Raw genomic sequence first — 72089 nt, forward strand, 5'->3', positions numbered from 1 at the left:
AGTAAGCACATATGGATTTATATTTTACTAAAAATCATCCCTAGACAACTATAACTACCACAAATATCTAATATGCAAATCATAGAGCATGACTTCATAAATATTAAGTCTTAAGTAAGTACATATGGATTTACAATTTACTAAATAAGTTAACAAATGAAAATCATCCCTGGACCACTATAACTACCATGAATATCTAATATGCAAATCATAGAGCATGGGTTCGCAGATATTAAGTCTTAAATGAACACATATGTGGATTTACAAAATCTTAAGTAATAACACATAATCTTAACCCTAACCTCAACAACCAACATTCGAAAAAAAAATTCATAATTGTCTTTGCCTTTTACACAAAATAATCACAAACAATACGCAAAAATAAGTACAACTTATTGCCACACACCTTTCGAATAAGCGACCCCGATTAGATTCCACCAAAAAGACGAAAGCCATAAACTTACGTCACTACCACGACGACGCCACTACAAACAACAACAAAAATCACTCCTTTCCACCCCCAATGGGTACAGACGTCGAACTGTTCAAGCTTTTGTCCAATGAGAAAACCCACACCGTTGGGATGAAGAAGAAGAAGATGGGTGTTTAGAAAAATAAGATTTTTAGAAAACCCACACGTTTGGACGAAGAAGAAGAAGAGGGATTGTTAGAAAAAATAGGGTTTGAAGACGAAGAACAGCGATTGAAGGCGAAGATCAGTGCGGTTGTAGAAGACAAACAAGATGCTCTTCAGTTCAACAGTTTGCACTCGCACTTTCTACTTTTTCTCCTCCAATTTGCATTTGCACCTTTTGCTTTTTCTCTGCATGATTTCTTCCAAAGAGAACCAACGTGAAAATTGAAGAAAATTGAAAAAATTTGAAAAACAAATACCACCACGTCATGTTGTGAGATAAGTTGTCAAAAAATAAATGTTACTATATCATTTTCCTTTAGAAAATAATCAGGAGAGAAAAAAACATATCTAATTCATAAATATAATTTTAAATTATTACTTTAATATTCTTTAAAGGGTTTTGGTAAATGTTCTTATCAAATTTTGACGAGGAGTCTATGAGGTGGGTATAAGGTTTTCAATAACTAAATTATTGTCTTTTAGTGAGAGAGCTTCAAGTTTCAAAGAGAAAATGAGGAGATCCACTTGCAAAAGACTCTCTAATGCATACGTAAGTAAGAGAGCAAAAATTTGTAATGTACTACAAGTCTTATGGTAATGTTTAACTCATGGATAAGAATGATGTACTCTTTTTCTTTAGCTAAGTTTTTGTCTTTACTAAGGGTTTTTTTCAACAAAGTTATAATGAATCACATTTTACATATAAAATCTTTTTCAAATGATTGTTTTGTTACTCTTAACCATTTTATTGTCTTATATGATACTTTATCCAAAATCTTTAAAATTATTGTATGAATATCAAGTCTAAGATAACTTAAATTGAGCAGTGTAAAACATTGGACAATAATATATAAAATGATTTGGTTTGAGATTGTTTAGAAATAAACAATAAACAAACATTGGCTAGACATGACAGACAAAATAGACGACAAGAACGGGGCTCATAGATTCATTGAAAAATACAACAAATGTTTGTGATTAAACAAAGGAGTTACATATAATTATTGCTCCTTGGCTCTTCCCTACGTGAGGAATGGATATACTTGGATTGTTCCTACTAAAAAAGGTCAAGTAAAATTTTTAATAGCAGCGATAAGTTATTTTACTAAATGGATAAAGGCATAAGCTTTAGCAACTAAAACTGCACAACAAAAGTTCTTTTGCATAAATGAAATCTCTAAACATCAATTCACTTTATCTATCACATCAATGAAATCTCTCTCTAACTTTCATAAAACTTATGTTCAAATCCATTCACTTTACCCTCTAAATTCACTAAAAAACACACAAATTCATCCATTCAAATTCATACATATCATCTTCACACTCTCCCTCAAACGAACACACCCTTATATTAGTTTGCCACTCACTCATAACACACTTAAGTCACCCACATGGTCATTCATTTAGATCATTCTGGAACATTCTTTCCAACCCACACATGCACTTATTAAATGTTGTGATTGACATAACAGAAAGGTATGGTCCATTGGCTTCAAAAGGCTATAGAATATACCGAACAAAGATGATTTGAGGGAGGATCTTTTGGAAAGCAAGAGGAAAACGAGGAAGTCAGAAGATGTCTTTTGTTCGAGGGATACTCGATCAGAAGGAAACATAGGAGATCAAGAGAAATTGAAGAAAAAGTGGATCGGAACAAGAAGCAAGGGCACCAGAAGGGAAGGAACAATCGAAACACTACAATGGAGGTTTCTATTTCTTCATCATATACTCACTATTCTATTAATATGTTTCTTTATTCGAATCTATAATTGCAATGAAACATGATCATCATAGATTTTTCAAGTCCATTCTTACCGGCATAGTGAAAATTAAGCCAAACAGAAACATAAGCAATGTTGCGGAATCATGTAGAGAAACACAGATTTTATTTTTCAAAGGAGGAACCATCAGAAACGTAAATTTGGACCATTCATTGTTCTTCATGTACCTTTTTATTCTTTGCATACTAATTACTTTTGATAGGCCATTTGCTTCGCGCACCCCTAGTTTTCATGCATAGTTAGAGGCAGATGCAACTATTATTTTAGTATTTCCACTCCAGCATCAGTTAGAGGCAGATGCAACATGCACCTCTGTTTTTTATATTAACACATCCATTTCATGTTTGTTTGAGCTTTATATTTTTCCTCATAGATTAATACCTCTCTTTTATATCAAAATTATATTTTCTTTAATATTAAAAATTATTAAATATCATATTAAGTCTCAGACTTATTTGATAATTATAATTTTCATTTTACATTTAAATAAATTTAATTATCATGTTAAATCTTAGTTGATAATTAAATATTTAACTCGTAAATAAATTTTTTTTATCATGTTAAGTCTTGGACTTACTTGATAATAAAATCTAAGCTTTCATAAGAAATTTGATTTTAAATAAAACTAATTATCATGTTAAGTTTGAGACTTACTTAAATATTAAATATTTTTATAATTAAAATTAATCATCATATCTAATCTTACACATGTTTGATGATAATTTTTCATCATGTTGAGTCTAGGATTCACATGATAAATATATAAAAAAATATACTAAAATTTAAAATTTAAAATTTAAAAATATTAATCAAATCAAAGTTTTCTTTAATAATTTGTTTTTCTAAAAAAACTACGTAACCCTGATTTTTTATTTTAAATGAGAATACGTAGTAGCCAGGTCAAACACTTTATTGGACCCAAATGAAATTTAAAAAATCTTTTCTTTATTAATATTTGCATGTTTTATTTGGTTTTTTGGGAAAAACAAATATTTGAAAATTTTATTAGCTTTGTACACTTAATTAAAGGGAAACCGTCTTAGGACAAACGTGTGAGGTGTTAATACCTTCCCCACATGTAACCGACTCCTAGACCTGATTCGGTTTTGCAAACCATTTATTTTTAGCTTTCCATTGTTTCCTAAAACTATGGTGGCAACTCCTTCTAAAATTTATATTTCTAAAAATTAATGATTTTTGGTCGCCATCCCATCGCTATTTTTTTTGGTTGCGACAATACTCGTAGAGCATGTACCCAAGGGAGACAACGTTAGGGCAAATGCTCTCTCCAAACTAGCTAGCACGAGGAAGAAAGGAAATATAGATCCCTACTCCTGCAAACACTGACGACACCCTAACCGGAAACACCTACATGAACTTAAATAGTAATGGCGGAACCTGAATAACACCGTACATATGATACTTAAAGACCGGTAGCATGCCAGACCCATTGGACAAAGGATGGCTACAAAAAGAAACATGATACATACTAATAGGAGAAGAGCTATAAAAGCGAGGACATGGTCGCGATTACTGAAGTCGTGGTTGAACTGTACCCCTATCTTTGAGAAAGGTGCTCGAAGGGATATAGTGGTGCCAAAGAGGGTAACTGCAGTAGAATGTGTCTGCCACGGCCAAGATGAAGTTGTCGAGGAGTTCTTTTACATGTACATGTGTCACTTTTCACAATTGCACATTTGGTTGTCGTTTGACGAGTTCACCATGGGAGTGATGCGTTTGTTGAATGTTGCTCCCACTCAACTGCACGCAAACAGCTTGGCATACTTGTAGGTGTTTCGGTTGTTGTGTATGGCTTTGTACTTGCAACCTACTCCGCGGGCGTTCCTCTACTTTTTTTATACGAGGCCAAGAAGTCCGACCACATTGTTGTCGCTTATAAGCCGGCCTGGAATTAACAGACTGGATGCTTTTACTCAGTCTTTCAAACACTTCAAAGATGGGTTCTTTAAAGTGGTGGTAAAGCAAGTTGGACGCTCACATTTTTATACCAATGATGGGAGTACTAAATTTCCCTTTTGTTGGACCGACAACCCTTGGAGATATAAGAGGATGGCGAGGGAGGAGTTGTCTGTGGCTGACCGGGAGGTGGTGGATGCGGTGATGCTTTTTAGCGATAAGATGCCCACTAAGGGCTTAGTTAGGGTTTATAATTCGGTTCATCCGATTATTGATATTCAAGGTATCTTTTTGTATATTTGAGTATTATATTATGTTTGAGTGGTCTGATGGATGTGTGTTGTTGTTTACAGGTCATATGGCGCAGATGGGAAAGAAGAACTTGACTCTGTTCCAAACACTACGAAAGGAGAAAGCAGCTAGAGCTAGGGTTACTGGGAACACTGAGCTTCCTAACTTGCAAGAGTCGCTGGTGGATGTTCACGTACATGGTGGGACAAAAAGAAAGGTCGAGCTGCCAGCTAGGCCTGGTAGGGGCAAAGATGTGAAGAAGGTCTGGGCTGCTCTGTTAGGGGTGGGGTCGTCTAATGGCACAAAAGGGCCTGAAGTTGGGCTGATTGAGCTGCTAGAGACGGTTGTGCGACGAGATATTAAAATTAATATGCCGAAGACGCTAATTAATTCAATCGGTAACATGGATCCTGACCATCTGGTGAGGACTATGGTGGAATTTGGTAGTAAGGCGCTACTATTGGGTCGCGAGGTTGGGTCCTTGTACCAGGGGGGTTGAAGGAAGGGAATCAGGAAAAGCTGGAAGAGTTGCAAGAGAAGGTTGACAAACATGCCGAGGAGAAGGAGGCCTGGAAGAAGGAAAGGGAAGAATGGCTAGAAGAGAGGAAAAAGCTGGCAACGTGGAGAGTGCGCTGCTTGGACTCGGAGGAGAAATTGAAGGGTATTGTTGATTTGGAGGCGGATTATGACGAGATGAAGGAGAAACATGACGGTCTGGAGGTGAAGCTTGATGATTTGAAGAGTTATGTTATCCAGGAACATATAAATGGAGTTTAGAAGGGGTTGCGGCAAGCGGCTTTCTTTTACAAGGATGTGGATGCTGGGGATGTTAGATTTGATGTAAATAAAGATGTGGTTGACGGTGTGCTCGTGGATGAGGTAGAATCCAATCCTGGGGAGGATGCAGGGAAGGTGGCAGAGGTTAAGAAGGTAGATGCAAATCCTAATGATGCAGTGGAAGCGAAAGATGCCAAATAGGGGGTGGCTTAGGATTGGTGTTTGAATGCTGTCAATTTGATTTCGATTCTAAGTTTGTATTAATCCGTACACTATCTACTTTATTGTTAATGTGATGGTTATTCTTGGTATGTTTGTTGTTGCGCGATGTCGATATGATGTGTTATAATAGTGTGTGGAATGATGTTTTCGTGAATGAGTTGTGATGTAGACCGTATTTGGTTATAGTCCGTGTTAATTTGAGAAAGGTGTTCGACCCAGGCCGTTTACTTATAGTAAGGGTGGGGGACTAAAAGTGAATTAAACATTAAGTGAGAGGTGTTCGATTCAGGCCGCTTACTTGTGGTAAGGGTGGGGAACTAAAAGCGAATTAAACATTAAGTTAGGGGTGTTCGACCCAGGCCGCTTACTTGTGGTAAGTGTGGGGAACTAAAAGCGAATCAAACATTAAGTTAGGGGTGTTCGACCCAGGTCGCTTACTTGTGGTAAGGGTGGGGAACTAAAGGCGAATTAAACATTAAGTTAAGGGTGTTCGACCCAGGTCGCTTACTTGTGGTAAGGGTGGGGAACTAAAAGCGAATTAAACATTAAGTTAGAGGTGTTCGACCCAGGCCGCTTACTTATGGTAAGGGTGGGGAACTAAAAGCGAATTAAACATTAAGTTAAGGGTGTTCGACGCAGGCCGCTTACTTGTAGTAAGGATGGGGAACTAAAGGCGAATTAAACATTAAGTTAGGGGTGTTCGACCCTGGCCGCTTATATGTGGTAAGGGTGGGGAACTAAAGGAGAATTAGACATTAAGTTAGGGGTGTTCGACCCAGGCCGCTTACTTGTGGTAAGTGTGGGGAACTAAAAGCGAATTAAACATTAAGTTAGAGGTGTTCGACCCAGGCCGCTTACTTATGGTAAGGGTGGGAAACTAAAAGCGAATTAAACATTAAGTTAAGGGTGTTCGACGCAGGCCGCTTACTTGTAGTAAGGATGGGGAACTAAAGGCGAATTAAACATTAAGTTAGGGGTGTTCGACCCTGGCCGCTTATATGTGGTAAGGGTGGGGAACTAAAGGAGAATTAGACATTAAGTTAGGGGTGTTCGACCCAGGCCCCTTACTTGTGGTAAGGGTGGGGAACTAAAAGCGAATTAAACATTAAGTTAGGGGAGTAGACATGAGGTTAAGAACCCTTTGTTTTATTCATGAAATTTGGGGTGCCTCATTAAAACTCCCTGACCAAAACCCTCCTTAGGGAAAAAAGACCAGGTGAGGAAAAAGAGTACACCCAGGGTTACAAGTATTCGGTACAATACATGTCTTTAACTGAAATAAAACTTGAGATGGGACACATTCCATGTATTGGGTATCTTTTCTCCAAATAATTGTTCAAGCTTATACGCTCCTCTTCCAGCATCTTCATGTATTCGTTACGGGCCGTCCCAATTGGCAGAGAACTTGCCATCCTTCTTTCTTGCACTCTTGGCCATTCTCCAAACTAAGTCTCCCTTCGCGAACGATCTTGGGCATAGGTTCACATTATATTTTCTGGCCGCTCTTTGTTTGGCAGCTAAGTTACGTATCTAGGCTTTTCCTCTTAACTCGAGTAGGAGGTCGAGGTGGGTGCTCATGTTTTAATGATTTTGGACTGGGTCGTATAGTTCTCGGCGTATAGATGGTTCGCATATTTCAACTGGTATCATGGCATCTGCGCTGTATACTAGGCTGAACGAAGATTCATTTGTTGCTGATTGAGGGCTACACCTGTAGGCCCATAGCACTTCCACTAATTCTTTTGGCCATCGGCCCTTGGCGTTGTCCAACCATTTACGCAGTTCTACTAGTATAACCTTGTTTGCTGCCTCGGCCTGTCCATTGGTCTGTGGATGTTCAACAGAGCTGGTTACATGTTTGATGCCTAGGCCGGTATAGAATTTAGCGAATTCTTTGTCTATAAACTGTCGGTCATTGTCGGTGATGATTGTATGTGGGACGTCATATCGGCATATAATATCCTTCCAGACGAAATGTTGGACTTGTTGGGCTGTAATGGTGGCTAATGGTTTGGCTTCTATCCACTTGGTGAAGTAGTCGACGGCTACTATCAAAAATTTTACTTGGCCTTTTCCCGAGGAAAAAGGGTCGAGAATGTCCATTCCCCACTTTGCGAAGGGCCATAGGGATAGTATAGAATGGAGCTGTTCTTGTTTTTGATGAATGAGGTTGTCATGTTTCTGGCAGGGTATGGATCTTTTGACAAAAGCGTGGCAATTGGCCTCCATGGTTGGCCAGAAGTAACCGGCGCGAAGGATTCTTGTAGGCATGGTGCGTGCGCCGAAATGATAGCCGCATATGCCTTCATGTAATTCTTTAATGATGTACTGAGCTTGTTCTGTAGTGACGCATTTGAGAAGTGGTTGACCGTATCCTCGTTTGTACAGGTCATCGCCTATCATCGTGTACCTGGCGACTTTAGTTAGCCAACTCTTGTTAGCGTCAGGTGGGGGATTACCGGTTTGGAGGTATTGGATGTAGGGAGTTGTCCAATTGTTGGCTTGGTGTTGGGTTAGGGTATGACAAGTGTTTGTTATGGAATGGGCGGATAGCGTTTGTTGTAAGAGTGATCAGTGGCGACTTTTTAGCTTAGTGCTAGCTAGTTTGGACAATATGTCGGCTCTGACGTTTTCAGATCTGGGGATGTGTTGGATGTAGACTTGTTCAAAAGCGGATTAGATGACTTTCCGGACCAGGTGATAGTATTGTAAGAGGGTAGGGTCTTTGATCTGGAATTCATCATTTAGATGGCCCACTGTAAGTTTGGAATCGGTTTTGCATGTGAGCGATTTGACACCGACTTCGCGGGCGAGGGATAGGCCGACGAGGATGGCTTCGTATTCGGCTTGGTTGTTGGATGTCGGCACCTGTCCCTTTTGGGTTTGAAGAACCATCTACGTAAAATGTCCACTGATCCTCTTTAGGGGTTCGCTGGAGATCATTGACAAAGTCTAGGAGGCATTGAGCTTTGATGGGACCATGGGGTTTGTAATGGATGTTAAACTTGGATAATTCGACGGCCCAAGACGACATGCGACCCACAAGGTCCGGTTTCTAAAGTATCTTCTGGATGGGGTAGTCAGTTTTGACGATGATGTTGTGGTTTTGAAAGTAGGGGCGTAGGCGTCGCGCTGCGTGTACTAGGGATATGGCTAATTTCTCCATTATCTGGTATCTGGTTTCAGGATCCTGCAAAGCTCGGCTGATGAAGTATACAGGGTGTTGAGTGCCATTGACCTCCTGAACCAGCGCAACGCTTACGGTGTGATCGGTAGCGGTGATGTAAACGAGTAGGGGCTGATGAGTGTCCGGCTTATGGAGGATGGGTGGTGAAGTGAGGGTGTTTTTTAGTTTTTGAAAAATTTGTTCACATTCATCGTTCCACGAGAACTTGGTTGATTTCTTTAGTACTTGAATAATGGGTTGGGTTTGTTCGGCCAATTTGGGGAGGAAGCGAGAGATGGCGGTTAGTCAGCCAATGAGGCGTTGCACTTCTTTGACACTACTAGGGCTTCGCATTTCGATGATGGCATTACATTTCTCGGGGTTAGCCTCTATGCCGCGTTGTGTAAGCATGAAACCGAGGAATTTACCATGATTGACGCCAAATATGCACTTTTCGGGGTTGAGGCAGAGGTTATATTGTCGTAATGCGGAGAAGACAATGGATAAGTCTTGAGCGTGCTATTGATGACTCGGAGATTTGACGACCATATCGTTGACGTATATCTCGACACATTTACCCATTATGTGGCTGAAGACCTTATCCATCAGCCGTTGATACGTTGCTCCTACATTTTTTAGGCCAAATGGCATGACATTGTAGAAGTAGTTGGCATCGTCTCTAATGAAGGCGGTTTTGTTCATGTCGGATATGGCCATGGGAATCTGGTTGTAACCAGAGTATGCATCAAGAAAACTGAGAACTTTGTTACCGGCTGCACCGTCAACTAGCCGGTCAATGTTGGGTAAGGGGTAGGCGTCCTTAGGACAGGCTTTATTGAGATTCGTGTAATCGACGCACATGCGCCACCTTTCGTTAGCTTTCTTGACCAAAACCACATTGGAAAGCTAGGTGGTTTAGTGGGCCTCTTCGATGACTCCTGCATTAAGTAACTTGTCGGCTTCAGCCTTGGCCACTAATCGGCGTTCTTCACCAAGTTTACGGTTTTTCTGGGAGATATATCTGACCTCTTTATAAATGAAGAGTTTGTGAGATGCGACTTGAGGGTTAACGCCGAGTAAGTCGGCGGCTGACCAGGCAAAGAGGTCTGTGTTGCTAATGAGGGTGGGTGTAAGGATGGCGCGCTGTTCGGGTTGTAAGCCAGTGCCAAGTTTGATGGCGTGTTTGTTAGGGAGTTCCAATGGTGTGGTGTCTTCGACTGGCTCGAAGCGGGCATCCCGGCCTACTCTGGGGTCCAGATCATCTCTAGATAAGGCTATGTCAGAGCCGGGTGGTCGTTCAATATGGTTGGTTTGAAGGATGGGAAGTTGTGGGCGTAGGCTGACCATGTAGCATTCGCGTGCGAGCCGCTGGTCGTTGTGGATGGTAAGGATGTCGCTGGATGGGGATGGAAATTTCATGGCCAGATGAGGTGTGAATACGACTGCGCCAAGAGTGTTGAAGGATGCTAGGCGAGGGATGCTAGGCCGAGGAGGACATTATAGGATGTGGACGCGTCAACGACGAGGAAACAAATAGGGATTGTCTTGGTTTGAGGGCCATTGCGAAAAACGGTATGGAGGTCGATGTAGCCACGGGTGGAGACCTTTTCCCCTGAGAATCCATATATGGGTTCATCGTATGGAACCATGGCGGTGGTGGGGAGCTGAAGTTTCTGATACGTTGCCTAGTGGAGGATGTCGACAGAACTGCCTTGGTCAATGAGGACTTTCTTAACGGCATAGTTTTCCAACTCAACCGTGATGAACATGGGGTCATCTTGTTGGTGATCTAGGCCATGGAAGTTATCGTCAGTGAAGGTTATGGGGAGCATGCGGCGTGTGTGGTGGGAGTGAGTGATATGGTTGATGGATTGTATATGGCGGAGGTGTCTCTTTCTGGCAGATGAAGTGGATCCGCCACTAGCGAAGCCACCAGAGATGGTGTTGATAGTGCCGCGCAGTGGGGGGTCGGTCGGGGTGATATCAGTGCGAGCGGGTTGGGGGTTGCGGTTAGTGGGTTTGCTTGGACGTTTGTCGTGGCGAGAATCGCGGGGAGGGCGTCGGTGGTCAGAACGAGGAGGGTGATCGGATCGGGGAGGGTGGTTGTCTCTACGGATGAAGCGGCGGAAGTGGCCAGCACGAACCAACTCTTCAATCTTGTTTTGGAGTGCTTTGCATTCCTCGGTGGTGTGACCGTGGTTTCGGTGATAGCGGCAATATTTAGTCATGTCCGTGTTGGGAGGAGTGGTCATCTTGCGTGGTGGTGCGATGAGGTCGGCCTGTTGATAATGTTAATTTTTACCATTATCCAAGCTATATTTCATTAGCAAAATCATCTCTTCCAAAGCTTTTGACCTACTTAATCCTCAATTTTACCTTACTTTTGTAAATAAATACATTGTGGGTTACATTGATCTAAATATACCACTAATCCCCATTTTTTGTGTCCTTTTTGTAGATTGAAAGCATTGCTCCAAAAGTCCAGACAAATGAGTGACCCGGAATAGCAAGGAGAAGAGCAAAAATATCAACAAGAAGCGCCCGGCGACACAGAGACAGCGCCAGGCGCAACAGGCCGCCATCGCCTAGCGGCACTTGGTCACCGCTGGGCGGTAGCGGGAAGATTTGCCACTACTTTTTTGGGTAGCGCCTGGCGGTGAGACCCTTCCGCCAGGCGCCAGTGTTCGCTGATGTGGCAAGTTGGCTCTTTTTCTTCTCTTTTCGCGAGGGGAAAGGGATCTTTGGCATTTTGGAGGCACGAAGAACACATTTGGAGAGCTTGGAGGAGTGCTAGGGCTCGTGGGAACAACTCCATCTTCCTCTTTGTATCTCTTTCTCTTCCTTTTCTTCCATTTTTAAGCTTGAGCTCTCCATGGCAATGGAGAGCTAAACCCATTTTTGTTGGGGTTAGATGTAGCCACGAAACTCTTGTGTAAATGCAAATGTTTTGATTATATATATGACTCTTTCATTAATTGCTAGTCTTCTTATTTCTTCACTTAAAGCTTGCGTTGATTTAGCCATCTATTGCATGATTTTTGGTTCATTGGGTGTGGAAATATCTTTTGAAACCTAGATTTGGAATAAGAAAACTCAATGGAGCTTGTACCTAGGAATGGGGCTTGACCCATTGGTTGTCTTAAACCTTTGTGCATAAAGCAAATTTCCTTATTAAGAGTTCAAGGAATTGACTTTTAATAAGGAAATTTAGGCTCAATCGATTAAAGAATTAGGGTTTGAGTAATATTGTGGGTTGGCATTAGCATATTAATGAAGAGGATGTTAAATTGTAGTTGCATGAGAGCATAGTTGGTGAATTCTAACCCCGGCAATATCAAGTCGTATCATTTCTAATCTTTTTCATTCACTAAGTGCCTTTAACTTCCAAAGTTCAATTTTAATTATTTATGCAAAGTTTAATTTCATACATTGAAAGTCAAAATATGGATTTATTCATTAGTTTAAATTAGTCACTAATTACGCAATTAATTAGTATACACGAGTCTCTTGGGAAACGATATCCCGATCTTACAGGTTACTACTTGCGCGACTTGGTACACTTGCCAAAGTCTTAACAAGTTTTTGGCGTCGTTGCCGAGGACCCGTGTCTAATACTAGACTTTTGTGTGATTTTTGACTTATTTAGACTAAATTCTTTTGTTCATATTTACTGTTTTTGTTTACTTATATACGCACATTAATTTTGGGCTAACTTGTAGTTCGAGGTTGCTTTTGTTGTTGCTTTATAGTTTATGCAGGGTAGGGTCCGTACAAGGAGGACTGCATCTTCAGAATCACTCCTTGCCGATACTGAAATAGAGAAAACCGCCCGCAAAAACAATAGTGCCACAAGGAGAAGGCGGGCTCAAGCACAACAAGTCGCCCATCACTCTTCTGCTTAAGACACTTTTTTGTCTACTTCTCAGAATCTCAATTCTTTTCCTGAAGAAGAAATGGCCGAAAACCCTAATGGTGATGGTAGAGGTCGTGCAAGACGCACTCTGGAAGATTATGCTGCGTTCACAGGGACCATTAATTTCAACAGTATTACTCGACCAACGGTGAATGCTACTAATATGGAGATGAAGCCAGCTCTAATCCACTTGGTGCAAAGTAATCAGTTTAATGGATTGGCTCATGAGAATCCATATACGCATTTGGCCACCTTCTTAGAGATATGCAATACAGTGAAAATCCATCAAGTGCCTGATGAAGCCATTCGACTGAGTCTATTCCCTTTCTCTCTGGCAGGAAATGCCAAAGTCTGGCTAAATTCCTTCCCTGAAAACAGTCTCACTAGCTTGGAGGATGTGGTTGCCAAATTCTTGAGCAAGTATTTCCCTCAATCCAAGATCAACAAAGGCAAACAAGAAATCTCTACTTTCCAGCAAGACGTGGATGAGTCCTTGGGGCAAGCATGGGACAGGTTCAAGGGACTGCTCAGAAAGACTCCCATTCATGGGTTTGATGAACCTACACAGCTCACTCTTTTCTTGGCAGGGCTTAAATTCCAGTCAAAGCTTATGTTGGATGCCTCGGCCGGTGGGAGTATCAAGTGGAAGACGCTAGAGGAAGCGTATGAGTTAATAGAGAACATGGCAGCTAATGATAATGAAGCTTATACTGAAAGAGCCCATTCTCAAAAGAAGGGTATTCTAGAGCTTCAATCTCAAGATGCTCTATTGGCTCAAAACAAGATTATGACTCAGAAGTTGGAGACCCTGATGAAGAAATTGTCACAACTTCCTCAAGAGGTTCAAAATGCCTCTATAGCTCAACTCCAACAAGTGCAAAGTTGTGAGTTATGTGGAGGAAACCATACCAATGGGCAATGTGCTATGCCAAGCACGTCTCAAGAGGAAGTTAGTTATATGGGCAATTAAGGCCGAGCAGGGAACTATAATCAAGGATGGAAACCTCACCAAAACATGGGCCAAGCAGGACCTTCCAATAGGCCCCTACATCAACAAACTTACCAACATCCCTCTCTAACTGACAGAACCTCAAAGCTTGAGGACATGATGCAACAGTTCTTGCAAATGTCAATTCAAAATCAAAAGAACACTGATGCATCAATAAAATACTTGGAGGTGTAAGTAGGGCAATTAGCCAAGCAATTGGCTGATCAACGAGGAAGTTCTTTTTCTTCCAACATCGAAGCCAACCCCAAAGAGCAATGTAAGGCCATCTTCACTAGAAGCGGAAAGGAGGTTGGACTAGGTTGTAAAGAAAAGGTGGAGGCTAGAGAAAAGAGAAGGAGGGAAGAAAAGATTCAAGAGGAAGAAGTTGATGAAGAGAGTGTTGTGGAAGAAGAAAAGAATAAAAGTGAAGAGAAGGATAAAGAGAAAAGACAAAAAGAGAAAGTTGTTGTGAAACCCCTTCCCTATCCTCAAAATCCTTCAAGAAAAGAGAAAGAGAGACAATTAGCTCGGTTCAAAGACATATTCAAACAACTTGAGATCAAGATCCAGTTTTCTGAAGCACTGCAACAAATACCCTCTTATTCAAAGTTCATGAAGGAGTTCCTTAGCAAAAAGAAGAAATACATAAAAGAGGAAACCATTGAAGTGCAAGGGAATTGTAGTGCCATTATTCAGAAAAATCTTTCTCCAAAATTCAAGGATCCGGGTAGCTTCACCATCCCCTGCACCATTGGAAATCAAGATATGGGGAAAGCTCTTGTTGACTTAGGGGCTAGCATTAATTTGATGCCCCTATCTATGCTTAGAAAGATTGGTGGTCTCAAAGCCAAGCCAACAAGAATGACCTTGCAACTAGCAGATAGCTCCATCAAATACCCTTATGGCGTGGTGGAAGATGTGGTGGTGCAGATAGATAAGATCAAGTTCCCGGTTGATTTTGTGGTGATGGAAATGGAGAAAGATGAAGGGGTACCACTCATTCTTGGGAGGCCATTCATGAAGACAGCCAAGGTTGTCATCAATGTGGATGAGGGAACGCTGAAATTGAAGGACCAAGATGAGGAAGTGAATTTCAACGTTTTTGAAGCTGTACAAGAATCAACTGATGAAGAAACTAGTCTTAAGGCCATCAATGAAATCTTATCTGTGACTAGTAGACCGTGGCAAGCTTCTAAGTTTCTTGGAAAGTGCTCAAATTGTTTCTCCGCAAAAGTGAATGAAGAGAGGGAAGAAAAAGATGATGTTCTAGTTCACCACCACTCTTTGACGTGGACTAATGGACTTAGACCTGACCAACCAATTGTGATGAGAAAGGAACATTTTAAGATTTCTCCTAGAAGATTAAAATCAAAATGGGCAAGGCTATGGGTTATTAGAGACATCAAAGTTGATGGAAGAATTGAAATTGAAGCTCCTTATTCTAGAAGGACTAAATTGGTGACTAGTGATCAATTGAAGTTGTATAGGTGTGAGGTTAGGAAGGAGCACACCAAAAGCACCAACCAAGCTTAAGCGCTTTATCCGTTAGGCTCGTGACGTTAAACAAGCGCTTCCTGGGAGGCAACCCAGTGCTCTAAACTCATTTTAGCTTTTAATTTTCGTTTTTAATATAGTTTTGTGTTTTTATGCATGTGTGAAATGTGTTAGCATAGATTGTTGTGTTTGATTTGATGTTTGAACTTTGTGCTAATTTTGTTGCATGCATTTGTGAATTTGTGGAAGCATAGCCTAGAATGTTGTTAAGCATGTTTAGTTTTAGGATGGTGTTAGCATGTGCTAGTTGTAGCATTTTGAATTGAGTTTAGCCTTTGTGCATCATAGAATGTGGTAGTGTAAAATTGGTTGTTTGTGAGAATAGTAGTAGCATAGCTTGTGTAGTAAATTCATATCTTAAGTTAAGTTGTGCATGTGTTTTATGAATTGAATGTTTTGCTTGAGTGTGAATGCTTGGTTTGAAGTTGAAAAACTTGAAAAAGTATGTGTGCAAGAGTGAAAGGTTGGTGGGAGCACAATAGAGTCAAAGCCAACCCAACCATAACCCAAAAATACAAAAAAATCCAACCCTGCAGCTTAACCGCCTGGCGGGAGGGAGTGAACCGCTATGCGCTATCTGAAAAATTGACCCTTGGAAGCACTCCAGAAGCTAGCTGCATGGCTGCTCCCTAGCGCCCGCCAGGCGCCACACCAGAAAAACTGGTGCAGAGGCATTTTTCTGACACGCCGCCTGGCGGGTCGTGACCTACCGCCAGGCGGGTACCACTGCGTCAGCACTACTGGACCCTTTTAAGTGTGTTTTCGAGCTGGCCCATTCACTTACCCTAAGTTCTCTCTCGCCTGGCGTCGTTGTCTTCCCCATTCTCACACTTACCAAACCCTACCACTCTATTCTCCAATCCCTAACTTCAACCCCCAATCCTCTCTTAAATTCACAAATCCTAACCCCCAATTGAACCCATTCTCGTGCCCTAATCTCACTCCCACTACACTTCCAGCCACACTCTCGCCAGGCGATCGCGACTCTGTCCCTTTCCACGCACCAACCCACACTTCACGTCTCATCCAATCTCACTTCTTCCAGCACTCACTCAAGCATTCCACTCAAGTAAAACATCTTTCTTGTGCTCTCCTCGTTTTTGCATTTTTGATTCTTGTTTTGTTACTCCATTGTTGATTCACTAGCTTAGGGTTTACGTTGCTTTCATATACATGTTGTTTCTGTTGCTTTTTATGATGATAAACTCGTGTTTGCTGTTTTTGGGGTGTCTTTGTGTTAATCCCATGTTGTTTTGTGCTCGTAGACCACAATCCTTAGTTGTCCTGTTTTGTGCCGCCTGGCGGTGGCAATTTTGGCCTGTCTTACCGCCAGGCGGTGGTGCCCTGCAGAGCTCGCTAGTTCGAGCTGGCGCCTAGCGGCTGTTTTGGAGGGGCCAGGCGGTGGGCCATGTTTTTGCCTCTTTCTTTGCTTTTCTTGTGATTGTAGCTTGGGTTGTGCGGCACCAATGCTACAATGGTTTTTGCATCTGAATGACTTCACATTTTGTTGTTCTAGTTTAGTCTTTAGATGCAATTAACTCTCTTTTTGATTGAATCTCTCACTCCAATGCTAACTTTAAATTGCCTCTTTGTACCAATGTTTATTTTGCAGATGGCATCCTCCTCAAATCCCAAAAGAATGAAGACCATCGTTGGCAACCCTTCAAAAGGGAAAAAGCGAAAGGAGAGAATTTACTCTCACTACTTCCTCACAAAGGATAATGAGGACCGCTTCCAAGTGGTCATGCAACAAAAGTTGGTCGCAGAGAGGAAAGTGATTCTCAAGCCCGGGGAGGTCAACGAATTTTAACTGGAGTTGATCAGGCGTGGCTGGGAAAGGCTGGGTAGCTATCCTAGCACTTTTAGTGTAACCTTGGTGAAAGAATTTTATGCTAATGCCAAGATTACCACCTCAGCAGCTCCCACCTTTCTCAGCTATGTGCGGGGGAAAAGGGTGCCCTTTGATGCAGACACGATCAATGAATTCTTGGGCACCCAGCTGGCTGATGATGTGGAGTGCCAGTTTTCAGTGTTGGATGATGAGGGCGTGGCGCCTGGAGAGCTGATCCAAGCACTCTGCTTGGCGGGTGAAGGATTTCACAGGGGCACGATTCAGAGAGGTTCTCGTCACCCCTTGGCCCACTTCTGGTCAGCATTTGTGCACGCCAACATCTCCCCATGCTCCCATGTGTTTGATCTTACGGAGGGACGCGCCACCATTCTATACACCATCCTGACAGGTCGGGTGATGGATGTAGGGCAATTTATTGCCAATGAGATCCACCGGTGTGCCAACACCGCTGGCAAGGCCGCTCTTGGCCATCCCTCTCTCATCACCCATCTTTGCAGCCTGGCAGGGGTGGACATTTCTGTACCCCCGTTGGAGAAAGCAACGTAAGACCTGGACTTTTCATATTTTCAGAGGTTCTGCTCAGTTGCTCCCAAACCCAAGAGGCGCCATCAACCACAGCCAGAGGCTGAGCCAGAGCCCGAGCCCGAGGCAACTCCTACCATTGACATGCGGTTGCAGGCTTTGGAGGCCAAGCTCGATAACCTTCAGCTCCTGGAACCCCAGATGCAAGCCTTATACCGGCTGGGGATGGCCAATGCAGACATGCTTAGGGGCATCTCCCTAATGATTCCCGAGCTGCACACCCCAATAGTTGAGGATTTTGCTTCCACTATTACTTGGCCTGGGGCCCAGGCCACTACTACTGGGGGAGGTGGAGCCTCAGCTGCTGGTGATGATGAGGAGGAGGATCTAGACGAAGAGGGCGAGGATGACGCCTGAGCACTTGGAGAGAGTGATTCACTTTTTGCAGGACTTGTTTTGTTGATAGTCCTGATTTAATTTATGCTTTTAGATTTCATTTTTTTTTTAACTTTCTTTTGATAGTATTTAACTTTGTAGCTTAGTGTAGAACTTTGTAACTTGGTTGTGGTGAACTAATCTTTTACATTGAATTAGTACTTTTCATGATCATCTTTTGTGCTTGTTATGAAATGATGTTGAATTGGCTTGTGAGCATGAGCTTGTGGTTGTTCTCATTTTGATATAGTGATGCTTGATTTTAATTGTGATTAATGATTTTGGCATATGTTGACAATTGTGGAACCCAAATACCCTGTGAGAGGTTGTGCCCCAGAGTTGATTTGTGTGAATGCTATCACTGTGGACTCATAATTGACTTTGCTTGAGTTCATTTGCTATTCATTTACTTGCATGCTACAAGTGATCAAGGCCATCTTTCTTTTTCTTGTTACATAATTGAGCCAATCCTTTTTAAGTTGATTTCTTGTGCAAATCCTTTAAGTCTTCTTTGAGCCTTAAAGATAATATGTGTCATTCCTTGAACCTTGAGCATAGTGAAGATATTGACTACCTTACTTTGAGCTTGAGAGAGCAAATGATTGTTAGTCATGAGTATGGTTCAAGTTTGGGGGAATTATTGCTAATACAAGGGAGCATGGGAAAATTTGTAAAGTTTTTGGTTCAATTCAAAAAAAAAGAAAAGAAAAGAAAATTGGTGCAAGCAAGTTGGGAATTGGTTTCATTGGTTCAATAGAGAAGGGAGAAAAATACTTTCATGATTTGATTAGTTGCTCTCTTAGCTCAAGGTACTTTTGTTATCCTGAAAAACCAAATTTCCTTCTTAGCCTAGCCATGACACAAGCCATAAAAGACCTTGTGATGATAGCATGCTTGTGAAAGTTTTAGCCATTTTGAACAAAAAGCAAAGTTAAATTGTGTGACATTGTGATGATAGAGAGAATGTTGTTTATATCCAAACACTAGTGGGCTTGAGTGAAACACCTGTTCTTGTGAGAAGTGGTTCCCATTGATCAAGGAAACATTTTGCCATGATTGTTGATCCCTTATAAACTCTTGCATGCACTTGTGAATTTTTTTTTTGTGAACACCATAGCTTTAGTTTGCCTTGCTAATGAAACACATGTGCTACACAATCTTTCAAATAAGAGCAAGCACAATTGACATTGTTTTCTTGATTTGCTAGATCATTGCAATTGTGTTGTTCATCTAGGCCAAGTTACCTTTTGCTTGAGGACAAGCAAGGTTTTAAGTTTGGGGGAGTTGATAATGTTAATTTTTACCATTATCCAAGCTATATTTCATTAGCAAAATCATCTCTTCCAAAGCTTTTGACCTACTTAATCCTCAATTTTACCTTACTTTTGTAAATAAATACATTGTGGGTTACATTGATCTAAATATACCATTAATCCCCATTTTTTGTGTCCTTCTTGTAGATTGAAAGCTTTGCTCCAAAAGTCCAGACAAATGAGTGACCCGTAATAGCAAGGAGAAGAGCAAAAATATCAACAGCAAGCGCCCGGCGACACAAAGACAGCGTCAGGCGCAACAGGCCGCCATCGCCAGGCGCTAGATAAGCGCCAACCAGGCGCCACTGTTGGTCACCGCTTGGCGGCACTTGGTCACCGCTGGACGGTAGCGGGAAGATTTGCCACTACTTTTTTGGGTAGCGATTGGCGGTGAGACCCTTCCGCCAGGTGCCAATGTTCGCTGATGTGGCAAGTTGGTTCTTTTTCTTCTCTTTTCGCGAGGGGAAAGGGATCTTTGGCATTTTGAAGGCACGAAGAACACATTTGGAGAGCTTGGAAGAGTGTTAGGGCTCGTGGGAACAACTCCATCTTCCTCTTTGTATCTCTTTCTCTTCCTTTTCTTCCATTTTTAAGCTTGAGCTCTCCATGGCAATGGAGAGCTAAACCCATTTTTGTTGGGGTTAGATGTAGCCACGAAACTCTTGTGTAAATGCAAATGTTTTGATTATATATATGACTCTTTCATTAATTGCTAGTCTTCTTATTTCTTCACTTAAAGCTTGCATTGATTTAGCCATCTATTGCATGATTTTTGGTTCATTGGGTGTGGAAATATCATTTGAAACCTAGATTTGGAATAAGAAAACTCAATGGAGCTTGTACCTAGGAATGGGGCTTGACCCATTGGTTGTCTTAAACCTTTGTGCATAAAGCAAATTTGCTTATTAAGAGTTCAAGGAATTGACTTTTAATAAGGAAATTTAGGCTCAATCTATTAAGGAATTAGGGTTTGAGTAATATTGTGGGTTGGCATTAGCATATTAATGAAGAGGATGTTAAATTGTAGTTGCATGAGAGCATAGTTGGTGAATTCTAACCCCGACAATATCAAGTCATATCATTTCTAATATTTTCCATTCACTAAGTGCCTTTAACTTCCAAATTTCAATTTTAATTATTTATGCAAAATTTAATTTCATACATTGAAACTCAAAATATGGATTTATTCATTAGTTTAAATTAGTCACTAATTACGCAATTAATTAGTATACACGAGTCTCTTGGGAAACGATATCCCGGTCTTACCGGTTACTACTTGCGCGACTTGGTACACTTGCCAAAGTCTTAACACCTGTAGGTCTTCGACAAGGAGACGGGATCGAGGAACGTTTAGGGGTGCATATTTGGTAAAGCGGGGTTGTCGGGGTCTCGGGTCAGGCCAGGAAGGTTGTGTAGGGGGGTTTGCTGTAGAGGGTGTATAGTCATTGCAGAATTTTGTATGGAGAGTTTTCATCTCCTCCATGCGGACGTAGTCGGCGACGCGGAGTTTCAACTCATGGAGGCGGGTGGGTGGAGGTAGACGTTGTTGGCGAAGGGGCCGGGTTTAAGAGTGAGTGTCATGCACTGAAGTATCATTTCCTGATTGAGGTGTGGTGTGCGAAGGGTAGCCTTACTAAAACGGTCAATGAAAGCACAAAGTGTCTCGTCTTGTTCTTGTCTGATGCCGAGAAGTGAGATTGTTGTAGTTTGATGTGGGCGGCTATCGGCGAAGTGAGTGGTAAACATGTGGGAGAGGGTGTCGAAGCAGTCGATGGAGTATGGCGGAAGGGTGGTAAACCATTCGAGGGTAGGGCCTTTAAGGGTGGTAGGAAAGGTCTTGCAGAAAACAACGTCGTGGCAAGTGTAGAGGGCGACGTGGGTGATATAGACCTTGAGGTGTTCGTCTGGGTCGGTCTCACCTGTGTAGCGTTCCAGTGTGAAAGGTTCTCACTAGGCAGGGGGTATTGGCGATGAAATCCGTAAAAGGATAACGGCGTCTAGGTTGTCTGGATGGAAGCGGGTGAGGGGGGATGGGATGGTGAACGAGGGTGGGAAAAGTTGAAGTAAAGTTGTGAGGGGGGGTATGGGTGGTAGGGAGGGTGGGAGGCATGTTATAGGGTGGGATGTGGGTGGTGGGTAGGGTGGAAGGCATGTTATAGGGTGGGATATGGGTGGAGGGTAAGGTGGCGACTGGGGTAGGAGCTGCAGTGTTTCCTGAAAGGGTGGGATGGAAGTGTATATGATGGGTTGAGAGGATGGGAGTTTGTTGAGTGGTGGTGAAGGTGTGCGGGGTAGGATTGTACTCGCTTTCTTCATCGGTGGGCTGGAAAGCTGGGGACCCTGCGGCATCGGATGTTTCCTTAGCCTTTCATATCTAACCTCAGAATCCAATTAAGAAATTACATTGGAATCAACCCAAGAAGTTTAGAACTCCATGAATGCAAAATAAAAATAGAAGAATGGAGAGAAGAAAAGAGAGAGAAAGGAAACAAAATTAGGCGCCCCTAAGGGTTCCAAAACTCCGAAGTCCCCAGCTTGTTCCTTCTTTCTGCTTCTCCCTTGGCCTCTTTATATAGGCTTCAATTGGTCTTGGACTTTATCTGTTTGGTTGCTAAAATATTTTAACAACTTAATTTCTGTCCAATTTCCAATTTTGCCCCTCTTGTTTGACCAATTTTACAATATTGACCAAAATTTGAATGCTACTTTGACCAAAATGAGAAGCTGACACGTGGCAGAGCGCTTTCTCTCTCCACAATTAGGGTTTCACTCTTCTCCAACTCGCGATGGCTGCTACGTGGCTGACGGCGCGGTGGTTTGCGATGTGTTTTCCGGCGAAGGTGGCGCGCTGTTGTTGACGCTGTGTTGCAGGCTCGTTCAGGTGCTTCGTTCACGGTGGTTATGGCTTCTGCTACTATTCTAAGGCTCGTTCTCACTCACGGCTGCGCGGAGAAGATGATGGTTGCGGATCTGGTGCGAGGTGAAACGAGCTTCTATGGTGGCGTTGTGCGTGGTGGCTGTTTCGTTATGCAAGTGCCTTCGTCTTCAAGCACGGCTGCAGAGATGGTGGTTCGACGCGGTGGTGCAGAAGGTTGGTGCCTGTCACGGTGCTGCACGTTCCAGGCGCATAGGGGTGGCAAACGGGCCAGCCTGGCCCGTTTTGGCCCGGCCCGTATGTAGCCCATCAAAAAACGGGCCGGGACGGGCTGGCCCGTCAAACAGAAATGGGCCAATAGTCACAACCCATCCTGTATAGGACGAGCTAACGGGTCGGGCCGGGCTGGCCCGTCTAGTTTTTTTTTTTTAATTAGTTTTCAAATTTTTTAATTTGTTTTATTTTTTAAATTTGTTTATATATACATATAAATTATTATTAAAGTCATATTTAATCAAATAAAATATTATTTTAACTTTTAATTGATTAGTTAATGTTTTTAATTAGATAAGTTAAAATAATTATTAAATTTACATATTAAATTATTCAATTATAACTAATAATTCAAACTTAATTTGTAGGTGTTAATGATTTAAATTACAATACTATTATATATTTATACATTTAAAATATATAATCTATAAAATTAATCTTTTTAATTATTTTTATTTTATTTTATTTTTTTAAAACGGGCCAACGGGGCAGGACGGGTTGGCCCGTACTTTGGCCCGTCAAGTTGACGGGCTGGACGGGACGGGCTAGAACGGGCTGACGGGTTGAAATCTTCAACCCAGCCCATTCCTTTTAACACGGGCTGACGGGCTGGCCCGTTGGGCCCAGCCCGTTTTGCCACCCCTACAGGCGCACTTCCATGGTGGACGGCACGGTGAAGATGATGAAGATGGTGCAGGTTCGTGAACGGTGCAGGTGCGAAGCTTCACCGACGAGAAGGAAGATGGTGGAACTGTGGTGGCCGAAGGCGGCGGCAGCTGCCGTGGAGGGTGGTCATGGTGAAAATTAGGGTTAGGGTTTCATTTTGGAAGATGGTGACGTGGCAAGATCTGATTGGTCAATTTGGTGAGTGGAGGATTATGATACATGTCAACATGTGGTTGGACAGATTTAAAAGTTGGGGATTGCCACATGGCATGATCTAAGTGAGTTGGGTTTAAGTGGTAGGAGGGGTGTAAATAGACATATTAGGGATGCAAAACAGGTTTTTGTGGTCCACTTGTAGGAGGAGTGTGTAAGTAATGTATGGGGTACAAAAGTGAATTTTCCAGAACTTGCTAATTTCAGCCTTTTAAAGGTGGTTTGTAATTTCAATCAATCTATTTTCCCACCTTGAATGAGCTTAATCTTAACTTCAGCTGCATCAACAAACGTTAAATTATCCAAGAAATAATTTATGCAACTAAAAATCACTTTTTAGCACATTTTTATTGCACAAGTTCAAATATCCTAATTATCAGAATTATCAATTAAATCACTCTTTAAGCATATAAATTCAATTAAATACCCAGAATTAAACACTGAATGACGGCAAAAATACACACTCATCACTTTCCCTTTTGAGCGGGATCGGCCTCAATCTTTCGCCTTAGGCGTGAGTTCTCCTGTCGTAGTGCCTCCATCTCATCAACACTGCGTTTCTTCAAATTAGCTAGCTCCTGTTGCATCTTGGCTTGACCGTCTAGGATAGCGGCCAAGTCCGGGGTGATATTAGCAGGTGCTGCAGGACCTGCTTCAGCTTGCTTGTTAAGTCCTGCTCTGCTGCGGGTTGAAACCATCTTCGAGAGAATGTGGGTTGGTCCGTAAAGTGTTATCTCGTGCCCCACGGTGGGCGCCAATTGTTCCTACGGAGAACAAATAAGATATATCAGACACAAGTGTTACCTTACCTCAATCTGCAATCTCCTCAGTAGGCTTCCTCCTAGCTGCCATATGTCATCTGTGGATATCTCGGTTTGGACCGGTTTGGACCCGAGAGGGGTTACCTGTGGAAGAGACTTTGACGCTCAAGTCAGCCAAAATTCTCAGAAAGTCAAATATCGTAATTAAGGGAGTAATGAATGCGTACCTTTAATTGCTGGGGTGCACACATATTTATAGATTATTAATTATGTCTAGCCACGTCATGGGCTGGGCCCCTGTTTGGGCCGTAGGTGGGCCTGGGTCTTAGGCCAGGCCCCTTAGTTCGATTATCGTGGGCCCTTAGGGGCCTTGCTGGTAATGCTCTGAATTTGTCAAGTTCTTGCTTAGTTATCCTAAGTTAGTGGCTTAGGCTGGTTACCCTTTAGCGGCTTAGGCCGAATACTATTACTGGTTCATACATGGTGATTATTTGCGTCTTTGGGAGCTATGTAGACGGCTATGATCAGGCTAAGTCGGCTAGGCGTGGTACACCTTTCAATATTATTTTTATAAATATAAAAGTTTACATTTTATTAACTACTAACTAGCAAATTGTAAATGTTAAAAAATATTTTTTCTATCATAAATAACTGAATTTGACATTAAGTTGTACGAGTTAAATTTTTTGGAAAGTGAATGGATTTTTCTTACCTTTGGTGGTGTGATGTTGTAATAACAAAGTGTAACTTGAAAACTTTTCTTAAAGGATTATAAAAAAGAGCTAAGCTAAGCAAACATGTCTTAGCTTGACTTACTAAAGAAAGCAAGCTAACAGCCGACCTAGGGCGAATACTATAAAAATGAAGAAAACATTGTGTAGGCTCCAATTTTAAGGCTTTAGACATTAACTGAAACACTTGGAGACATCCCCAGCTATTTAGATGAAGTTTGGATGGGGGCAACATTTAAAAGATGTAACACACCCATGGTAAACTCCTCAAATAGAAGTTGAATATGCAATTGAGTGAAGAAAGCCATATACATGTACAAAAAATCTCGGTCATAGCCTTCTTGGCCTTGACAAACATTGTTTGTGGCTCAGACCCTCTCGAACAAGACGATATCTTCTACCTCAGCTCCATCATAAATGTATCTGCTATTCAGCCACCACTTAAGGATAGATGACCACCTAAACTTAGAAAAATATAGTTTCACCTGAGGGTATACCCAATCATACCCCTCTTCTCGAAAAATTTGATTATGCCATCTCGACTACTAGTTCTTCTCAGGTTTCTATAATGACATGCGAGTCCTAGAGGATGAGGCACCATAGGAAGACTTAGATAGGTTCGTCATTACTTAACCCCTACAATGATCTGAATAAGACATGTTCGAACCACTAGAAAACATACCTAATACTACTTGGCATAAGAGACTAGAAATTCTTTGAAAGATTTCGGCAACAGAAGGAAGGATTGGAGAGCAAAGTGCTCAAACGAGACAAATGCATCCCATATTTATAGCAAAATTATGACGGTTAAGGGTCACAATTATTGAATTTCCCAATGTCACATGATCTCTGACTACCTGGCACCTATCAATCAAGCCTCTTTGGCGCTTCTCAAGGTTTGGGGGCTATTATACCTATAGGGTGAGACGACCAAAGAAATACAAATTTTATTTGCACATATCGGCCAAACTAATACCAACATCGTAGTGGTAGTTTGAAGACTTGAACACATAACTTGTCGAGCTTGGGGGCTAGTGTATTATATGTACTTGAGAACATCACTTGGTCCGAGATGATCTCGACCTAAGTGCACTCGAACAACACAACAAAATGTCGGTCAAGACAACAACAAGGATGATTGTGATTAAGTAGATAAATGGCTAAAACACATTAGAGTATTAGGCAAGTTAATCAAGGTGATTAAGTACGTGGACCAGACTCATCCATGTGAAAGCCCATAAACACAATATAAATAACACAATACATTAGGTAAATTAATTACATTCCATTATTACAACATTTGTTATCATCTGACGCACTTGGTTGACTTGAGTGTTAGAGTGTTTTCTGTGACACACCTCCTTATAGTCTTAAGGAGACGAAGGCATACGACATCTCAACATAAAGTGTGAAATAGAAGGTCAGGGCACATGAGAATAACTACTCGTGAAGATCTTTACTTAATATATTCGGTCTTACAAATTTGAATTGTCCTGTCAAACAATGCATTTAAAAAATAAAAAAAATAATACAATAAAATTAATTCTAATTCAATATTTTAGTATTTTTAAAACTGTAAAATTCTCTATACGAGGCACTAATGTTAGTTTTCATATTATGATTATCTAGTGTATCATACATGACTTATTTATCATGATGATCGAGTGACACTAGTTGAAAAATATGCTAAATATTGGAAAAGCATTCTTAAACTCATTTTTGTCATATAATCTAAAATTATTTTTAAAATGATTAACACGTAATTATAGAGCGAATATCTTAGAAAAAGGACGAAAAATATTAAAAAAAACTATTTTTTAACACGTATGTTTTAAGAAATGGAAAAAATCTTACATTATTTCTTACTTACTTCACTTCAGTACTCTATCATGAATCAAGGTTTGGAAGTGGACACCTCAACCCACGCCATTATCCTCTTATAATTTGGTGAAAACTAACTGATTAAGTGAACTTACCAGAAAAGAAAACTATAATATTAATGAACTTATTGTAATATACACACTCAAAGGGTAAATTTCATTTTGTTGGTATATATATATATATATATATATATATATATATATATATATATATATATATATATATATATATATATATATATATATATATATATATATATATTGCAAGGCCATTGTGCTATTATGACTATGGAAGTTGAACCAAAGAATTGTAGGCATCAGTCTGAGTGTTTGGTACAGAACTCATAATTTTAAACTTCAATTTGGTTGATGCAGGCTTCACTTGGTGTGCACACTCACTAGCTTGGAAACTAATTCACTTAATTTCAAGCTTCAACAGTCCTACTGAATAATTTTTTGTTAATGTCTCTCAACAAACTTAACCTAAAAACCATGTGACTTTTTAAAGTTGCTTTTCTTGAAGAGGTGACTTCAAGGTTCAATCCCACAATCTTAAAATGGAAATCACTCTTTTCCAGAAGAAAAGACACCTTGAAAGTTTTAGAGGATACTTTGGGAGGCTGAATTTCTCTTAAAAAATATTAAATGAATTATAATACAATCTATAATTAACTGAAATTCCAATAAGTTATAGTGGAAAAGTTTGATATGAATATATTTTTGTTCGTGAATTTTGGAATTAGTCTATTTCGAAACTTTTAACCAATTAGTTCTTCATTTTTCAAAATATATGAATTTAGTCATTTTAATCAAATTTTATTAGGTTTATTTGATGTTTTGTATATATTTCAAGATTATATTTGAGTTGTTTATAATGTTTGATATATTTTAACTTTAATGTTAAGTCAAATACTATTATGAAACGTACTTGAAATGTCAAATAAATTTAATAAAATTTGATTAAAATGACTAAATTTTGTATTTTGAAAGATGAAAAATTATATTGGTTCAAAGTTTCGAAATAGACTAATCTAAGATTCATTGAAAGTTAAGGGACTAAAAACATATTTAACCCAATAATTAATAATAGATGACATTAATTATTCTATGAATAACAACTAATATTAATGACATAACAGAAATCAAATTACAAACCCACTTAATTTAATACTGTTTTGTTTTAATTAAGGTTTAACTTCGTTATAAATTTATTTATTTTTAAATAAGCTTTTATTAGTTTTAGTTTGTTTACCATAATTGAGTTTTTGTTAGATATTTTATAAATATATATTTGATAATTGATATTTTTAAAAATTTTAATTAAGTTTTTTCACTTTTTAATTGGATAATGTTTTGTTATTTTATCTATCTTGTTCGGTCATTTTACCTTTTTTTTTGCTATACATCTTAAAAGATATGAGATTTTATAATTAATATAAAATAATATTACTCTTAATAGGTGACTTGCATTATCTAATATTTTATATTAATCACAAAATCTGATAAAAAAAGAATTACATAATAAAATAACAGTTACTCACCCAATTAATAAAAAAGTAAACAATGCAAACTCAATTAAAAATATAAAATTTTAGATACTTAATAAAAATTAATAAATAACATACAAATTTAGAAAAAAAATTAAAACTTAATTAAATCTATTATTTTAAATGAAAAAGTTGTGTAAGTTACTGATGGCCTAAGGAATACCTACCCACAACACATTTTAATTTTGATATTTGGGTTTGAAGAAAGTGTCTATGGGCGCCACCACATCACCAATGTAATTATTTCCCGGGACACTGCTATAAAGTGTAGAAGCTGATATTAACATCTTATTTTGGTGAAAACATAGTAACATTATTGTTGACAACTGTTTGTGTCGGTGAGCCGGCCCAGATTGAATATGAAGTATGCCACATCGCGTTAGGAATGTACGTCTTTCACGCGCCTCCTGCATTTTTTCAACGGTCTTATTATTTTAACATTTTTAGCGATTTATTTTGAAAAGATGTTTTTAAAATGAATCGGATATATATGATAATAAATAAAATAGCTAAATATAATTTTAATTGACGTGAAATTTCTTTATATAAAATTTTTATATATCGTTTAACTTAAAAATAATATATAAAATGAATATATATTTTATGCCGGTGTTTAACAATTTTTTCAATATCAGTTGAAATATAATTGAATCAAAATTGTATTTATTTATTTTTAAAGTTTAAAAGTAAAAATATATTAAAATTTAGATATTAAAAACATACATAATGCTAAATAAAATTATAATTTTCTTTTTAAAAGTTAAACTTTTCTTAATCTGAAAAGCTGTCATTTATGATTATTATTCAACGATTTTTCCTTCTGTTATGGCGTACTTTTTTTTGTAAAAGAAGACATTATGAACAAATTAATTATTTTAAAATAAAGTTTTAATAAATATATCCAAAAATTCTAGTTATATTTAATTATAATATAACGAATATACCCAAAAAACTTCTGATTAGAATTTTTATACTTACTTTAAATTAATTAGAGTTAGTAATTGTTTTTCGTGAAAATATTAACATAGAGATAAAAAAAAGACAGATTATTGTAAGAAAAAAATCATTTTAAATTATTTAACATTATTCAAAAGCATATATTTTTATGTTAAAATAAATCTGTTACACGCTCTCGATGCGCGTGACGAAGTTTTTCACTCTGGTTTTATTTTTTTTGTATTTAACGTGGTCTACAGTTTCCGCGCAAGCATCTCATCAATATTCATTCAGTCACCTAGCATCATGATTGTTTGCTGTGGTTTGCACCAAACGACGCCGTTTCTATTTTACCATATTCTTGTCCAACTAAAAGTTACTTGCACACTTTTTTCGAGTATCAATTCTCATAAACCTCATATAACCTAACAAATTAAGATTAGATAACTGAAAAAAAACCCTCTCTTTGGAGGTACAAAATTAGCAACTAAAATAGCATATAAGTACATTTCCATTAAAGAAGAAAAATGTAATTATAATATGAAATAGTGATGTGTAATTATTTTAAAGAAATAATTATCATTATTTTTTATTATTAACATGGTAATAGTTTTATTTTTTTAAAAACACATAACTAAATTTAAAATAAAAATATTAAATATATTTATAAAATATGAATATTTCATTATTACATATTGTTATAAACAATTTACTTGAACCACATATTATTACAAAGGTTTAAACAATAATTAGAATGAATTAAAAAAAATATAATGTTATTTACAAAAGGAGCACAAAGTTTACTATAATAGCTATGTATTATTTTTTAAAATTAAATTTAAAGCTGAATATTTTAAGTAGTAGTGACTAAAATAATGTTATTTAGTGTGCGCTTTTTCTGTTCGTGCTTCGTATAGGAATGTTGTTCTTCTAATAATGATAAATTATTTTTACCATCCTTTTTAAGACATTTCTCCATTTTCATCATTTTCATTCACTTGTAGACACTCTCCCATAGATATGGTGGTGACCCTCTTGCAGTTCCAGCTTGTTGTCACAGCTTTCTGATTCTACCAGCCACTGCTTTCCCGGTACTCACTCTTCTTACATTTCAAGCATTCTCTTAGTTCAAACTTGCTATAACTTTTGCTTCTGTATTTAACCAGACACCATATTCTGCATTATCATTTTTCTACTCGATTTTGCCTTCAAGTTCTGAGCTTTGTTACTGGGGTTTCTCCAGCTATTGCTTGATCTGGGTCTTTCTGTTTATGTCCAAGGTTTTGTGTTGTTTTGGTCTTTTTGTTTGGTCTCTCTGTAGCTGATTTCAATTTATCTGCACCAAATTTGCTTTAAGTGGAGTTAAATTTGAGTCTTAAATAGTTTAACGGTCCTATCCTTACATTGTATCTCCTGTGTTTGAAATTTGTTCAAAATAACCACCAAATCTTAGGTGGCTGCTTCACTGGCAAAATTAATTTTTTTTTTTTTGTTTCTTCAACTTTCCTTTTGTTTTGTTTCCTCTTATTGAGTCAATTATACTTAATAATTAGTGAGTTCAAAGACAACTTATTGCTATCTGACTAGGATTGCTGGTAAAATGCAAATCTTAATCTGATTTATTGCTATCTGTTTCACTTCAGAGAGCTTGTTTGTGAGTGGTGATTGTTCAACTACATATTGAACTGCATTTAAGAAGTTTTTCTTTGAAAGGAGCCTTATATTTGCTGCAGCAATGAAAGGAAAGAACAGGAGAAGTGGTGGTGGTGTCCATATGGAATACCTAATTCACATTCAGGAGATAAAGCCTTGGCCCCCTTCGCAATCTCTCAGGTCACTTCGTTCTGTATTGATACAATGGGAGAATGGTGAACGGGCTTCAGGGTCTACTGCTCTTGTTTCCCCTTCTCTAAGTCCTGGTTCTGTTGCTGGTGAAGGAAAGCTGGAGTTTAATGAATCATTTAAGCTTCCTGTAACTCTGTCAAGGGATATGTCTATCAGAAATAGTACTGCTGAGGTGTTCCAAAAGAATTGCTTGGAGTTCCACTTGTACGAGACTCGAAGAGACAAGACTGTTAAAGGTCAGTTGCTGGGGACTGCCATCATAGACTTGGCAGATTGTGGTGTACTTAGAGAGACTTTGAGCATTCGTACACCATTGAACTGCCAGAGGAACTACAGAAACACGGACCAGCCACTTCTGTTCGTTCAAATTGAGCCTGTTGAAAAGAGTCACCCTAGATCTTCTTTGAAAGACAGCTTGTCAAAGGTGGAGCCAAAGGACAATAATGGCAATGAATCTGTATCATCATTGATGAATGGAGAGTATGCTGAGGAAGCCGAGGTTGCCTCTTTTACTGATGATGATGTTTCCTCTCATTCATCTGCGGCTGCAGTTACTACTGCCTCTGATGTTTCCTCTCATTCATCTGTGGCTGCAGTCACTACTTCCACCGAGTCTACCGCATGTATGCCTCCTGAACAAGAGGTATTTCCTGGTATTCCGTTCTCTTATTTATAGCCATGTACTTTTCTTTTTCTCTAACTTAGTGTCCATGGCAATTTATGTTGTCCACCAGCCATATTCCATGAATATACTTTTTGAAATAGGACAAAATGCAGTCGTTGCAATGTTTAGATGTTTTGCTCTTCTTGGCCAAGGTTGAACTTGTCATCGAATGCATGACTGGACCCTTTCAAATGAAATTCCTTACTTGAATCACTACGAGGAAAATAAGAATCCTATTTGTTGTACTTCAATTACCCACAGATAAGAATATAAAGAAAGCACATGAGAAAAGGAGGAGAGTGGGAATAGGGATGAGCTAGAGTAGGGATTATGTCATTTGTTATAAGCTAGAACAGATTGTGTTAGTGGAAAAAAGATATGGAGGCAAATTATGTGAGTTAGTTAAGTGACAAGAACAAATATACGGGGGGTATGAATTGATTGATTTAGGTTGCAGGATGGTTGCAGCCCCTGGGGCAGTCTTTCCTGTTTATGATTTCATTTTACTGATCATCTTCTTAAACTGTTGGTCAATGGAAGTATGGGGATTTCTAGAGTGATTCCATTAAAATCTGTTTCCTATCCATATCTAGTTGTATGTTTCACTACACATTTCTCTTTCGGTATGAAGGGAATGGTAGTGCTTGCGTTCTTTTTGCTGGGTATCTAAACACAATGTAACATTGAGAAAATTCTTGTCAAGCTATTTAGTCATTTTTATTTTGCTATAAGGGTTATAATATAATAATTTCTGCTTTCTTTTTGTTGAGCATATCTAAATATAATGATATATAAAGAAGATTCTCATGAAGCCATGTAGTAATAATTGCTACTAAATTGCAGAATGGACCAAATGAATCACAGCAAAACAGTGGTACAAATGACAAGGGGTATCACCCCTTGGCGTCAGAGGCAAGAGTTGAGAAGTTAAATGTGACGGCGCAAGATGCACATGAGAGACTGGAGAGGAGTTCTTCCTATGTGTCATCCGTGGATGTAATCTCAGAAGTTGGGAGTCCAGCAAATGGTCATACCTCTAATACAAGCACTCCCCATTATAGATCAGTGACAACCCCAAAGCAGGTTTCTTCTTTTAATGCTGACTCTTCTTCCCCAAGCTTAGAGGAAGATTCCAAGATCAGGTTCAGAAGCAGCGAGCATGAAAATTTGGATCAGGAGGGTAGTGAAAAAGTTGCCAATTGTAGAGAAATGGGTACAGGTGTTCAAATAAACAGTAATGAAAGTAATGAAAGTGATTTTGACATCTGTTCTGGAAACACTGCATCTGTAGGTAGAAATTACCTCGACAAGAATCCAAGATTTGGTTTGGAAACCAAAAACAACTTAAGTGAGAGATCTGAGGAAGTAGGTAAAAGTCTTGTGCAGGAGGGGGGAAGTGATACGTATTACAGTTCCATTGGGGATAAGGATGGAAATGAAACGTTGCATTTTGAGGAGCTGTATCTTGTTGAAGATGAATCAGTGGTGCAATATGCAAAAGACCAAGCTTTATTGAGTAGCAATTTATATTCTTTGGGTGGGTCAGATAATGGTATGAAAGACAGTTTTATGAAAAATGAAAGACTAAAGCATGTTAAGTCTGTAAGGTCATCAGCAGACTCAATTAGGAGTATTGGGTCACTTGGTAACAATCATCTCACTGAGGTAAAGGAAAATGGTGTTAATGGAGATGTCCAAAATAATGGAGGGGTCCAAAATAATGGAGGGAACATTCAAAGCAGTGACAGAAAAGATGCCAAAGTTTATCCAAGGGAAGCCAGAAATGCCATTTTAGACAACAAGATTGAACAGATGGAGAACAAGATAAAGATGCTTGAAGGAGAGTTAAGAGAAGCTGCTGCTATTGAGGCTGCTTTATTTTCAGTAGTTGCCGAACATGGAAGCTCAATGAGTAAGGTTCATGCCCCAGCTCGGCGCCTTTCCAGGCTGTACCTTCATGCTTGTAAAGAAAATCTTCAAGCAAGAAGGGCTGGGGCTGCTAGAAGTGCCGTTTCAGGATTAGTCCTTGTTGCGAAGGCATGTGGAAATGATGTCCCAAGGTAACCTTGAGTATGTTAGTTGCCTTATATTGGGTACAGTGGTTACTTAATTTCAAGTATATGTATCCGTTATCCTATCACTAGTCAATATAATATTTTAAGCACAAGTGGGTTCATCATGAGAAATTTGGGATTTATTTCTGGGTAAAAATAATTGTTTGTAGTTAATTAACTCAGATAGCAAGAAACTTTATTTGGCATGAAGAAAACAATATACATACACTGCTCTGTTTGAAATTAAATCAAACTTATTCTAGTCTCAATAAAAAAAAATAATACAACGTTATGTGGAAGATAAAATGGATATACTTCATGAAACTCTCAGCTAATAGGGTCATCAGATTAGATATTTTAGGTTTTTAATTATTACTGCCTATATTGGAAGTTACAGTTTCCTCAGAAACTGTGCTGACTGCAGGGGCAATTGACCTCTTCTTGCATCTTGATGCAGGTTGACATTTTGGCTGTCTAATTCTATTGTGCTGAGAACAATTATAAGCAAAACTACCAAAGACATTACACCATCTAATACTTCTGGATCTAGAACAAGAAGGAAGAATGGAGAGGTGAAAGTTGGAAAGTTAACACAACCACTAATATGGAGAGGGTTTTCTCCTAGGAAAAACGATAATACAGCTTTTGAGAATAGAGGTATAGGTAACTGGGATGACCCAAATGTGTTCACCTCAGCATTGGAAAAGGTAGAAGCTTGGATCTTTTCTCGCATTGTGGAATCTATTTGGTGGCAGGTAACACTTTCATTCCTAATAGGCTTAAGTCCCCATATGAGCTCATTATTTATATAAAATAGTCCCATTGGCTTCTAACATGGATCATTCTTTCTGTGTCCAGTCTTTGACTCCATGTATGCAGAATTCTGATGCCAAGGTCACTCGTAAAGATTCTTCAAAAGACTATAAAAACGTGTCTGGCTCATGTGACCAAGATCAGGGAAATTTATCGCTAGATATTTGGAAGAATGCTTTCAGAGAAGCCTGTGAAAGGCTATGCCCTATCCGCGCTGGAGGGCATGAGTGTGGTTGTTTGTCTGTGCTACCTAGATTGGTTAGTATATATCTATCAATTTCCCTCTTCCTTTCCTTCAATGTTTTTGGGCTGAAGGTACTGAAAATTTTCATTATAGTACCTTTTTGTATTGTAGTCCCTTTTCAATTGTCATTTATCTGTTGGTTTAGTTTGCATGGGTTGCTGAAGAGCTTTGAAATGGATGATTATGTAAACAAAGAATAATGGGTGCGTGTATTTTTCAGTGGAGCTTAGTGCCTCCTACTGACTCCTGCAAATTGCTTAAGCTGAAGCCAAAATATTTTCAACTCCTCTGGGATGTGAAATCCCCCAACTTTCCCGACAAACTAATATCTGAGTATATCAACCTATGTATATGCGTTTTGTCGTCTGATTATGAGACAAAATTGACATTAGACTGCATTTTGTTTTTACTTATTCCAGATAATGGAGCAGTGTGTGGCAAGATTGGATGTTGCCATGTTCAATGCCCTTCTTCGGGAGTCTGATGATGATATTCCAACCGATCCAGTTTCTGATCCCATTGGTGATCCCAAGGTTCTCCCCATTCCACCCGGTAAACTGAGCTTTGGATCTGGTGCACAGCTAAAAACTGCGGTAATCTCAGATCTCAACAAATTTTTTTCTGAACTAGAACGCGTGTTTCTGTACTAGTGAATGTAATTGCAACCTACTGTCGTAGGCTCAATTTACTTCTTTCCTTTCTGCTAATATCTATTTCTTGAATGTAACTCTAAAAGTGGGCCTGGAGTTAGCAAAAAATGAAAATAAAGAATGATTGAATATGCATATGTTCAATATAATGTCAGTGGCTATAAATTGTCTCCACTAATTAGTTATTTTCATTTGTGTTCTGGATTTCTCAGATTGGTAACTGGTCTAGATGGCTCACTGACCTATTTGGTCTAGATGACGATGATTCACATGATAGAGATGACGATGAACTTGACAGCAATGATGGAAGTCAAAATTCATCCTTCAAATCCTTCCATCTTCTTAATGCATTAAGCGACCTTCTGATGCTTCCTAAGGATATGTTGTTAAATGCATCCATTAGGAAAGAGGTTAGCCAATGAACTTGTGTTTTTCCCCATTTAATTAACTTGCTACGTGTTTCTTCGTCTTAATCATTCTTTCATCATTGTTTCTGAAGGTGTGCCCAATGTTTACTGCACCTTTAATCATGAGGATACTAGACAATTTTCTCCCGGATGAGTTTTGTCCTGATCCAATTCCTGATGATGTTTTTGAAGCTCTGGACTCACAGGTTAGATAAAGTAGTAGTCAAGTGCATTTAATCTTCTTGTTTTCATACAATAAAGACATATTTTTCCTAAATTACCCTCAAATTATATTAATTGGAAATGATGTTTAGGTTTGAAATAGTATCATTAAACAAGGTTTAGGGAATTAGATATGCTTATGTTTAAGTCTACCAAATATGACCAACGTTTTTCTTATATTTGAGTAATATAGGATTCTAGTTTGATACTTCATACATGTGCCTCACGAAAACAATGGATAAATGAAATTGACATCTCGTGATATGTTCATGGTTTTTTATCTGATGTTTTAAGATTAAGTCCAAATTTGGCTTATGCTCTCTACAGGATGACCTTGATGATGAAAATGAGTCTATCAACAATTTCCCATGCAATGCAGCTCCCATTGCATATTCACCTCCACCACCAACTACCATTACAAGCATTACGGGGGAGATTGGAAGTGAATCTCAGCTTAGAAGAAGCAAATCTTCCATTGTTAGGAAGTCATACACCAGTGATGATGAGCTCGATGAACTAAACTATCCATTATCGTTAATACTGAACAGTGGCTCCTCCTCACCAGCATCAAAGAACAACTGCAAGTGGAAAGACGGTCGCGATGAATCTGCCATTAGATTTGAACTTCTTAGGGATGTGTGGATGAACAGTGAATGAGTGGCCACAAACTAGGTTTCACCCTTTTTCTGTTACATTTCTTCGGTAGCACTGTACAAAGCAAGATATATATTCTAGGTTTAACTGAACGGAAACACCGAGTACTGAAAAACGAGATGGGGGAAATGACCAGAGTATAATAAATAATGTTCAGTAATTGCTTGGATCGTACAATAAGGTCATGTGAGATTAAATTCTGCATTGCTTATTTATGTAATTGATGCTTATTTTTGCTTTTTTTCGAATCTGAGCTTGAAAGACCCAAGAAATTCAAATTCTACTTGCCGCCAAAGGGAGCGGAAAATTTTTAAGGCTTTAATATTAGTAACAATTAAGAATCGAAATGCAAAAGGAAACAATTTTGTCTTAAGAATAAATGAAAGCAGTTTTGCGGAACCCCGTTAGCCGTAATAAAATATGAAATGGCTTTAACAAAAATGAACATTGATATTCAAGAGTTCTTAACTTTTACATGATATGCTTGGTGTATAACGTGACTTTGAGACCAGGAAAAATACTAATGAAACTGTTATGCCAAAATTGAACAAAAACAGACAACATACACTAGTAGGATTTAGGACCATACATTGGGTATTGGTTCATACTTGAACGGTTGCGCTACAGAACAAACTAGCATTCTCAAAATTTTGCAAAACAGTCAACAATATAGAAACAGACACAAAATTTCTATGAAACTGTTGTAGCCCTCATATTCACATACTAAAATGCCGACAACGGATTGATGCCATACAAGATTGGTGGCCCTTCACGCAGTTAACTTCTGTGAAGAACTAAGAGCATTAATATGCTGAAGATGTAGCGCAGCTAGAAGTCCCTGCCAGGTTTCACCATGTCCACCTGCTAATTCAAAATTCAGAAGTTTCTTCTGCTTCCTGTAGTAATCTTCCAACAGCTTGCACTAGAAGAGAAAAATAAAACCCCAAAATATAAGTAGAAGTCCCAAGTGATTAGTATCTCAAACAAGCTTAGCACAACTTTAGAGCTAGTATGGGAAACTTAAAAAATTGAAAGAAAAAAAAAACAAATTTTTCCTTAGACAAAACTAATCCATAAAGGCATCAAAATGAAAATAAAAGTGATTAGTTACCTCGTCTTCATGACTTTGGACATTATCTCCAGGCAATTGTTTTGTTGGGTTCTGGGAGCTGGTCATAAGAATATATTCTTGGCGAGAATTAAATTTTCGATTTCCTAGATTCTTTTTAACTAATTCCTCTTCGGAACTTTTGAAGTTCACCACCAGATCAACATGAGCAATGTGATCAAGGATCTCCTGTGAAACATCACCACATCTTGTAGGAATGAATAACAAAGAAAATTTTGAGCAGTTTACGATTTGAAAGGTGAAGTGAAACCACTTACAGCTTGGATCCTTGTTCGAGGGAATCCATCAAGAATAAACCCAGTTTCGCCTCTTGAGTACCCATCGTCCAGTCTCTTCTTTAGCAGCCCAAACATAATTTCCTCTGGGACAAGTTTTCCATGATCTAAGGCATTTGCTATCTGCATCGGAAGAACCCCACGTCACACCAATATTGATTAAGAAGACAATTTTACTACCAATTACCCTATGCTATGTTTGGACCAAAGGAAAAAATTAGGAAAAATGTGATGAGTAATGATATCTTTTCTTTGGTTTAGTAAAAGAGAACGGAAATATATATAATAATAGACTTTCAAAAGTAAAAGTTCATTTTTTTTTTCTTTCCCTTTGTCTTTAACTTCAGAATTCAAAATTTGTTCCACAGTCTCTATTACAATATAAAAACACTGACAAATTATAACGTAACGTAGATTTATCAATTTTAATAATCTTGCAGTCGTACCAAAATAATTTCTGACAATATAAAAGTGATTTCACACTGTAATTACGTAAATTATTTATTTCATAAACAAAAAACAAGCAAGCCTAAAAATATCAGTATAACTTAGAAGGATTCAATCCCAACTTTCCGCATAACAATAATCTTAACAACATATTTAGTAATAATTATATTACAAAACAAAATTTAAAAAAAGTAAAACCATTCAAATCAAATTTAGACACATTCTCACAACACCCATGACGTTTAAAATGCAAGCTTAATTAGTGCGTGCTTGGATTCCAAAATTGGTTTTGTAAAACTAATTTACACGATGTATTCATCGCAAAATTATTTAAAGTTGCTTAAATTTAAAATAATTTCTGAAAATATAAAGTTCTTCGATATGAAACCAAACGTGATCGTAAATACAAAATCACGTTAATTCTAAAACCACTATGTTTACCGTTACTTACCTACTTTTTCCTTAATTCGACGAGATTCTCACCATTAATTTTAATTCAAAATAAGAGAAACGAGTCGAAAGAAATAATTGAAAGACCTACGAAGAAATGAAAGTAAACTAAACGAAAAGGAGAAAGGAAACCCTAGAGCGGAATAGTGAATGAATGAATTACTTGGTGATAGAGGTTGGAGCGAGGGTTGAGGTCTTGGCTAAGGAGCGTAGCCATGGAAATGTGAGGAACTTCGAGAAGCTTCGAGAGCTTCTGCGCGAAGAGGTTCCTCCTAGCTCCAGGCTCCCCTATCATCACCCACTGCACTCCGCGCTCCGGCGTGCAACCCTGCGCGTCCAGCATGCCACGTGGCGCACACTCCTCTTCCTCGTCATCGTCGTAGTAGCACTGTGCAGCGGCCGCCGATCCAAACCCCCTGTTAGGCCGTAGCACGAGGGCCCTCAGCGGCCCCGCGGCGACCCTGAGTCGTGCGATTGCGGCCATGGCGGCGGCGGAGGCGCGTTTTCCGTTACTGAGGTTTCGAGAGAGAAAATTGGAAAGGGTGCGCGATGAGGAGAAACAGAGAACCCTGAAACTGAGGTTTTAAGAAGGAATTTTCTTACTATTATTTGAGGTTACGAAAACGACACTGTTTTGTTGATAAATTACGGACAGTGCCACTGTTGGCGCGTGCTGGGAGCGAGAACTATTTGCCACCTGACTGAAGGTAATTGGTAGTAGCGGATCTAGTGTGTGCGGGATCACCGTGGCCCCTTTTGGCAATGAATCCTGAACGTTAGGTGTTGTGGCAAGTGAGTGAGACACCTTTAATTTCAGTTGGATCCAATTTGATATTTTGATATATTAGGTTGCCTCCTCAAGTATAACTCTTTTCATGTCTTCAAATAAAGTATTTTTTATAAGTTTTCTTATTATTTCTTAGCTTTTGTATGGAACAAATCTTATGTTAGAATAAAGACATAGTGAACAGGAACTAAATTAGTGTTAAATTAAAATAATATAAGTGAATTTAAAATAATATATTTGAGAGTTAAGTAGTATCTTATTTATATTTATTATTATAATGAGAATTACCTTCGTTAAAATATTGTGAACTTCACCTCCTGTACTTGACAGACTACACTTTATTTTTTTTTTCTTTTCACATTAATTTTTTTATCAATTTATTAAATATATATAAAAATATATTGTGGTTTTGTGGTTATTTTAGCTTTGAAATCCACGAGTTGATATTATCGAATGCAAGTGTTGCTACACGCACGCAAATAATACTTAAAAGCTAAAATTTTGAAACATTTTCAGCCGTCCAGAAATTTATGATTGAAAAAGTATGTTCATGTTTGGTTCCTTCAAAAAATCTCCATCCAAGACACTTCTATAAATTTTATATGATCATTTTTGTAGGATCTTTTGTATATATAATGGCACATTTCTTTATATTATCATTTTTATAGGATCTTTATTCATAATAAATATGGTTGATGTCCGAACTTGTGATGAATAATTCTATTATGTTATTTCTATTATTTTACTAAAATTACCTTCTGCTTCTAGTAAAATATGTAATTATTACAAAAATTAATATGTTAAATTTACTCTCTCTTTTTTCCTCCACTTTAATTTTTTTCTTCATTATTTATTTTCTTTTCCCTTTTTTTTCTCTCTTTCATTATATGATTCTTGTTTTCTTTTACTTTTTTTTTCTATATTTTTTCCTTTTACTTTTTCCTTTTAAATATAATCACACCTATCAATAGGCGAGGAAATTTAACATAAATCAAATCTTCAAAAGAGAATATTTGTGTTTCATCTAAAGATTTAATTATTTTTTTTTTATTTTGTCATTAATATTAGTATAATTCCTTGAAAAAAAGTAATTCTCTCAACTTGGTTAAATTGATACCGGTTATATTTAAATATTTTGTTTTGGATCTATAAATATGTAGTAGTTTACTTATTTGCGTTCAAACTTTTTTTGGAATAAAAAAATATAAATAAGAAAAATTATCCTTTTTTTTAAACCTTATCATAATGATTTGAATATAAAAGGTGACTTTGTCCCAATATTTGAGTTTTTATGCATGGATGGCAACTTGTTTGAAACGGATTAAAATATTTGAAATTGAATATTATTTGAGTTTTGAGTTAGAATATTTAGAATGAATGTTCTTATTGAGAATTTAATTACTATATTTTATTAAGGTATATAGTTAATTAAATTGACTTTTTAATACGTTTTGAATGAATAAGGTTGAATCAAAAATTTTAGATTATGTTTAAGAGTAGTATTTGTTAAATAAGTTGTAGGTAAAACTTTGTATTTAAAAATCCTCACATTAAAAATGTATTTCAATAGTTTAGTACTATATGATATTGTTTTCAATATCTTAACTGTGTTCACACATCCAATATTTGTACTATGTATATGAAGAGACCCACATAATATTATATATATATATATATATATATATATATATATATATATATATATATATGTGTATGTATGTATGTATGGTTGTCATTTTATATGAAAAGTTACGTAGTTATTTTGATGGGAGAAGTTGTATAAAAGTTATTTTTTATTTTTAAAATATAAATTAGTTAATGACAAATAGTAATAGAAATATGTATGAAATGTAATATGATATAATTGAATCATTAAATAAAATGGTAATAAATTTTAAAATGTGATAATAGCATATTAAGAAGGTAGAAGAAGATCATGGTAAAGTTTGGGATATAACGGGTTGTTGGTGGAGCAGAAAGAGCTGCACATGTGAAGCTGAAATATGGGAAATTGATGGCTTTTTAGGTGAACACGTGGATGGTCAGTAAGAAGGAAAAATTAACCTGCATTGGGCCAAGCCCATGCCACGTACAACGCGAGTTCACCGGTAACGGATGCAATTTTGTTCCTTTTTTTTTTTCTTTTTTAATCCTCACAATATTTTTTTCGAGAAAAATAAAAAGAAGACCGAAATCAAATAACAAAGTTATTGTTTACAGAAAACAACGTGCGTTAGCTAAGATATTAGACGTTATTCTCTAGTATATAGTGTAATATTTTTAAGATATTTATAAATAACATCTTATAATATATTAATTAATTATTCTATTTTATTATATTTTTAATATATTTAAATATAATATTTTTGTAAAGATATAAAGTGATAGAAGTTGTTTACTATATTTATATCTATTTATCCTTATAAGTAGTATTCACTTAATTATTTTTACTTATTTGAGTGTTAAAAATTATGTCGTTGGTATATTTTTTATGTTTATCTTTATATCTCAGTGTTTTTTTATAAAAAGATAACAACTCACTACTTGAGAGTCTCATACTTCACCTTAGAGACATCTTGACAAAATTTTATGTTCATTCAACAGAGATCGTGGTTTGTTGATATGAGATCGTGGTTTGTTGATATGACAAATTTTAAAGTTGTTGGAGTTCTTCTAGAATAACTCAAGTGGAAACAAAAGAAGATGTTTTTATATGATGTCAAGCAATTCTTCTAGATAATCCATTTTTATTCAAAATATAAGCAGATAACTTACTAAGAAGATGTGTCACTACGGAAAAAGTGCGAGCATTTTATGGCAATGTCATAATTCACCATATGGAGGCCATTATAATGGTGAAAGGACAATCACTAAGGTGTTGTAATCCGGATTCTATTGGCCTACTCTATTTAAAGATGTTCACATTTAGGGATGGCTCTCGGCCCGTACCACTTACTAAAACACATAAACACGTGCCTTATTTTTTTTATTATCCCTCCTCCCTCACTACTGCGCGCGCCCCCCACCACCAAAAACCACAAGTCTACGACTCTTCTTCCTTCCCGATTCTCATCTCTACGCCACACACACAGACTCGCTTCTCCTCCACCCACTCGTCGCTGGCCACCACGTCGTCGTTGGCCATACCTTCTTCTCCTCCACCGTGAGTCACGGCGTGGCTGCCAGAAGCGAGAAAACAGCGCCATGCACGGAGAACGCAGAGCCACCGTCAGACACTGCGATTGGCGGACGATTCTGACCGCCACGACCACCGCCAACACAGGTTTGTTCGTAATTTCCGTTCTGGTTCCCTTTCTCCCGATTTGTAACCTAAATTCTTGATTTTGTAACCCTAGATTTCTGATTTTGTGATTTTCGACCAGGACGACCCATTCTGTGAAATCCTAATGGTTGTAGCTGCTGCCATTAATCGTTGTTCATCATTCAATTTTCCCCCAATTTCAATTTCGTAGCTGCTGCCATTAATTGGTCATTTGGTAAACATGTTTATTTTTTATAATGTAGATACTAATAATTGTTAATGATTGATAAATTTGGCAATTATAATAATTCATTGCTATCCTGAACTTGCGAAAACACCAAACAAAGATGGAGCCACACCTCTCAAAGTTCTTGCTCGCAAACCTTCGGCCTTCAAGAGTAGAACCAATCTCCCATGGTGGAAAACAAATTCTATATTATGGTAAGTGTTGTGTGGTGATTATGTTCATAATTAAGGTTTTTAACTAATAATTCTGCTTTTATCTTTTATACATTCTAATTAATATATGTACATCCTTTCAAAGAGTGGGATTCTTAATTAATGGATGGCCTAATTAGGATTTTAAATTAACAGAAAAAAAATGTTGTATATTTTATTTTATATATAAATGCTTGTATGGAATTAAATTTGCGAGAATTTTAAAAGTAAATATAATTAATTAAGTAAAAAAACTTAGATAATGAAAAACATATGCATGTCCATCACTGATAAAATCTGATTTTGGGCCACAAAATGAACATATCAGGAAAAGGATGGCGAGCCAGCCCGCCGGCCCGCCAGCCCACAGGTCGGGCCAAAAAAATAGCCAGTTTCGCCTTGTTAGGCCAGCCCGGCCCGACCCATTTAAAACGGGACAAAAACGGGACGGGCCAAAATGGGCCGGGCTGGCCCGTTTTGACACCCCTATTCACATTGTCACGACCGAAATCGCGACGGGACGACGAACCAAAAATAAAATTTGTAAAAATAGAGTTTGGAGTCACCACCATAGTTTATTCTGGAAAACTACGGAAAAACCAAAAAGATAAGACAAGGTCTACAAAAAACCAGATTTTGGGTCCAGAAGTCGGTTACGCGTGGGGAAGGTATTAACACCCCACATAGTACGTCCTAAGATGGTACCTTTAATTAAATGTGCAAAAAGATGTGGTTTTCAAAATATTTATTTTCCCCAAAAATAATAATAAATGAATTTACAAAAGAAATAAAAAATATTTTTTTTTGGATTTTTGGGCCCGGTGAGGATTAATCTTCGCTCCTACGTATCTCCATGTGAATGGAGAATCAGGGTTATGTAGTTCTTTATGAAAAATTATTTGGAAAAATATTTGAAAAATGATTTAATTTTTTTTAATAATTTTGAAAATCTTTTTATTTAAATTTTTAGTATTATTTTAATATTGATGTCACACGACGCGAGCGGCTGGACAGAAACTGAAAATATATTCTTTTTTTAATCTTTCATTTTTTTATCTTTTTGATATTTTATAATTTTTCATATTTTTTAAAGTTATTTAAAAGTGGATATGAATGTCACTATGACGTGAGCAACTAGATAAATATTAAAGAGTAAACAAAGAAATATTTTTTTATTTTTAGATCATCTATATACATTTTTTAGAAAAAAAAAAACAAATGTTAGATTGGATGTCATGTGACGCGAGCGACCGGACAGACACTAAAGAAAGGGAAAAAAATATTTTTTATGATTAAAAAAAATGAAAATTGGAAAAGTTACATCAAAAGATGAATGAATTGAGAGTGGCGTACCTTAAAAAAAATTCAATTTCTCCTCACCTTTTCTCTTTTCTTTTTCTTGCTTCCTTTTCTAATATTTTGTGTTTGTTCTTCCAATAGAGATAAAAATTAGAGGTATCTATGTGGGTGGTAATGAGAGAAAGAGAGAGTGTAGAGAATGTTTTCTTCAACATTTATGGGTGTTGACACACGTTTATGCAACAAGTTGTGATAAATGTCAGTGCATTGGGAACATCTCTAGAAGACATGAGATGCCATTGCAAGCTATCTTAGAAGTAGAGGTGTTTGATTGTTAGGGAATAGATTTTATGGGACCTCTTCCCTCTCCACTTAATGAATATACATTGGTATTTGTGGATTATGTTAGAAAATGGGTGGAAGCAACAACTTGTCAAAAGAATGATGCCCAAATAGTTATAATTTTTTTAAGAGACAAATTTTTGTTCGATTTGGAGTTCCAAGAATTCTCATTAGTGATGGAGGGATACATTTTTGCAATGCTCAATTGGCAAAGGTTCTTTCACACTATGAGGTAAAACACAAAGTTGATTCACCATATCATCCATAGACCAATGGACAAGCTGAAATGTGCAACCGAGAGATTAAGAAGATTTTGGAAAAAACTGTGTCATCTTCTCTTCTAGGAAGGATTAGTCAACAAAGTTAGATAATGCTTTGTGGACATATCAGACTGCAATGAAGACCCCAATTGGATTGTCTCCTTTTCTGTTGGTTTATGGAAAAGCTTGTCATTTACCGATCGAGATGGAGCATAAAACTTATTGGGCATTGAAGGTGTTAAATTTTGATCCCTCTATGTCAGTTAAAAAAAAATTGCAAATGCTAGAGTTAGGAACTAGAAATATGTTGTTGGTGTTTTCATATTGACTTCATGCATGAAATCCAACCCTAGTGAAGCCTTTACCATATATTTTAATTTCATCGATTTGATTTGCTTTCTATAATTTTGAATTATTTTATAAAAAATTAATACTTTTCATTATTTTAAAGTTTTTGGCCTTAATTAGTAAATAATCATAGTTTTTCTAAACAATGCGAGTCTCTATGGGAAAACAATATTTGGACTTATCCACTTTATTACTTATGCAATTTGGTATATTTGTCAATCCCGTAACACTTAACATAGCTGTAATTGCACTAACATATCTCAAAATTTCCAAATAACATTATACAACTAAAAATTTATTTTTAACATGATTTTGTATCAAAGCTCAATAAGCCTAATTATAACAAATCCTAATTAAAACAATCTATTAAGCACAAATCCCAATAAGAATCCAATATTTAAAGGCTAAATGAGGGAATGCACTTATCACAACCTCTCGAGGTCTTATGAGTATAATTCTCTCTAGGCAACATCGAGTATCAACCTATTCTGATATCCTTTTAATCGCCCCTTGAGATCAAGAACTCTTGACTAAAATGAACAATTACAGAAACCACTCTCACAACAAGAATGTACAATATAACTCACATGTTACAACCTCACTCCATAAAGGATTTATAAAGTATATGCGATCAACCCAAATTCTCACTAAGTATTATTGATATGACAATTTCACAACATTTTGGTATTTCAGATATTTCTAGCTCTTTTGTTGTTTGTTTCGCTTTCATTCTTGTTAGTCTTATCGTATGGCTTTGCATCCTTTATATTGTTGTTGCATTGATAGTCATTGAGAATTTGAATTGCAGTGTTTCATGTTTTACGTGATTTTTCTTGATAAGGAATGACTTTATCAATTCTTCAATTTGATTCTTCAAATTATATCTTCAACATCATTCTTCATTATTAGATATGAAATGGTAATTTAAGCCAAGAAAGGAGGGGGTTGAATTGACTGTTTAAAAGTTTTTCAAAAGCTTAAAACTCATTTTGATTGAATCAAATATAGACTACAAAATTCGAATGCAAAAGATGCAGATTAATACACTTTCAATCGGTCAAAAAATAAAAACAATAGAGTAATTTATTCATAATCCTATGAATTAGTTGATAAAAAATTTAGAACAATTGGCTAAAATTCTGGGAAATTATGCAAAATGTAGAATTCACAAATTTCACTCAAACAACAAACTTTTACACACAAGACTTGTTCCAAACAATATTTCTAACAAGTATCCACTATCAGATTACACATAAACGCATTCAAACACAACAAAGAGTGATTTACTTGGTTTTCTTGAGATTTTAAAGTGAGGATGAAGGGAAGAGAGTGCCACATATGTTTTTTATACTGGTTCACTCAATCAAAGAGCTATATCCAGTTTACTAGGACAACTTGAGCCTGATTTCCACTATATTCAAAAGTTTTACAAATCACACACTAAGATTACACTTTTGAACAAAGAAACATACCAAGATTTTGACTCACACAAAAATCTAGCCTACAAACCTACAAGAATCACACTCACAGACTTAGAATCACACTAGGTAAACAACCAAAGGCACAAGAACTACAAAACCTGATGGTGGCTCTCCCTAGCTAACCATACACGAGTTCTTCAAGCTAATCCCAAGCCAAAATGCCTCCAAGATCAACCAAGATCTTCAATATTCATCTTGTAACTATGTAATTTAGAGAGAGAGAGAGAGAGAGTTTTCCAGTGATGAATAACAGGTTTTCGTGCTCAAAAACTCATAATCATGCCTCTACTCTCGAAAACACAGCTTATATAGTCTGGTCTTAAGTGGAATCAATTGATTGAATTTTTCGTACAATCTGTTGATTTCACTTTACTTAAGTGAAATCATTCAATTGAAAAACAATTCAATTGATTGAATGCATTCATACCAGAAACTATATACAACAAGTCTTTTAACTTGTTAATACCCATTTTAACAGATTAAAAAGGACACACTAAGACTAACAAGATATCTAACCTATGTCATATAGCCTACCAACATGATATAACATGTAACCATTACATTTAACACATCATTTACAGATATAGTACGATAGAAACATGATCTTCAAGTGGATCTTCATCAATCTTCATCAACCACATGTGACTTTCATGTATTTGGCTTTATCAAATCTTTGCACCAAGCTTGCGTGTGCCAACAGTCTCCCCCTGATTTGATGAAGCCAACACCCTCAAGTTAACTTGAAGGGCTAAGATCCATACAGAAACCTGAAAAAGTTTTTGCGTACAATATACCAATATACAAACACACATCCAAGCAAAAGCACACAAGCATACACATATCACATATGCATATGCTCCTCCTATCATTAATAATGTTATTTAAATTCATATTTATAGATCAGTTAGCTATATTACATGGTTCCAACAGATTTAATTCCAGGTTTTCCAACTTTAACCCAATTTTACTCATTTTTAATTCAACTTTACTCATTTTTCTCCCCTTTTGGATTCATCAAACTAAAGTAATGCACATATCATTTTGGAAAGAGTAAAATTTTCATTAATGCATCAAACATAGATACTATCAGAGCAACTGATAGTGCATACAAACACTGTAGAAACGAAACAGAAATGAAAAGTACAATATGAAGCTGAGACTGATATAATCAATTGATTGAAATTGAAAAAAATCGATTAAAATACCAGAACAGACAAAGAAACACACAAATGCAGCAACAATATGCAGTGCATGATCTATGAGCCACCCCCCTTTGTGCAATATGATTCTACATTTGAGTTGTTTAAGAAATAATATTTCTCAATCAATCAAATAATCCACTTTTCAATCATATAGATCATTTCCTAATGTTCATATTACTTGACCATTTATTTTCGAAAACTTTCTTCTTTTAGATTGTAATTATCATAGGATAATCTTTGAACATTATGACTCATATAATCAATTTCCATTTCGAATTATTAGATTAATATATCATTCTTAATGATGAATCAAAGATTAGAAAATGAAAACACTTAGCCAAATAACACAACGCATTCCAACTCATTTAATGCATGTAAAAAATTGATGCATTGAGTTCTATTGTTTGAGTCGTCTAATGCCTTAGTCGTATAATGACTTAAGTACACTTGGGTCATCAAATGCCTTAAGTCATCTAACACTTTAGATCATTTAGTGATTGAGGTTGCCCAAAGCACTCACTTAGCGATTTTCTTTGGTTGTATTCATATAATGCACTATCTTCTGTAGTGCTTAGACTCGTCTAATGCCAAGACTTGTTGGTCTATTATATGTGCATGACTTCTAGCTTACGTTAATACATGTAAAGCTTGAATATCAACAATTAACCATATGCGAATACATTTCTAGACTATGTATTTTAATTTGTAAAACACATTCATCAATTACATCAATTATATATGTCGATTAGGTGTTCTCTCTTACTCGCCTAATGTTGATTCACATCTAACTGAAGACTTCCTCATTTGGTAGAGTGAATATTTTGTTATCATCAAAATTCTATTATCTTAAGCGGCTCGTCTACTTTAACAATGCCTTTAGCAACTATCACTACAAAGCAAGTGTAAAAGTCCTTTGGAAGAATGTTGTAGGCAAGCTTGATTTACCCCATTTTGTTTTCATCTTCCTAAGGTCTATAACTAACACAAATAACCTTATTCCAGTTACATACTTTTAGAATAAAATAGAGGAACTCTTCATTAAACTCAAAACAAAAAGAAATCGGTGTCATACATTCCAAAACTTTATTAACATAATTATAAATTAATTGTGAAACTAAAAATCTAAGACCACCTAACTTTTCTTGGTCTTTTCCAAACTCTTAGTCTTCACTGTTATGCATCTCCTATTGAGCTATCATCTACTCTCGTGTAAAAATACATCACAATAAATAAATACAAACATAAACACAAGGGTAAACTAACATAACCAAGCAAGAACCTTAGTTTTAAACCCACATCATGTTTAAAATCCAGGACATATAAAAACTATAACTTTCCAAGAATATTTTCCTTCTTTAAAAATAAAATACATGGAAGTTTACCAAGTTAGATTCCCAAGAAAGAGAGGTTAGTCAGAAATGGACAAACTTAAAAACCTTGTCTTTCCTAACCAGAGTCTTTCCTGGATCACATTCACACATCTCATTTTAACTAAAAACTCAATAATTATTAGCATAACACATCAAGCTTTTATACTGACAAACACAACAAAGGGATTCAAGCTAACCACTCTAAGAATCCTCACAAACACAACAAAGCCTTGGTTCGTGCCTACCCAAAGGGATTCAATTGTCATATGAACAACCACTCTAAAGCCTCAATATTCACACACTAATACTAGTTCATATTAACTTCCCAATTTTTGACAAAAACACAACCCATCCATACTATACATTTATCAAGCAAACACTAATAACGTTGCCATTAACGCTATCAAATTAATACTACTTATCTCTAACAATTTCAATATTGTTAAGAAAGTAGCCAAGAATATTAATATGATTAAGCTAACCCAAAGTCGTCTCATTACAAACTTAGAATTGATTTTTAACATAATTGTTCTCATAAAATTTACACTAAAAAGGTTGGGAAAATAAAATAGACTCAAAACTCCGTGGAATGTAAAAATAACACAAAAATAAATGAAAAGGTATGGGGGGAGGTGAAAGAAGAGGAAATAGTGCGGATACCAAGGGCTGGCCAAAACTGCCCCTCGAAGGATGTTAACCTAATGCATCTCCCATGTCTCCTTATATAGGAGTTGGACTAGGCCCTTTTCTGCAATTTTTGTTGATTAAATATTCTTTTTGCTAATATATCTCCACCAAATATATCTTAAATAAATCTAATATCTCGATGATATTCCTGGTTGTTATGAAAATTTAAAAAGAATGTGAAAGATTTAGCTAGATTGAAAATTTTGGTAGTTTCTATCTATTGATATTTTTTTATATAATTAACTAAAATAATTATTTAAAAATATCAAATAAAAAATCCAAAGATAGAATTTTCCTTAATTATATCTTATCATAAACACTATGGCATTATCAAAGTCTTTGTAGTGGAAAATCATAACAAAATCTTAATAGTCCATTTGTTGTTGGGTGTTCCCCTATTCATTTCCTTATTTTTTTCTTCAAGTCCAATTTTTGTTGGGCATTCCCCCAACCATTTCCTCCATTATTTTTTTCATTTCTTCAATTCTTACATTTTTTTTAATCTTTTTCTTGCAAAGTTTGTATTAATTTCTTGTAGCTTAGCTAATCCATGAGCTTAAACTTCACTTCAATTGCACCAAAACACCTAAGAATATCCAAAACACATTTATACAACTAAAAAGTTATTTTTAACATGTTTTTATATCTCAAGCTCAATTAGCACTTTTAGAATAAATCCTAAATAAAACAACATTTTAAAGCAAAAAAAAATCAAAATAAGAAGCTAAGTTTAAAAGTTAAATGATGGCATAAATATGCACTCATCAAAGACTTAATTCATCATATCTACAAAAGTACAAGCAAGCAAGAAAGAAAGAAAGAAAATAAGAATGTTAGCTCTGCTTACAACCCAAATTTTTGAATTAGACATAACTCATCTCTACCACACATTCATCAAGCAAAAACTCAAAATTTTGTTTTTCCACTACAATAGAAAACATATTTTCAACATCATACAAACACCAAAATAAAAGACATACTAGCTTCTCTTACCTAAATAGTCAACGTTTCAACTAAACACTTCAACCTTCTTGTTAAAATCTAAGTTTCTTCCTGCACATTCCTATTCAAGAAATCACTCGCGTTTCTCTTGAACTCTCTACTATTGCACAGTTTGATTTCAGTGTCTCACCACTACCCCAACTTCCCTACTTATAGTGAAACACTCAAACCCAAAAATCCAATTATTTTCTACTAGATTCAAAGAAATAGTTTGGAGATATATTCCTATATTCATGGAATTAATTCTATTTATACATTCTTTATAATCACTCCATCTTTTAGAAAATTTGTTTAATATCTTATTAATTAAACAATAATTCATCGAATATTATCTCTTAGAAAATCTTTTAAATGAAATAAAAATTTCAAATTAAATAATTAACAAATCATTTTATATCTTAGAAAATCTTTTTAAATGAATCTTAATAATTAATAAACTCTTTTATCTCTCAAAAAATGTTTTAAATAAAAAAATATTTAAATTAATAAATTACCATTATATCTCTTATCATAATTTTTCAAATGAAATAAATCTTTTAATCAAATAATTAATAAATCACCTTTGAGATATATTTCCTAATTCTTATCGTTTCGAAAGGTTTTATAGTTGTCATTGATATTGTAACATCCTAGTCGGATATTACTAATTTTAATAAAATAAGAAATAAGAATTGTAATAAACTCGCATTTAAATAAAACATATTTTCCAAACGCAGAAAAGTTTAAACTTTATTAAATGTCTCGAAATTCAAAACCATAAAATTCAACTTAAAGTTTTAAATAATTTGAAAGTAATAACAAAATCCTATTTACAAAAGAGTAACCAAAACAATTCATAAAGAAGTTCCCATGCTAGCCCCTCTCCAACTCTAAGCATCACCAGCTCCACCTGCAACATTATATGCTCCCGTGTAATGAATTACACGATCATTGCCAAACATAAGCAAATAGGGTGAGCTAACCATACAAAAATATATACATAAACACAAGTCAAGTGTACACACACAATCATAAGAGAAACTTTATCCTTTGATTCCCTAAAGCATGGCCTACACCATGTTTATCCACCTTCTACATCTTCCGATGATGAACTTGAGATATGCTTTGCTGCCACAAGTCACAACTCGTGGTTCTGCCATCTACAAGCCACAACTTGTAGAAACATGTGCAGGAATAACATGTTATGGACCACACTTTGTAACGCCAGGTGGAGTTCCCAATATGAACCACAATTCGTACTCTCGACACAAGATTGGAAACATGGCCACAACCCGTGGTTGCTTAATCAAGTGGAGACCAATCTAACGAGCCACAACTCACACACTCACACTAGTACCATCCGCCATTTTGAGCCACAACTCAAGGAATACCACGTGTTTATCCTTCATCCCGAGCCACAACTCGAGGAATGCTCCAACAAAGTCCATTCTTAAGGTATTCATCCAAAGCCTTTGAAGATGACTTAACCCCTTTTGAGGAGTACAACCCTCAGACCCAACATTTACATATTCCTCTGAACGCTTCTTGATTCTACACCCTTTCATGATTACATTGGTTGATATTTGCTACCACGAGTGTCTTTCGCCCTTCTGACTACAAGCCACCACCTACAGTCCATACATGAGAATGATCTTGTTACAACCACAATCCGCAACACTAAGTGGAGTTCCCCAATACAAACCGTAGTCCGTATTTGTCCCAAGACTACCAAACTCATCGAATAACACCAAGGAGGACAATTTTTTGGAACTCATTAGTATGAGCCACGATCTCGCACACTCCACTAGACTTTCAAAACCACCAGGTTACAACCTCAAGTGGCCACATGTTACCCCAATACAAGCTCCAATCGTAATTGGGGCCCTAGAAAATCATCTCTTCAAGGTCCTCATCCAAAATATTGTAAAATTCTTTCCATGTAGTCTCTCTCTGCATGCATCACCACTTGGCGCACCTCTAGCGTCGCCAGGCAAAACCTGGAACAGACCGCCTGGCGAAAACCATACGCTGCTAGGCGCCACACACCTCTAGAGCTCCCTATCCAATGACCTCTGTCTGATTGCTATCGCTTGGCAAAAATCTCCTTGTCACCCTAGTTTCCCCTTATTGCCTAGCGGCACACCCCACGTCGTCGGGCGCCACACTAGTAGCATCACTACTACTAGGTTTCGGGCACTGTTGTATGAAGTTCCAAAGAACCCCAAGTACTCAACATACAAACATAACATCAAATATGCTTATCCAGTCATCATCACATGACTGGATCACGATCCAACCCAATCACATACATCATGAATTCGTTACACCCTGACTTAAGGTTTCACAAGAATCTCTTACATATTTTACTTTACCACATAAGCATGCCAAGTTACATTCATATAAATCAACATGACTCAAAATTGTATCACCACATATCATATGCATCAATCCCTACATATTCATATATATATATATATATATATATATATATATATATATATATATATATACACACACACACATATATACTCCACCATTTAAATCCATTCAAGCATTCAACTCCAACTTATGAATAATGCATGCTCAAATCAAATATAAAGCAGCAATAGTCTAACAACTTAAGCACATTATTCAATGCACCAATGCAAATTAATATAGCACTTCACACTTCCTATGCAACAATTTAATTTATATTGATACACATGCATTCACCAATAAACCAATTGTCAACATGTGACTAACCCAAAGAAACATTCAAATTCATGGAGACTCACAACATAACCCAATCATGCTTCCAACTCATGCCACATTTGTAGTTACTTGAAATTATCAAGAGATTAGTCATGCATTTTAAAGACTTCCAAACCAGCAATCATGCGTATCATATATCTCCAACTACAGATATTCAAACCAATATCACACCGTACAAACTAAAGAGCAACATGTTATGAACCCTCTGTCAAAATTTCGATTAAATTAGACAGTTAACGAACAGGAAAACACTGTTTTATGAAAACTGCGCAGACTAGAAAAATCGGTGACACCCAGCACCCAGAAGTTAGGAACCTGGCGCATGGCGATATAAAACTAGTGCTCGACTGTCCCTGTTGGGCAAAAACCCAAAAAATAATGTTTTTCATGAAAAGAACACCAACACACATCGCTTGGCAGTAGCTCTTCACTTCTAGGCGGTTCTTAATAGAAACCTAGAAAGTGGGTTGTTTCAACATCAGTCGTATGGCGGCTTTAAAGGCCCGTCAGGAGGTTTCTAGAAAATTTCCAGAAACGCAATATAATCCAAAAAATGCACAACTATTCAATCTAAATTCTAATTTTCAGTGCAAATGGGTTGTTTATCTCTAAAAAGCCTCTTAAACGTAATGCGTAAGTGAAGATTCAAACACATAACCACACAATTACCATTTCGTGATAATTCATCTACATCTAAGATTATGTTATCACTCATCATGATCAAACATTTCATTAAAATTAATAAACAATTAATAATACACTAATGGCATCAATATGACTTGAACCTAAGTCTTTTCATAAAGATCAAGTACTCTCAACCACTTAAGCTAGTACTATTCCTTATATTCTCTCTCTACATTAATTAACTTAAGGATTCCCGCCCTCGCATTTAATAAATTAATATTTATTTATTTATTTAATTTTCTCGAGTCTTATAGATAATGTTTGATAATTTATTAACAAAGGTTTAGAACAATTTATAAAGTAGCTTGATACACATGCCAACTAATTAATCGTTTATCTATAATTCATATTTATGTTAATTAATCTAGGAAGACCACATCCGAAAGTTACGAATTTGATAAATGATTATTATAATGAGATGTGTATTTTCTTCTTAGTTCAATTCTTTTTCCAAATTTTGGTTTTTTTGTTGAGCATGGTTTTAACGAGACAATTCTTTCAAGTATGTCATTTCAATGAGCTTGTTCTTTCTTAAACATATGTAAGCTGCCATGTAAGTTGGGATTTCATATATCCATTGGTTACTAAATTCTTATGCAATTGACATTCACAACTTACATTTAAACTCGAACGACAACAAATTTAACTTACATTTAAACTCGAACGACAACAAATTTGCAAACCACTTCTTAAAGCTCAATGAATGATAAAACTTTTCATCCATCAATTCAATCTACATGAATCTCATTTATGGATTCTGAGGTTGAGGGACTTATGTACTACCTCCATGATATAAGGTACTACTCCCAAGATATTAGTATATATTAACTAATTATCATATTTTATGATATCTTTTAAAATTTACAGATAATATTTTAGGGTTAAATATATTTTTATCCCTTAACTTTCAATAAAATTGGAATTAGTCCCTCTTGGAAATTTTGACCCAATTTAGTCATCTAACTTTAGAAATGCGTAGATTTAATCATTTTAGCCAAATTTTGTTTATGTTTATTTGACGTTTGAAACATGTTTCATGATAGTATTAGAGTTGTTTACACCGTTTGACACATTTATGCTTCAATGTTAGCTCAGAAACGTGTTTAAAATGTTAAGTAAAACTTAACAAAAAATTGGTTAAGAGGACTAAATCCACGCATTTCTAAAGATAAGAGACTAAATTGGTCTAACGTTTCAAAGAAAGACTAAATAAAATTTTGACTAAAAATTAAGGGATAAAAAACATATTTAACGAAATATCTATATTTTTTGTATCACACCTAGCCGGTTCTGCTAGCTCACCAACACATATCATCCTTGACCGACAACCCATATCGGACAAGGCTGGGGGACTGGTGTACCGTACCTAGCCAAACTCAACCAAGTAAACAGTATACACATCGAAACCACCTAGTATCTAGTACCCGGACACCACCAGCACAAGCCATCTAGGCAAGTAGCCGGTCGAGACCGACTACTTGCCTAGAACATTAACTAACATCGATGTCCCGCCTTCAATAGGTTTCAAGGGCCTGATTTGGAGCCCAGGCCCATTCATGGCCCAAACTAGAGCCCAAGTCAAAACCCAGCCCATGAAATGGTCAAACGTCATTTAATGCTCTATAAATACACGTGGACCCCAGTAATTAAAGGTACGCATTCATTAATCATTGATTTGACTCTCTGAGAGCTTTGACTTACTTGAGCTTTGGAGATTCTTCTGCAGGTAACCCCTCCTGGGTCCAAGCTGACACGTATTGACCGGGAAGAGGCCAACTGAAGAGATAGCGGACTACATGGTAAGGTGACGCTTGTGTCTAATCTCTTGTTTGTTCTCTGCAGGAACAATTGGCGCCCACCGTGGGGTACGAGACGAACACCTTTAGTACCCATTTTTCTCTGAAGATGGTTTCTACCCGTAGCAAAGCTGGAGCTAACAAGCAAGTGGACGCTGGTCCCTCTGGACCTTCCGGCATCACCCCTGACTTGGCCGCCATCTTAGACGGCCAGGTGAAGATGCAACAGGAGCTCGCAGACCTGAAGAAGCGCAGCGCTGAAGAAATGGAAGCGCTAAAACAAGAGAACTCCCGCCTCAGAAGGAGGATCGAGGCAGATGCCAACCTGAAGGGAAAAGCCAAAGAGACCTCTGAAGCTGTGAAGTCTCCGGCCTTCCAGCCTACAGAGGAAGAAAGTGAATATAATCCCACCCCCCGCACCTTCACCACCACCCAACAAACCCCCCTTACCTCCACACACCCCCAACACTTCCCATCCGGTCACCCAGGGCTCACAGCACCCTCAACCACCCACGCTCCCCACAACATACCCACTGCTCTCCACACCACATACGTCCCACCCTACAATCCGCAGTATCTTCCCACAACCCACATCCCTCCTCATAACATCACCTCCACCTTTCCTACTATGATCAACCACCCACCCCCACCCCACATTCCCCCCCCTCACCAGCCCAGACGCCGCCACCCATTCACAGATTTTATCGCTAACACCCCTCTCCCGACCCAGTGGGAACCATTCAACCTCGATCGCTACACTGGCGAAACCGACCCCGACGAACACCTGAAAGTTTACATCACACACGTTGCCCTATATACATCCCAAGACGCAGTCTTCTACAAAGCTTTCCCCACAACCCTCAAAGGCCCCGCCCTAGAATGGTTTACCACCCTCCCACCCTACTCAATTGATAATTTTGACACCCTTTCCCACATGTTTTCCACACATTTCGCCGGTAGTCGCCCACACCAAACCACCACCATATCCCTACTGGGCATCAGACAGGAGCCCAATGAACCACTCAAAAAATTCATCGATCGCTTCAGTAAAGCAGCCCTTCGTACACCACACCTTAATCAGGAAATGATACTTCAATGTATGACCCTCACCCTACAACCCGGACCCTTCGCCAACAATGTCTACCTCCACCCACCCACCTCCATGCACGAACTCAAGCTGCGCGCAGCTGACTACGTTCGCATGGAAGAAATGCAAACTCTTCACACCAAATTCTGTAACGACTATGCCGCCAACACCTCCAGCCCCACCCCCAATCCCACCCCACAGCCTCACCCGCGCCCTGACACCCACCCATGTGAACCCCGCCAACCTCGTTTCACCAGATACGCCCCACTCACAGTAGCCCGCTTCCGCATCCTAGACGAGGCCCTCCAGGCTGACCTCCCCCCCCCACCACGAAAGACAACCACCCCTCCTAACGCCGACATGACCAAGTATTGTCGGTACCACCGCAACCACGGTCATACTACAGAAGAGTGCAAAGCGCTCCAGAATAAGATCGAAGAACTGGTACGCGCCGGCCATTTTCGCCGCTTCATCCGCAGGGATGACCACGCCTCCTCCTCCCGAACCCGCCACCCTCCACGACACGACCACAGACGACATCCAAGCGGTGCCCACCAAAATAGCCACCCCACCCAACCCGACGACCAACAACCACAGCCCGCTCACACCAACATTACCCCTGCCGACCCCCCCTTACGAGGCACCATTAACACCATCTCTGGTGGCTTCGCAAGCGGAGGCTCCACCTCTTCCGCCAGAAAGAAACACCTCCGCCACATACAATCCATCAACCACATCACCCAATCCCATCACAGACGACGTATGCCCCCCATCGTATTCACAGATGACGACTTCCATGGCCTCGACCACCAGCAAGACGACCCCATGGTCATCACAGTTGAAATCGAAAATTATGCCGTTAAGAAAGTCCTGGTGGATCAAGGCAGCTCCGTTGACATCCTCTATTGGGCCACCTACCAAAAGTTACAACTCCCCGACACCGCTATGATACCATATGATGAGCCCATATACGGCTTTTCTGGCGAACAAGTATCCACCCGGGGCTACATAGAACTCCATACCGTCTTTCGGGAAGGAACCCAAACAAAAACAATCCCAATCCGCTTCCTTATAGTCGACGCACCCACATCCTACAACATACTCCTGGGCCGTCCTTCCCTCAATACCCTTGGTGCAGTCGTCTCCACCCCGCATTTGGCCATGAAGTTCCCAGCACCATCCGGTGACATCCTAACCATCCACTGTGACCAACGTTTGGCACGCGAATGCTACATGGCAAGCTTAAGACCGCAACTCCCAATCCAACAGACAAACCACATCGAGCGACCACCTAATTCCCGCATAGCCCTATCCGGCGAGGACCTTGACCCCAGAATAGGCCGAGATGCCCGTCTCGAACCAGTCGAGGACACAACCCCCCTGGAACTCCTCAACGGCCATTCCATCAACTTGGGCACTGGTTTGAATCTTGATGAGCGTGCCACAATTACACCAATCCTCACCAATAACACGGATCTCTTCGCCTGGTCAGCCGCCGACCTCCCTGGGGTAGACCCCAAGGTCGCATCCCACAAGCTCTCGATATACAAAGAAGCCCGCTACGTATCCCAGAAAAAACGTAAACTTGGGGAAGAACGCAGACAAGCAGCCAAGGTAGAGGCCGAGAAGTTGCTGAGCGCAGGGTTTATAAATGAAGCACAGTACACCACCTGGCTTTCTAACGTTGTCTTGGTGAAGAAAGCCAATGGCAAATGGCGGATGTGCGTGGACTACACAGACCTGAACAAGGCGTGCCCTCGCGACGCCTACCCCCTACCCAACATCGACCGCCTCGTAGACGGCGCGACAGGAAATAAAGTACTTAGCTTTTTAGACGCATACTCAGGTTATAACCAAATACCCATGGCCACAGCAGATATGCACAAGACCGCCTTCATCACAGATGATGCCAACTACTTCTATAGAGTCATGCCCTTTGGCCTCAAAAACGCTGGGGCAACCTACCAGCGGCTAATGGACAAAGTTTTCAGCCACCTCACAGGACACTGTGTCGAAGTCTACGTCGATGACATGGTCGTCAAGTCCCCAAGCCATCATCAGCACGCTAAAGATTTAGAGGCAGTTTTCTCTGCCCTACGCCTGTACAACCTCCGCCTAAACCCCGATAAGTGCGTATTCGGCGTCGACCGGGGTAAATTCCTCGGTTTCATGTTAACCCAGCGCGGCATAGAAGTTAACCCTGAAAAATGCAGGGCCATCATCGAGATGCGCAGCCCCACCACCATCAAGGAAGTCCAACGACTAATTGGCCGCCTCACGGCTATATCTCGCTTCCTACCAAAACTAGCAGAACAAACTCAACCCATAATTTAGCTCCTAAAGAAATCCGCCCGGTTCACGTGGACTGATGATTGTGAACAAATCTTCCTCAAACTCAAAACATCCCTAACCTCACCCCCCATCCTTCGCAAACCCGACATCAGCCAACCCTTGCTAGTATACATCACGGCCACCGATCACACCGTCAGTGCTGCCCTTGTCCAAGAAGCAGAAGGCACGCAACATCCTGTTTATTTCGTAAGCAGGACACTACAAGATCCTGAAACCAGATACCAAATGGTAGAAAAACTAGCCATATCCTTGGTCCACGCCGCACGCCGCCTACGCCCGTATTTTCAAAACCACACCATAACCGTCTAGACCGATTACCCAATCCAAAAAATACTACAAAAACCAGATTTAGCCGGACGCATGTCATCATGGGCCGTGGAGCTCTCCGAATTCAACATCCGCTATGAACCACACGGCCCCATCAAAGTCCAATGTCTCTTAGACTTCGTCAATGACCTACAACAAACACCTGTTGAGGACCAATGGACGCTTCATGTAGATGGCTCCTCGAACCCAAGGGGTGCCGGTGCCGGCATCGTGTTGGAAGGCCCCAACGACATCCTCATTGAGAAATCTCTTCACTTTGCTTTCAAAACGTCGAATAATCAAGCCGAATACGAAGCTATCCTCGCCGGCCTCTCTTTAGCCCGTGAAGTCGGCGTAAAAAAGTTAACATGCAAAACCGACTCCAAACTCACCGTAGGTCATCTGAACGATGAGTTCCAAATCAAAGACCCCATCCTCCAACAATATTACCATCTAGTCCGCGCAATCATCCAATCCGCCTTTGAACAAGTCCGCGTCAAACACATACCCAGAACCGACAATGTCAGAGCCGACATCCTTTCCAAATTAGCCAATACCAAACTCAAAAACCGTAACCGATCCTTGCTACAGCAAACACTATCCACACCTTCCGTCACACACACTTGCCAAATGTTAACCCACACCCCATCAAACAGCATCACCCCCACCCAAAACCCAAACTGGACCACCCCTTACATTCAGTACCTCAAAACCGGCAACCCCCCTGCCGACGCGGACAAAACTTGGCTGGCCAAGGCCGCCAGATACACTATGGTAGGCGACGACCTCTACAAACGCGGATACGACCAGCCCCTACTTAAATGTGTCACGCCAGAACGAGCCCAGTATGTCATTAAGGAATTACACGAAGGAATTTGTGGCTATCATTCAGGCGCACGCACCATGGCCACAAGAATTCTCAGAGCCGGATACTTCTGGCGCACAATAGAGGCGGACTGCCAAGACTACGTCAAGAAATGCAAACCATGCCAGAAGCACGACAACCTTATACATCAAAAACAAGAACAACTACACCACATACTGTCCCCCTGGCCATTCGCTAAATGGGGAATGGACATCCTAGGCCCCTTCACACCCGGCAAAGAACAGGTTAAGTTCCTAATCGTAGCCGTTGACTACTTCACCAAATGGATTGAAGCCAAGCCATTGACCACTATCACGGCCCAGCAAGTCCAGCAGTTTGTGTGGAAGGACGTCATATGCAGATATGGTGTACCGCATACCATCATAACGGATAACGGCCGACAATTTATCGACAAGGAGTTAGCAAAATTCTACACCGGCTTAGGCATCAAACACATCACAAGTTCTGTAGAACATCCACAGACTAATGGGCAAGCGGAAGCGGCAAACAAAGTTATCCTCGTAGAGCTGCGTAAAAGATTGGATACCGCTAAAGGCCGATGGCCAGAAGAATTAATTGAAGTGTTATGGGCCTACAGATGCACCCCTCAATCGTCAACAAATGAATCCCCTTTCAGCTTGGTCTACGGCGCAGACGCCATGATACCAGTAGAAATTGGCGAACCATCCCTGCGCTGAGAACTGTACGACCCAACTCACAACCACCAAAACATGGCCTTACATCTCGACCTCCTTCCCAAACTCAGAGAAAAAACCCAAATACGCAATCTCGCCGCCAAACAACGAGCTGCCAGGAAATATAACGCAAACTTGCACCTACGATCGTTTGTCGTAGGAGACCTAGTATGGAGAATGGCCAACAGTGCTAGAAAGAAGGATGGCAAGTTCTCCGCCAATTGGGATGGCCCATACCGCATACGAGAAGACACAGGAGGTGGGGCTTATCGCCTAAAACAACTATCTAGGGAAGAAATCCCCAACACATGGAATGTATCCCACCTCAAGTTCTACTTCAGTTGAACATGCATCATAAGCGGGCTGTTTTGGCTCGATTCCTGGGTTTTCTTTGTTTTGGGTGATTTTTAATCGATGGAAAGGGTGTTTAGATTATTAACTAACTAAATGGAAGCAAATAATTATGAAATCGTGAGGTGATAAGGGGAAATTGGAAGATTGTGGCATATTCTCGTTCTAGGGTTGAACATTTGGGAATTTTGGGTTTTGGAGGAAATTACGTGAGCAAATGTAATATAATTTAGTGTATTGAAAGTATGATGTATTAATAGTACTCATAAGCGTATGACAAAAGTGTGTTGGGTACAAGGGTGAGTTTGGGATATTTGTGGAAGTAGGATCTAATTAGGACACCAATTTTGGGTCATTGGACAAAGGCTTGGGTTAGGTCATTAATGAGTTAGTAGTGTGAATTAATTAGGATTTGGAAGAATCACTAACACAAAAAAGCTTTTTAATGTCCGATATTTTTTACCTTTGACGTATGTCCAAACACCGACGTCGTACCAGGTTACGTCAAAATAACGTCGGAAAAATAGCAGACGTCACTTGACGTCAGTCCATTAAGAGTCTGACGTTATCCAACGTCGGGGCCAGTAACAGCAGACGTTAACTTTCCCACTAAAAGGAGCCAAAAACCTGAGCAATTTAACGTTTGTCAGAGCCCGTCAAACGTTAAATAACGTCGGCCCTGGTACGGTTAGACGTTAAATAACGTCTGTCAGGGTACACCAGACGTTAAACTGCTCTATTTTTTAAAAAATTTGACTGTTTTTACAACATCTATACACTTGAAAATCAGAAAATTCCTAGAATAGTTTCATAATACTTTCAGCACAATTCTAGAGTTACAGTTATATATAATAGAACTTAAGTTTCAACATATATTCTAAACTAATATAAATAACAACAAACTAAAAGTTTCAACATGAAATTCTTGTACAATATAGTTTTTGAAAGGAGTTCTAATTCATGTGGTATCAATTCCATCTCTCCTATAGATATGATGCTCATTCTTGTCTTAGTGTGTGGATAATGTCATCTGGTAGAGGTGATGGATTGTTGAATCGTTGAAAAAGTAATACAATTTCATTATGTATGAATATCATTTTTTAAAGTTTGATATGATTTATAATATATGAAAGATATATATAATTACCTCTATCCATTCATCTTTAATTGCAGCTCGAATGATTGTTCTTATCCAAGACATGACATAATATCCACATTCCCATGAATCCTCCTTCTTGTTACACTGAACATTACAAATAAAATAAACACATCAAAGTCATAAGTTGACATACAAAATTAATAACTTTAAAATGAATGAGTTCTAACCTTTGGATATATGACTTTAAGTTGTTGGCCTCTAGGCTTACCCATAATTCTAATAAAATTTTGGAAAAATAAAACATATGTAAGTTTTTATAACTAAGTAGATACATAGGTTAGGATTGAAAAAAAAATACTTACTCTTGTAACATGTTTTTAAAAGCTGGTGGAATCTTCCTATGGCATGAACAAAACCATACAACTAGGCATTGTCTTGGAATGATGAGACATAGTTGTCAATGATACCTACCATCAATCACAAGTACTTAGCCAAAATAATTAATAATACTTCATAAAATATTATTAGCAAAAACACTTACGCATCAATATATAGTGCAAAGTAGATCTCTCTATTTGACTCAACCATCCATGTTTGCAAATAAAGTTTGATGTGGTCAGGTGAGTTTCCCGAAGGTTGAATTGTTTGAGGTTCAATGAATCCATAGACGAAAGATCGACCTTGGTCCACAATGACTTTATCCATGTACCTACAAGAAGACAGTTAGGTATAATATTAAAAGGTACCAATTCCTTGCTTTAAATATGAAATACAATAAAAAGATCTTACATGCACCATAGTTGTATGACTGAAATATTTAACATCTTGTCTCTTGTAATGATCTCTAGTGCATCATTCAGGTTAATGTACAATGAGACATGACAATAGAGACCAAATACTCTTAACTCCCGTTCTAGCTCTACCGGTCCTTTTTTCAACTTGTGTAATTTCAGAAGTAGCTTTTCTAGAGAATCATCTTTTGCTTCTGCCATTTCATCATCTTCATGTATAACACGTGGACGTCGGACCGGCTATTTTTCAGGACAAGTGGATTGAAATGAAGATTTAAAAAGGTTTGACGTTAAAAGTTTTATAAATTGTAAGATTGAACTACTAAGAACATGATGTCATAATACCTTGGGTGGGCTAAAGTATGGCATTATCAATGCTTTAGGCCAACAAATAAATGTGCCTAAAGCCTCCCCAACAAACTGGATTTCTGAAGTTGGCACAGGTACTTAAGCATGGGGATCTCGAACTTCATCAATCATCACATGCGCATACTGAGACAATAGAGGAACACCATGGATAGTCTCCCCACCCTGAAGTTGTCGTCCTATGGCCACTACGCGCGGGGGCTCTTCATCAACCAATAGCTCATACTGACTTGTGTAGTCAATATGATCTACACCAGAGCATGAGCCTTTTGTTCATACTCTTCATTGATGCGACGCTCATTCATCCAGCTTCGATGCATACTATGTTCGTAAAAAACTCAATTAATCTCAAACTTTTAACTCTCACTAGGTGAGGCCCTACCCATTCGAAAAAATTATTTTTCATAATTTGCTAACACATATACAAAAAAGTCAAACATCATAAACTTCACAAAATTTTGACAACATTTCGCATTGGTCTCTGAAGTACACGAAATAAAAGTGATCGATCATGATCAAATCAAGTATGCATCCAGAGAACAACACAAATTAGCCTCAATCGAAATTTTATGAAATTTATGCATAAACCTCAATGTACACATTGTAGAAAATTATGAAAAATAATTTTTTCAAACTATCCAATCGGACAATTAAAGATTTAATACAAACGATTAAACATTTAATCATTTGTACTAAATCTTAAACGTGAACAAAGGTTCGCTTAGTGTTTAATTAAAATTATAATATATTTTCATATATAAAACAACAATGCAACCATATTATTAAAAACTAAAATAAAATTGAAAATATTTTAAATAAAAGAAATCTAACAACAAACATAAATTTCTTTCAAAATTATGTAAATATTAATATAAAAATTCAAAATAAAAAAGTAGACCCAATTACATACATACAATATGAACAAACTAACAAAATGCAAAAAGAAGGATAAGTAAAGTTAACCTCTTGTTGCAAAACCAAAATCAAAGTTGGAGGAGAGTGGTCTTAGGGACCGGACATGCTACTGGCTAGCCAAATGGGAAAGAAAAAGACTACCAAATGGAAATGAAAACGATAAATATTGGGCTCAAAACTCAAAACCAATCCACAAAGCAAAATCCAAAAACTTTCGGTGGTGGAAAATGAAAAAATGTACCTGCAATGGTGTCTTTGCTGGCACGGAGGGGAGAATGTGTGAGGCCAATATTCCGTTTCACACACCACGGAGACGAAGAATAACACTGCAAAATGGGGACGAAAACGAAAAATATTTGGTTCAAAACTCCCAAATCAATCCACAAATCAAAACCCAACAACTTTTAGTGGTGGAAAATGAAGAAACTCACCTGCAATGGTGGCTCTCGCTGTCGCCGGCACGGAGGAGAAGAACGCGCAACGTAACAGAGGGGAGGAGAGGGGTTCGCGCTGGTTTTAGGAAACAAATTGACGTTTGTGATGTGCTGGGTCAACGTAATTTAACGTCGGGGATCTCTAGCGTCAATGTAATTTGACGTCAGGGCGCTGATGGGCCGACGTGCTTCTGAAGATGACGTCGGGGCGCTGTTGGGCCGACGTTACTTGACGTTAGGGCGTTGATGGGCAGACGTTAAAATTGTCCAGTTATTTACAAGAACGCCACCGGTCATTTTTTACGTAGGTGTTCTTTTGAGCTGACGTTAAAGAGGTGACGTTATAGGCCTTTTTTGTGTTAGTGAATCATGGAAATAACAACATTGCAGTTGGGGCATCATTAAATTATATTCCGGCGTGGTTGAAAGGCCTAATACAATTAGGAATTGAGTGTCAATGAAGATGCACGAGTTGGGTTATGAGGTGAGATTGCATAAGATGAAGAGGGATATAATGCTGAGGTTATGTATAAATGAGTATGTTGCTTGTAATTGATTTGAGAATGATGTGGCAATGGAACACCGTGATATTTTCAGGTCTGTTTGTGACTTTGGTATAAATTGGAGTGATATTGCTTGACTTGAGTTGATTCAAGGAGATTTGTGTAGTTAAGAGAGTGAATCCATCAATGGGGATGATTATGATATTAAGGCATAAGAAAGGTAAGTTCAACAACATAAAATGGAAGTTACATGGTGGGCAATTATGTGAAGTATCATGAACGAAAGGAGAGGGCTGGAATTGAATTTGAGAGGCCTTAACTAGTACAACTCATTTTACTAGTGTAGCACCTAGCGGTAGAGTCTAGACTGTTGGCACAAGCAAGCTTGAAGCAAAGAATTGATAAAGCCATGTGCATGAAGATCTTAAGTGTTTGATGGAGATTGATGAAGATTGATGAAGATCCTCTTGAAGATTAAGTTTTAGTGTGTTAAATTTGTATATAACATGTTAAATGTAATGTGTTAGTGTTATACATTGTTGATAGGCTATATGACATAGGTTAGATGTCTTGTGTGCCTTAGTGTGTCTCTTTTAATCTGTTAAAATGGGTTTTAACAGGTTAAAAGGCTTGTTGTATATAGTTTCTGGTATGAATATTCAGTCAGTTGAATTATTTTTCAATCGACTGTTTTCACTTAAATCAGACTATATAAGCTGTGTTTTCGCGAGCAGAGGTGCGAATATGAGTTTTTCTAAACGAAATTGTGTCATTCATCTCTAGGAAGCGTTCTCTCTCTGCAATACATAGCTGCAACTCGTGTTTGAAGATCTTGGTTGATCTTGGAGGCATTTTGGCTTGTGAGTAGCTTGAAGAACACATGTATGGTGTGCTAGGGACAACCACCATAAGGTTTGGACGTTCTTGTGCCTCTAGATGGTTTGCTTGATGTGATTTCAGGTCTGCAAGTGTGATTCTTGTAGGTTGTGGTTCTAGATTTTTGCGTGAGTCAAAAATCTTGTGTGCTTTGTGTTCAAAAGTGTAATATTGGTGTTTGATTTGTAAAACTTTTGAATATAGTGGAAACCAGGCTCAGGTTATCCTGGAAAACTGGATGTAGCTCTGTGATTGAGTGAACCAGTATAAAAACAGCTGTGCATTCTTCTTTCCCTTATCTCCCTCTCTTTAAAACTCTTTAAAACCTCAAGAGAACCCAGCAATTTGATCTTTGGTGTGATTCAATGCGTTCTTGTGTAATCTGAGGCTTTGTACTTGTTATAAATACTGATTGGAACATGTCTTGTATGTAAAAGATTGTTGTTTAAGTTGAATTCGCGAATTCTGCATAATTCTCCAGTATTTTAGCCGATTGATTTGTCTTTTTAATCGATTGTTTCATAGCATCAAGAACAATTTAGTCTACTGTTTTATATTTTAATCGAATTAAAATGTACTGTTCTGCTGCATTTACATCCAAACATTCCAGTCTATTAGATTCAATTGAAAAAGGTTTTAAGCTTTCGAAAAAGTTTTATAAAGCCAATTCAACCCCCCTTCTTGGCTAAACTCACCATTTCAAAACTAACATAGACCGCCAGGTGATAACTAACTAGCAGTGGACACTGGAACGTGTGGTGCCTAGCGGTGAAGGTCGTCCTGCTAGGCGACACCTATAGGTAGTGGCATCAGAGGCACTTGGCACCTGGCAACACGTGTCCCTCGCCAGGCGATCTGGAAGCGCGTTTCGCCTGGCGGCTCAAGAGCAGTGCCAGGTGATAATGCAGAGGCAAAGAGTGTATTTTTGCTTGTTTTGGATGTGCGTGGTCTACAAGGTTTTGATGATATCTCGAAGGTCGGTTTATTGGTGTTCCTTGAGTTGTGACTCGGAACGTATCCCTTGAGTTGTGGCTTGGGATAGGGGTTAAGCATGTGGTATTCCTTGAGTTGTGGTTCGGAATAGAATCTCTTAAGTTGTAGCTCGGGATTGTGGGGCTGACACAAGGAATACCACGTGCGAGTTGTGGCTCGTACGACAGGTCCAGATAGATTGCCCTCCTTTGTATGAGACCAACAAGTTTGGTAGTCTTAGGACATTACAAATGATATTCGTATTGCGAACTCCACCTAGCGTTACAGAGTATGGTCTGTAGTTGGTTTCCTGCACGTGCTCTACAAGTTATGGCTTGTAGGTGTAGCAATAAGACATCTTCAGATATTCATCTATAGACGTAGAACATGGATGACATGGTAGTGGCCATGTTATAGGGAATCAAAGGATGGAATTCCTTTGGTGTGTTTGTATGTATATATGCTTTATATATGTGTTCATTTAACTGTTAGCTCACCCTATCTACTTGTGTTTGACGATGATCATGTACGTGGTACACGAGAGCAGATGATGTTACAGGTGGATCTGGTGAGACATAGAGCCGGAGAGTGGGCTATCTGGGAAATTTTATACAGAGTTTTATTTTTATGAAATTTAAAGGCTTGTAATCTTTGGATTATTGAATATGGCTTTTATAATTGATTTTATAATATAGGTTTTGTGATAAATTCAACATTTTAATCATATTCATACTATGACATACACAATGTATTCTTTAAATTTTAGCACATTAAAAATTACATAATACTTGTCTTTTCCAGTTATACAAGAATTTGAAACGTTAATCCATGAGTCCATAAAAGAAGTAATTAATATACACAAGTGCAAGTTTTTTTTTTTTTATTTTATGTGGGCTTGCAGGCCGGTCCGCGCGGGCTGCGGGCTAGCTTGTGCGGGCTGGGCTCGCGCGGGCCTGCGGGCTCACTACCCTGGCCCGCCCCACGTTTTTTTCTGTGGGCCGGGCCCGTGGGCTAGGCCCTAATTGCCATCCCTAGTGATACTTTATAATGTAATAAAGTTTTAAATTTCCCGCATTTCTGGGAAATGATATTTCAATAAATGAAGTTTATTTATTATTTCTTTAGTTCATTATTTAAATTCGTAATATCCGGTCGGGATGTTACACGCTCTGCTTTTTCCGTCACCTGTTCCCTACCACATGATCTAGTTTCGTATAATCAAATGGTTCGAGTCGTCCTGCCCTCACGGCATCGGACCTGTCTCCTATGCTCCTCAAGGACTTACAAGTAACAACTTCGGTGAATCTTACACCAAGCACTATACTCAACAACGAGTTGAAATTAAGGCGAAACATCTTTCATCTCTCAACACTTTAATCTATCCTCTTCCATTGTCTCACAAAAAAAAATCTCCTTTACACTACCTTGCAAAAGCAAAAGAGTCATTTTTTTCGTTTCTAAGTACGATAGAAAACCTCACCATGACTTATGTTCCAAGATCAGTGTCGTAGACTAACATGGAGACACTTGGGCTGACATGAAAGTAACAAAATGGTGGTACCAAAACATTAGTTCTACTTTTGGTCTCGTACAGGTTCAAACCACCAAAATCCGCCCAACAAACGTATCCCAAAGTTTAATGTTCATGCCAACAAAATACAACCATCACTCCATGCATGGGAAATAAAGTTCTATCAATAAACCTATCCCAACGTGTACACACCCTTGCATCAGCCCCACAAATGGTCAAGAAAGAAAACCAAAGAAAGAAGATAGAGAAAATCTGAACCATGCATGAAATAACAACATGTGTTGCACAATAAAATGAAAAAGGGAACAAGGTCATATTTCCCCCGCGGGTCCCTTCCCCAAGCACCACCAGAAGTTATAAGATTAATAATTAATGTGGGTCTCAGCACTACCCCAGCCATGCACAAAAAAGAGGGAATTGGGTTTCATATTTTTCCTTTCAAAAGGAAGCTCCTTACGCAAGAGAAAAAGAAAAAAATGAAAACGTATAAGACTGTCACAAATAAAAGCGTACAAGTCTATATGCATTCCATCCCAAGCTGTGTGGGGCTTAAACATTAAGCTACATGAGTTATATCATCACGTAAAGTCTACACCAAAAAGCATAAACAAGGAGGAATATGATATTTCAACACCATTTTTTGACAAACTTTTGACACTAGTTACGTGTCACCTGATTTTCCTTTTTAAAATTTCTTTTTGTTTTATGTTTATAACCATCACACATGTGGGAGGGGAGAGGCAAAGTAATTAGTTTTGGCAGAAACCCAAAAGTTGAACCTATTGAGAACTCATTTCGATGAAACAGAAAACCCCATAATTTGAAACCTTTGGACGAGTGATTCCGACGAAACACACAAGCAGGGCATGTGGTAGAAAGAAGTGAACTTTCGACAGCAATCGGTGGGTTTTCAATGTGGGTGTGTTTTCGGTCCGTTTGTGCAACCACCGATGTTCGTCTTCGTTCAGATCACATTTATCATTCGCGTAGGGCATTCACGCCTCTGTGGTGCGTTTTTTGTCCGCTGGGTTGTAGTCTTCTTCCACTTCGTCATTGGTGTTGGTTGAGATATTGTACAACATTTGGTGGTTTGTAGGTGTGAATGTGCGAAATTGTTGTCCATGCAAGAAATTGTTAATGTGCAGTACTTCAATTAGTTGAATGTTGTCTGATTTGCAGGTTTATTGTCAAAAACTTCGGGGTTTGCAAAGTTCAAAAGTTGTGCACGAAATCTAGTGCAAATCCCCATTTAATTATAATGTAATCCCATTTAATTATGGCAGGAGAAACCAGTTGATTTATGCTAATGACTAATAAAGACAAAATAGATGGTGCTTTTTTGTTGAATCTCATGTTTGTATGAAACCGAAAACAATGGAGGTGTGTTGTCAAAATTTTTTGTATACCTATATTTTAGAAAATTGTTCAAAAAATGCATCGTAGATCCGCATATAAGTTAACATAAGTCCCCACTTATGCATGACAACACCATTGATGTCATTTTCGGTTATGACATAGCCAATCCAGTTTTTGTTTAAGCTGAAATTTGAGTGAAACCAAAAATAGTGGAATTGTGTTGCAAAAGTTTTGGCTAGGTAAACTTCAAAAGCTTGTTCAAAAACTGTACCACAAGTTCCCACTTAATTTCACATAAGTCCACACTTGTGGTTGATAGCAAGAGAGGAATGTGATTTTAGTAATAATTTGTCCAGTCACACTTGGCACAAGCATGTGTCACAAACTTGTGGGAAACCATGACAAAATAAGTGAGGAGTAGCTTTGGAGTTTTTGAACAAAATTGAAGAATGTTGTAAATTGACAACCAACACGACTTTTGTATGTAAGATGGACCATAGAAATTATAGTAAAGTCTTCAATGAACGATAAACAAATGGATTGGATTCATACTTGACATAAAAAAGTACCACAACATGTGTCACGGACTTATCGTCAGCCATGTTAAAATAAGTGTGTAGTAGCTTTGGGGAGTTTTAAAAAAAATGCAGAATGTTATAAATTGACACCCACCATGACTTTTGTACATAAGATGGACCATAGAAGTTATAGTGAAGTCTTCAATGAACGATAAAAGAATGGAATAGATTCACATTTGACATAAAAAAGTGCCACAACATGTGTCACAAACTTGTG

General features: G+C 38.1%; 2 protein-coding genes and 1 long non-coding RNA gene across 5 annotated transcripts; 2 read left to right on the forward strand and 1 right to left on the reverse strand.

Annotated features, from left to right (window-relative positions):
- The first annotated feature begins 2030 nt into the window (after nt 1-2030).
- On the forward strand, nt 2031-11891 carry LOC114164639 (uncharacterized). Its single transcript, XR_014993600.1, has 3 exons — nt 2031-2346; nt 4692-11067; nt 11253-11891. It is a non-coding gene; the product is annotated as an uncharacterized LOC114164639 (long non-coding RNA).
- Nucleotides 11892-30186: 18295 nt separating this feature from the next.
- LOC114162716 (uncharacterized) lies at nt 30187-37054 on the forward strand. 3 transcript variants are annotated; one of them, XM_028046679.2, is made up of 9 exons: nt 30187-30344; nt 30897-31741; nt 32606-33822; nt 34274-34571; nt 34675-34887; nt 35293-35466; nt 35736-35933; nt 36023-36136; nt 36480-37054. In XM_028046679.2, the coding sequence occupies exons 2-9, from the start codon at nt 30989-30991 to the stop codon at nt 36807-36809; spliced, it is 3297 nt and encodes a 1098-aa protein (XP_027902480.1). In that variant the 5' UTR covers nt 30187-30344; nt 30897-30988; the 3' UTR covers nt 36810-37054. The 3 variants fall into 3 exon arrangements, with proteins under 3 accessions (XP_027902480.1, XP_027902491.1, XP_027902486.1); XM_028046690.2 differs by having other exon boundaries at nt 30202-30344; nt 30987-31741; XM_028046685.2 differs by having other exon boundaries at nt 30208-30344; nt 30967-31741.
- Nucleotides 37055-37236: 182 nt separating this feature from the next.
- Nucleotides 37237-39670, reverse strand: LOC114162735 (P-loop containing nucleoside triphosphate hydrolases superfamily protein). The gene is made up of 4 exons (XM_028046702.2): nt 39271-39670; nt 38193-38333; nt 37918-38103; nt 37237-37728 (listed from the first exon to the last, which is right to left on the reverse strand). Exons 1-4 carry the CDS (start codon nt 39589-39591, stop codon nt 37576-37578), a joined length of 801 nt encoding a protein of 266 aa, XP_027902503.1. The 5' UTR covers nt 39592-39670; the 3' UTR covers nt 37237-37575.
- Nucleotides 39671-72089: the final 32419 nt, after the last annotated feature.

Source organism: Vigna unguiculata, chromosome 1 (genome assembly GCF_037176805.1).
Source record: "Vigna unguiculata cultivar grain cowpea cultivar isolate G323 ecotype 2 chromosome 1, ASM3717680v1, whole genome shotgun sequence".
NCBI lineage: Eukaryota > Viridiplantae > Streptophyta > Magnoliopsida > Fabales > Fabaceae > Vigna > Vigna unguiculata.

Bases quoted from the DNA above. Each gene is read 5' to 3' on its own strand.
- LOC114162716 (XM_028046679.2), top strand. From the start codon at position 30,989: ATGAAAGGAAAGAACAGGAGAAGTGGTGGTGGTGTCCATATGGAATAC. The intron at 35,934-36,022 runs GTTAGCCAATGA...TTGTTTCTGAAG, and splicing joins ATGCATCCATTAGGAAAGAG to GTGTGCCCAATGTTTACTGC. The intron at 36,137-36,479 runs GTTAGATAAAGT...TGCTCTCTACAG, and splicing joins TTGAAGCTCTGGACTCACAG to GATGACCTTGATGATGAAAA.
- LOC114162735 (XM_028046702.2), bottom strand. From the start codon at position 39,591: ATGGCCGCAATCGCACGACTCAGGGTCGCCGCGGGGCCGCTGAGGGCC. The intron at 38,104-38,192 runs GTAAGTGGTTTC...GATGTTTCACAG, and splicing joins CTCGAACAAGGATCCAAGCT to GAGATCCTTGATCACATTGC. The intron at 37,729-37,917 runs GTAACTAATCAC...TTTCTCTTCTAG, and splicing joins TCCAAAGTCATGAAGACGAG to TGCAAGCTGTTGGAAGATTA.